Source organism: Canis lupus, chromosome 10, assembly GCF_048164855.1.
Source record: "Canis lupus baileyi chromosome 10, mCanLup2.hap1, whole genome shotgun sequence".
Lineage (NCBI taxonomy): Eukaryota > Metazoa > Chordata > Mammalia > Carnivora > Canidae > Canis > Canis lupus.
The window spans coordinates 35,234,388-35,306,476 of NC_132847.1; the positions used below are offsets into that span (position 1 = coordinate 35,234,388).

A 72,089-nucleotide genomic window follows, 5' to 3' on the forward strand; every position below is an offset into this window, starting at 1 on the left:
ACTGTTGATTTCAGCTCAGGTCGTGATCTCAGGGTCATGGGATCCAGCCCCACGTGAGGTCCCGCAATTGGTGTGGAGTCTGCTTGAGACTCTCCTGTCCCTCTCCCCCTCTCCCCACCCATTTTATCTCTCAAATAAAATAAATGAGTAAACAAACAGATAAATAAAATTGTTTTAAAAAGATGGGGTTGGTGGAGACGGGCAATGTGGGGCATTCACTGGCCTTGGAGGGATAAGCATTCCACATTGTATCACAATACAAGAGCCTGTGGGTAATGGATTTTTTAAGACTTCAGCCATTCTTTGCCCCCAGATACCCCATTACGATACAATTTGTTTAAATGAGCATTAGAATTCTTTCTTGAACCGTCTCTGTGCAAAACTGGCAAGGAACATTCAAATAGCTAACTTGCAAGCTGTGAGTATTTCCTTTGCTTTGGAGTTTGCATTGACAGGTGGGGAGAAGGTAGGTAGCTGAGATCCCTTGAATTTCTGGGGTACAGAATTAGGGATCTATTCCATTGTATAATTCCAAAGCATCCAGAGTGATGGAGGTGCTCCATTATATCTCTTAAAGTCATTACCTTCCCAGATTTTCTCTGAAGCATAATATGTGGTCTTCTTTGAATGTCCTGAGATGACATGGCTACATTTCATCATGGAAACTACCATATTTTATCAATTTTAAGTCATCCGAATTTTGTCAGTTTAACTTCTCTGAAACTAGAAAGTGTCATAAAATTGATGATGCATCATTGCTTGATTGCCAGTATTTTTTTGTACTTAGTGGTACAGAAAATCAATGCTCCATTTTGCAATCAAGTCGTCTGAAATTTAAGAGTTAGGATACACCTTTTCAAGTGTATCTTCAAAGAGGCCCTACCTGTCAAATCTGGAATTGCAGTAAGAATAGCAACCTTAGCCATCTCTGTATTCTGTTCTGCATAGCAAGAACATTTGCATGTGAAATTTAAAATAAAAGAAATTAATGAAAAGCCAAACTAGAATGTTAGAAAACTTTTAACATTTGAATGTATTGTCATTTACTATGAGCTATTGGACTGAGAGCTCTTTTCCTTTTACACCCACTTCAACTGTCCATAATAAATGAGTTCTCCATTTGCAAATGGTAAGCCATTGTAGTCAAATAACTGCTGATGTATCATTAATCTTCACTTCCAACAGAAAAACACATCCTGAATTGGATCGATGTGTTCGATCCGATCAATTACTGCAATACTGAAAGTGTCTGAAACTCTGAATTAACTGTGTCATGACTGATTAGTTATACTTGAGTCATGATATTATTAAACCTTAAAGTCATTGCTCCAAAGATAGCTTATATATTAGATTTTCTTCAAATATGCAAGATGTTAGTATAGTTCTCTAGTGACTTCCGAGGTTCTCTTAGTTATTTAATCTGTGTTAAGATTTGTGATTGGTGTTGAATAAAGTTAGAAGAGAAGGATATGAGACTTGAGACCTTTATTGAGCAAAACCACCCTGAATCCTTCATGGCTATTGACCAAGCAGTAATGGAAAACGGGAACCAAGAAATAAAAATCTCATCAGCACAGTGAAATCTGTTCTTCTCTCTGTATATATAAACCTCATGTGTTGGCTTTGGCAGCAGTTTGAACTTTGTCATTCCAATAAAGTTCCTGAAATTCACTAGATATCACTTCTCTTTACAGGAAAACATCTGCAAGTGTATTTATCTGGTTATAAACAAAAATACATTTTACTTTTTCAAGTGATGTAATAGAAATATTTACTTGTACTTGCAATATACATTAGCCCATCGAAGAAATCTGTGAACGCACACACATTATTAAAACATCATTCATAAGTTTAAAAATATACTAACTAGAGAAGCATACATAGTTCTCTACTTCAGAACATTTTCATTGTACTGTTGAAAGAATTTTACTTGGTTGAACGGAGAATGCTTTTAAACTTTCTTTAGGGAAATTTAGTTCAAACTTTCCACTCTTAAACTTGATGCAATCTGCAGTTTAACTCTTTGAACACACACACACACACACACACACACTGTATTTTATATAGCTAAGATTAAACTTTTTTCACATTCCTCCCGTTACTCAAATGTGATGCATCTTATAATTGATGGCAAGGCAGAGTTCAAATGCCAGTTTTTTTTCTTTCTTTACTGCAAAAAAGAATGTGTTACCTAAGATAAAAAGTAAGCCTCGAGAATTTGAGTAGAACTTGCCCATGCCACTGCGTGAAAAAGCTTGATGTTTTTAAGAGGGGCACAATGAACCAGCTTCAAATGTAGCACTTGTGTTCATTTTTGTCCCAAAGCCGACATTTGGAAAGTATTGTCATTCTGCATGCATTCTCACTACAATAATAAAATCATGGCATTATCAGGTGGTGAAACTCATCTACTTTTTTGTAATGTGTCAGCCTATTCAGGTAGGATAGCTTGTCTTCCTTCAATTTATATTTTCTATGGACCTTTTTGGGGGTCAGGCACACAGAGATGAGTAAATATTGGAGGCATGTCATGAGGAAGGGGAGTCAGCTGAAATGAAGCTGAAGAGCCAGCCCTGAAATGAAACTGGATCTGGGTTCTGTTGCAGAGACCTGGTGTACTGACTTGCTGAGTTGTGAAATACGAATCCTTCCCGATAAGCTGGTTTCTGCACCAAAATCTCTTCTACGTCTCATGATTGTGAGGATAAAATGAGATTCAAGCCCCACAATAGAAGGTTTGTGTGTGTGAGAAAGTGGGATTATTCTCTGAGAATCACAAATGAAACATTTCTTAGCCCTGAATTGTCATTTCCTTGGTATTAGTTAAATAGTATTGCTTCTATATATAGACACAAATTTCAGTTCTCTCTCTCTCTCTCTCTCTCTCTCTCTCAGTGGATAATACTCAGTTTTGGAGGTCTACAGAGTGAGTTTGAGCCTTGGCCTCACCACTTAACTGTGCCACCATGAGCCTGTTCTGTGACCACTCTGAATCTCAATTTCCATATTTAAAAATGGGAATAGCACCTTCCATTCAAGGATTTTTTTGAGACTGAATAACATAAAGCACCTACAATTGGGCCTAACACATAGTAAAGATTAAATAAACATTGGGTACTTATTATTGTCCAAATAGGTTGCAACCAACCATCAGTATTTTAATCTTACTATAAATTCCATATGAACACAGCAAATCTGACATAGAAAATGTTCTAGTCACCATTGATGATACAGAAATAACTAAATACTGTCTATGTTCTTGAAAAATCACATGTGGTTTAATTTCTGCCAAATCAATTATTTTGTCCATTTATTTAATCTAATTTGATGTATTACAGAAAGCAAGGAACTAGCATTTTTTTTTTTTTAAAGGCTGTCATTATGTAGTCTGTAAGAACCAACTTGCTCAAAATAATTGTTCTGGACTAACCCAAACATTATTATTCCTTTTTTCCAGTTGAGTCCCATCAGTAATTTGTCCTTAGAACACTGGTTGAAAGCTCAATTTCCTTTATTCTATATATGAAGTCAGCTCACTTTCTTTCTTTCTTTCTTTCTTTCTTTCTTTCTTTCTTTCTTTCTTTCTTTCTTTCTTCTTTCTTTCTTTCTTTCTTCTTTCTTTCTTCTTCTTTTTCTTTTAAAGAAAGAGGAGGGAGGAGGGGCAGAGGGAGAAGGAGAGAGAGAATCCTAAACAGGCTCTATGCCTAGCGCAGAACCCCATGCAGAACTTGATCTCATGATCCTGACTGAGATCATGACTTGAACCAAAAGTCAGACACTTAACTGGCTGAGCCACCCAGGGCATCTGAAGGCAGCTATTTCTGAGCCCTATGAAATCTTCTCCACTTTATGCATCTGTTATGTCCTTCCTTCCAGGTGGCTTTGTCACACTAAATTCCCTTATCTGCTGTATTATTGACCATCTTGGACATCTCTCTAAATTTTTCTTGAAAATTTATCCCAGACTTACCCGAAATTGTCTTCTAAATTTATTCTAAATTAACTTCTTTATATTTTTGCCCACATTCTGTACCTGTACCTGTACTGTCTTCATCATTGGGAGGCATTTAAAATAAAAAAAACTCTAGAGCCTGACCTGCTAAATTCAAATCCTAATTTGAATTCAGCTCTAGGATCTTAGTGAGCTAGTTCTTTTTGCTTCAGTTTTCTCATCTGTAAAACAGGATTCTTAATGACAGTACATAGTGTAGAGGGTCATTGGGATAATATGTCATTAATATGTGTAAAATCATGCTTAGAATCATGCTTATAAATGTATATAAATGTTTGCCATTATATTATTAATGCTTATTTATGAGAACTCACCCTGAGTTGTTGGTGCTGTCAGATGTGTTCATAATTTTACCACTCCAAGAAATTAGATGATGTGAAGGAAGAACCAAGCAGCAGGGGATACAAATAGAGAACATATATCCAGAGAAAAACAATAAAGCTACAATAAGATGGGAAAGTTATGGAAGGTTAGACAGAACAATATTCCTAGAGATGGAAATGAAAAGTCTCAGAAATCTGAGAACAGGTAGCAAGAAAGATGGACTGGAAAAGAGACCTGGGGAAGTACCAGTGATCATCATGGTGATGGCAATTTTCATAGTGTGATGCACTGGAAGGGAGACTTCGACATACCAAGGACTAGAGAAATGTAGGGTGAAAAGCAGGCTGTAGGAATTTGGAACAAAAAGAACAGGGAGTGACAGCTTTTTAAGGATATTAAAGATGAGTACAAATTTGGAAGAGAAAAGGAAAGAACCCATAGAGGCAATCTGATCAATGGTGAAGAAGTGAAAGACAATTTAAGCCACATTCCTTGGGGATTACTAATAAGGAAGACAGCTTTCCTGTTGCTTGTCAAAAACCAGGTGGGGGCAAGGAATGAGAGAAGAGAAACAGAGATAGGAGCATGAGGTCATGGAGAGGCTACTGGACAGGAAGTTGAGACATCTTCATTCCTAGATCCCCCCAGAACAAGGGGCACGAGCTTTGTCCAGTTTCTTAGTAATACTGGGCTAGATAAATGTAAAGTCCTAAACATCCTTTTCACCTCTAAATCCTAATGAGCTTCCAGGCTGAGAAGAGGGGTGGTTGGGAAAAGGTATATATATGTCACATCAGGTTTGATCTTAGAAAATAGAAGTCAAGGTCATATTCACGAACCAATATCACAGACAGGCACATGGATGACTCTCACATGGTGGAGTGAAAGAAGCTGATCACAAAAGCTTTATACTATATGATTAGGGTTATGCAAGATTCAAAAATAGACAAAAATAGATCTGTTTTTGAGGTCACAAGAATGGTTGGTTGCCTTTTGGAGATGGTATTGACTTGCAGGGAGGAGCAGCATTAGGGGATGCTGAAATGTCCTCTCTGTTAATCTAGGTGGGAATTACACGGGTGTGTCTATAGATAAAAGTAATGGAGCATTGTATAGTTAAGATTTGTGCACCTTACTGTTGCATGTTACACCACAACTACAAAAAATAAAAATAAATGAAGATTCTAATTAAACAAAAAACAAAAAACGAGAAAAAATGTCTGCTCAAAGTGAAAACCAAGGGCCTTGGATATATTAACTGCTTTACATAGTGAATAGTTACTATTAGTAAACTATCTGTCATTGGTACTAATTTTACAAATATATTTCATACACATTCATAACATACAGCATATATAGATTAGAATAATAATTTTCAAAGTGCTTTCCTAACTTCCAATGCCTCGTGGAGGATGCTCAGGGTCACTGTGTGGGGTGAAGGGAGGGTGACCCAGCAGCCTGAGCTCCTTGATCTTCTGTGTCCCTGTATTGGCCAGTGTGGTTCTAATTTAATCCGTTTTATGAATTGTGGCTTAACCACAAGAATTAATATATAAACAGTAGTGGCTGAAGATATTGTAGGAAGTTATACTTAAAATATACATAGGTTATGTGTGATCTAAAACTTCATTTAAAAAAAATGGGGTCATCGGGACTTTTTATTGATGCCCTACTAGTAACTCTCAGAATCAACAGAATTCGAAGTATGTTTACTTTCCTCCTCCAACTAACTATCCTGTGCTTGCAGTGGGGTGTTGGAAACATGGAATGTGAAGTCTCCAACGTTAAGGAGTTTAAAAGCCTTGACAATAAGCCCTTAGATCTAGCCATGATATTTCTGGTCTTCCAATATCAAAGATTTAGGATGAAAGAAGTAAGTGTGCTTTTTCTGTTTTGTCTGGCAGTCCTGACTTCTCACTTCCGATAAAGGAAAAGTCTCACTTTAACTCTCCTCTCTGCCAGGGAAACTGCTGGCTCTTTGTTAAGTTTCCAGAGCCTGGGTGCTTGTAAGGAGAGCTAGAGGGACAATGTGATTTTATAGTGTATTATGGAGTGTTTGACATACTCTAGTTCCTTATTTATACAATTGGGAGGTGGGCAGAGGAGGAAGGAGGTGTCTGTGATGATCACTGTTATTATTATAATTCTCACTACGCACCCACCAACTAGAGTTTCCTGTTTTCACCACCTTTGACAGCCACCTCTGCCTCCCCACCCTGAAGGTTCATTTTTCTCTCCATCTGCTCAATTGACAGTTATGACACTCATCAGGCTTTTGTTTTCATACTCTTCAGATTCATCTATTTTTCATTGTTTTTGTACTTACTCAGAACCCATGTCCATCAGCAGCACAGAAGCGGCATGTAACATGTTAGACTTTATCCTTAGTAAGGCTTCCTATTCCTGGGACCTAGAGGATTTTTGAAAGCTCTTAATCATAAATGTTGGCAAAATCTTTTGGGGTGTGTGTGTGTGTGTGTGAGTGAGAGAGAGAGAGAGAGAGAGAGAGAAGGTGGGAGAGATAGTCAAATTGCCTTCTAAAATACCTATTTTTAAAAAGATTTTATTTATTTGTTTATGAGAGACACACAGAGAGAAGCACAAACATAGGGAGTGGGAGAAACAGGCTCCTGCAGGGAGCGTGATGCAGGCCTCAATCCCAGGACCCTGAGATCACAACCTGAGCCAAAGGCTGATGCTCAACCACTGAGCCATCCAAGCGTCCCCTAAATTATCTACCTAACTTGATTAACAAAGTTATCTACCTTTTATTTATTTATTTGAGAAGGAGAGAGAGCACAAGTGGTGGGGCGGGGAGCAAAGGGACAAGCAGACTCCCTGCTGAGCACAGAGTCAGGATGTGGGGCTCCATCCCAGGGCCCTAGGATCATGACCTGAGCCGACGGCAGACGTTAGGCCTACTGAGCCACCCATGCGCCTTGAAGAATCCACCCTTTAGATTTCTTCCTTCTCTATGGACCCAAACTACCTCAATTAAAATAAATATGTTTAAAAGAGAGATCCTAAAATTCTCCAACAGTTTCAGTCACAGCATTTCATTTGCCATTAAAAAAATCCATTGTGAAAAAAAAAAAAATCCATTGTGGGCTCTGTATGCAGAGATAACCCCTCTTTGTCTGTCTTGTTATTTTAAGCATCTCTGTATTTTGTATTTAATCTTTTGCTCGTAGATTTGATGCTGGCTAACCCAAATCAGGGGGAAAAAAAAGTCTACTTCGTACTTTCATACCATGAATTATTTTTCAAAAGGTGAACATGTTTTTAATCTGTGATAGTATAATTTATGTTCCTACAAGCATGGAGTTTTAGAGGATCAGATTAGTGGAGCATTGAGCAGTTGGAACAGCACACCACATTCCTGAACTTCCCACACAAATGTTTCCATGCTATTCAGTCCGTTCCAAAACCTCAGATTTCCTATAACCTCACGAGGAGCCTCCTGCTGGTATTCTTTCCTGATAAGGTCCAGATATATTTATTTTACTGTCTCACCTTCTCCATAAAATGGAATTAGAAGGAAATAAGGGGCTCTTGGCTTTTACAATTTATTATCCTTCAGAGGATTAATGTTTGTACTTTTTAGCCACAGAAACCTTTGTTCAAATAAAACATTACACTAAAAGCCAAGTGTGGAAAACAGATAAATGTTCAGTTGCTCCAGGTGAATTAGGGTGGGGGCCCGAAGCCCTGGACACTGGGCTTATTCCTACGTGACAGCGGCCCAAGAAGAGCTCTTTAAAGCAGGGTTGGATCTGTTGATTTGAAGCAGTGGTTCTCATTCTGATTGTCCATTAGAATGACTGGAGGAACTTCTCAAAACTCCCCTTGCTTGGAACCCACCCTGGATATAATGATCTATAGCTGATAGAGGTTAGGGCCCAGACAGTTGTTTTATTCAGAGCTCCAGATGTTCTAGCAGGCAGCCATGGGTAAGAACTACTGCTTCAGTGTGGTGCTTCTCAATTTTGAGCGTGCATCAGAATCCCCTGTGAGCTTATTAACACACAGCTGGCTGGACCCCACCCGAGCTTCTGACTCTGTAGGTTTGGAGTGGGGCCTAAGCATTTGCATTTCTAATAAGACCCCAGATGATGCTGATGCTCTTGAGAGATCCAGGGAATATATGTTGGAATCACTGCTTGGGAGAAATGGTGAAATTGGCCAAGATTATATCACTTCTGCTAAGAGCTGAGAAAAAGAATGAGCTTCCACAGGTTTGTTTTTCTCTACCCTTTTTTGAGTTGAAAATATATAATTCCTATGCCCAGACATGTTAGAGTCTACAAAGAATGCATCTTATAAGTCCATGTATTGTGCTGGGAAATCAGGGTAGAGGAAAACCTGCATCTGCCTTCGGGTAGATTAACTAAAGCATCACTCAGCTTCCTGGTTGCCTTTATTTCTCTCCATGTACTTCTCCAGCTTTCCACACACAAGATCTAGGAAGGAGGGCAGCAAAATATTTACTTAATGACAATCATTTGGGGGCAAGAAGATATAGAAAAAGGAGTTAATAAAGATGAAAGGTTAGACAAAGTTTGGGGACTTAGGTAGACTTTTTGTCAGAATCGCTGCCATGGGATGGAGGGGGCACCTGGGTGGCTCAGTGGTTGAGCGTCTGCCTTTGGCTCAGGTCATGATCCTGAGGTCCTGGAATCAAGTCCTGCATCAGCCTCTCTGCAAGGGAACCTGCTTTTCCCTCTGCCTGTGTTTCTGCCTCTCTCTGTGTCTCTCACGAATAAATTAATAAAATCTTAAAAAAAAAAAAAAGGAATAGCTGCCGGGGGACATGACAGGCTCAGTCACTGACAATCACAAGGCTGGGGAGCTCAAGCTAGGTGCACATAAGGTGCCCCCTTGAATTGAGAGGACTGGGAGTCACAGAGCCTAGGTACTGAATTCTAGGTACTAAATAAATATAAGTGTGATAACATGGTGGTCATCCCATGCACTCCTGCAGAAGCAAGAGCTTGGACAGGGGCTGATTGGCAGGAGAATTGTTAATACTGACTGTTGCGGGTTGATCTGTCTTCCCCAAATTGAAATGTTGATGTCCTGACTCCCAGTATTTTATTTGGAATGCAACTTCATTAGGAAATAGGGTTGTTGCAGGTGTAATTAGTTAAGATGAGGTCACTAGGGTGGGCCCTAATCCAATATGACTAGTGTTCTTATAAAAGGGGAAATTTGAACACTGAAACACATCCACACAGGAAGAATGTTATATGGACAATGAAGACAAAGATCATCAGGGTGATGCAACCACAAACACAGGAATCAACCTTGCTGAGACTTTGATCTCAGACGTATAGCTTCTGGAAAAGTTCCTGCTGGTTAAGCCACCCAGCCTGCAATACTTTGTTATGGCAGCCCTGGAAGACCAATACACTGCCCAGAACACCATGTCAGATAACTGTGCTGTGAGAGAAGACTCATGTGACTCCACTCAGAGAACTCAAACCAGCATCTCAGAGGGAGCTGACGTTGCATGCAGTACAGGATGCCAGTCATGACCACTCAGAGAAGCAACAGCCAACAGGGACAGATCAATGGAAGCAGCTGGTAAAGAAATGAGACAGTAATAAACACCTGCCTCGTTCAGAATTGCTGTGTCCTGAAGGGCACGCAGGCAAGAGTCAGGGCCATACCACCTGCCCTCACTCTATGAAGTCAGATCCCCAGTTCAAGGCTGCTGGGGGAGAGGACAGTTGGGGAGGTAAGTAAGAGGATGAGAAAAGGTGGTCAGGAACTGAGATAGAAGTATTAAATAGCATTGCATTTTAAGAATCTGAAGGGCCAAGATAGGTATAGCCTTCACCCAAGAGATTGCTAAGAGACCAAGAAGAGAGGTGAAAAGTTGTGACCAGAGAAAAATGAAAGTCTTTCCTGATTATATTTTACTGAGACACTTATTGGAACTTGTTGAAAACTGGTGGTAATAATAATAACAATAAGAGTACACAACTAATATTTATTTTTCCTTTAAAATTATAGTCTGGAAAAAAAATAAAATAAATAAAATTATAGTCTGGGCCAAGTGACATGCATTCTATCATTTAATTTCCATAGAATCCCAGTAAAGTGGGAGGTAAAATACTATATATTAAGAAACTGAAGTCCAGGGGTGCCTGGGTGGCTCAGTCGGCTAGGGGTCTACCTTAGGCTCAGGTCATGATTCGAGGGTCCTGAAATTGAGCCCCATCTAGGGGCTCCCTGCTCAGTAGGGAGTCTGCTTTTCCCTCTCCCTCAGCCCCTTCTACTGCTCATGCTCTCTCTCTCTCTCAAATACATAAATAAAATCTTAAAAAAAAAAAAGAAGCAGCACAAGTTCCATAAAGGAAAACATGTGTACGGCCACCTAACCAGCAAGGTGTAAGAGCCTGGGTTTGAACCTGAGCTCCCCATGGCACAGTAGTACCCCAGCTGCTTTGTTTCTGAGCCTCATTGTGTCTGCCTCCCACTCAAAAATGAGCTCTTCTTGGGGCCTGCTATGTGGTACTTGCTCAAGTATATTGTGGCAAGTGCCTCTGACATGCAACTAAGAGATACGGCTACTACAAATGAAAACCATCTTCAAATATTAAGGGGGTTCTTAGTCTCCCTCCGAGTTTCTGAAAGCAAGCACTCAATGTTACTATTTAATCTGAAAATAAAGTCAGAATTCTAATTCTGTGAACTAAATCATTAATCCACCCTGATTCTGGTTAATATGACCTGAGTCATGACTCAACACTTCATAAAACAATGCTAGGTTGATGTGAAAGATATAATTGCCACCCACACGAAGAAAAATAAGCCAAAAATAATGGCATGCATCTACCATGGTTCCAATCAAGCCGAACAGAAAGAAACCAAAACGTTGACAATGATTATTTCTAGCTGGTCATATAATGTGCAATTCATAGTTTCTTTTTTATTCTTTTGAAGATTCCAGTTTCCTTACAACGAGCATGTATTTCTTTTTTAACCAGAAAAATATATTGCTGCAGGAGCAGCAGGCTCTGCCAAATGCTCCAGCATAACAAAACAGTTATCTCCCTGAGTTTCAGTGGCTAGATAGGAAAACATTTCCTGGTCTCATCAATATTATTGTAACACATTTTACCCTTAACAATTACATTTCTGCCCTTTACCATCATTTCCAAAACACCGTATCTCCTTTGCTCCTGTTTTTATTAATGTGGTCATACGGTCCACCCTGACTGGAAGTGCTAAAGGAGAGTTTGTGGCTTTCAGTTCATTTTTGGTGAACCAGCAAAAACAACATTGATGATTTTTCCTTACACATTAAAGTATCTTTCACGTATGATTGGTTATGAAATATTCTCAAGTTCCACTGCAAACTCTACCCTGTATGCCGAAATTTATGAGAGGAAATTATCTGAGAGCTTGGAGCAGAATAAAATTACTGAGCAAAAAGATTTGCTGACCATCTAGTCCAGACTTTATTATTTTACAGTTGGGAGGGTAAATGCCAGAATGCCTTGTCCACTCTTATTCACCCAGTAATGCCAATGCCCAAGGCCACAGGTGCACTCGCTTGTGTATAAATGGGTGAGTGGGCCCTCTGGACACTTTAGCAAATAATAGGTAATTGGGTGAAAACTTACTTGATTGGCTGGCACCAAGGGCATTCTTAAAAAAGAAATTGTTTGCCTTAAGAAAGTGCCTTGATGACCTGCCTGGGGCTTAGGCTGAAGCTTTGAGGTGACAGTGGGGAGGGGGCAGACGGAGAGCTCTTCCTGCCTGGTGTAGAAAATGAACGTGGTTTGAGCACGGGAGCTGGAGCCATATTGGCTGGAATGGCTAAAGGGACTTAAGGAACAGACATGTCTAAAATTCGAGTTTATGCTTTTCCAACCATGGAACAACTATAAGCTATAGAGTGGACAAAACAAGTTTACTGGGAGCAGGAAATCACAGAGCAGAATATCAAGCACTGGTTATTTTTGAAAATATTGGGAAGGACAATGGGTTATTAGCAGGACAGATAATGGAGTTTTGATACAGTTGTCCCTACATTTTGGGGTACAAGTTATCCTCTGTTGACACATGGGATGTACGATATAATAGCTCTCAGCTATTGGACAGCCTTTCATGTGCCAGGCACCACCAGTTCAACTTTTCATCTATTATTTGTAACTTTTAGAGCATTTCTACAAAGTAGTTATTATTACCCTTTATTTATAGATGAGGACCCACAGGCTTAGAGAAGTAAAGAATTAGATCCGCTTACTAGCATGGTGATCTTGAGCGAGTCATTTAAACTCTGAGTATCCTCTTTTTTCATCTGTGAATGGGGATAATAACCACATTCAGATTTAACATGTAGATGAACTGCTATGCAAATCACCTAGCGTAGTGTCTTAAATGTAGAGTATACTTAATAAGTGGATTAATTATTAGAAATTAGGATGAAAGAAGCATAAATTTGGAAATATTTCTTAAAAGTTGAATGAGACATATCGATGTGATAGTGAATTAAAATGCAATATGTTCTCTATTTGTACTGTTCAGTCTAGACACATGAGTGATGAAGAATGAAACTGAAAACATCACGACTTCACCCCATTGTCTTCTATTCCTAAAATTTAATTTGCAAAAGATTGGGATTACAAAAAGTTTGATTATATGTAATACTTTTTACTTTCCTCTGTTATTCCCTTTACTTTCATTCTGTTCACTCTTTTTCCTTTAAAAATTCTGATATTAAACTGTTTTTATATATTTATTTTTTAAAGACTTTATTTATTTGAGATAGAGAAAGCAAGTACGAACTGGGTAGGGGGGAATAGAGGGAGAGGGAGAAGCAATCTCCCCACAGAGCAGGGAACCCCATGCGGGACTTGATCCCAGGACTCCAGGATCATGACCTGGGCCAAAGGCAGATGCTTAACTGACTAAGCCACCTAGGCACCCTTAGACTCTGTTTTTAAATAAAATAAATATTGTATCAAAACTCAAAGCACTTGCGGAAGGATGTGAGGTTTAGATTCTTTACAGCTAGAATGTAAGCCCTCTGAAGGTAGGGATTTTTGTTTTGTTCACTAATGCCTCTCAAAGTCCTAGGACAGTACTGCATATATGTAGGAGACGTTCAAAGAGCATTCGTGGAATAAGGAAAAGTTTTCTGAAGAATTCAATTGATCAATTCTTCTTGCATTACTATGCCTTAGATTTGTATGTAATACAAGTGGCTGGTTATAATGGTGGCTCTAAAAGAATTTTTTGCTGGTGGGGCTCAAGCATGGTGTATAGTAGGGTGCCTATGGATGATGGGAGGTAGGAATCTCCTCTGTAGGACTGAGGATAGGGAGGAGACCCTGTCTGCTCAAGCTCTGGTCCCAAAGACAGGCAGTGGGCACTACAGTCTCTAAAGTCTTAGTGGCCAATTGTAGTTCTATTTCTTGAATGAGACAACTGAGATGAATCAAAGAGGTTCTGAAACTCAAGGTTGAAGCTTCTGTGCCATTACGGTTTTCTACCTATTTGATGGCTAGGCCTCCTTATTTAATTACTTCAAACAATTGCTTGAACTGCCAGGCATACTGCATGGATGCTTTGTGCATGGGAAAGAGCAAAGTCCTTTGTGTCCTTCCCTCCTTCCTTACCCTACTCTCCATCAAAGATTTTATTTTCACTGAACTAGTGCTTCTTCCCAGACAGTAATTTAACTTCATAGCTTTCCAAATTAGAAGGGTTTGCTAAGGAATGTCTCTAAAGTCTCTGCATAGGCTAGCTGTAGCACTTTGCCAACAGGAATTTGAATTTGGTGTAATTCACTGGGCATGTTTAAGAACTTGGCATTCCCAGCATCTCTGCTGTCTGCTGCCTTAGAATTTAAAGGGACCTCAGTGCTCTTTTGAGTCCCCCTATGCTAGACACATAGACCTTGACCTCTGACTTTTGCACTATCTCGGCTCACTCAGGAGGAAGGAATGCTGGTTCCAGAATGCCTTTCTCAGAGAAGGCAGTTTTCCTGATAACTAAAACCCCAACACACTAGATTACTCCCATGTGGATTTTAATGAAAGGCACCTGAGAGAGTCTGGGGATGCCTTGAAATCTCTATACAAGTAAGGAGAAGCCTATGGACAGAGGACATCCAATGCTATTGTTAAGAGGTATGACAGAAAGGTGTGTGTTTTTAGTGACCTGGTCAGGTAGCTACTGAGACTTACCCATAGCCCCAAGAAGAAGATCAGTAAATTATCCCTAGGGTCAACTGAAGCCTGCTTGTAGATGATCTAGGGGCAGTAGAAAGCTAAAATTACATCCCAAGAATATATTCTCTTTGTAGAGAATGGACAAGAATATCTACAATGTTTGCCATATAAACATCTGTGATATTAATAATAATTTTAGAAACTATAAACATACAGATGGGATTACAAGGATTTGTAGGTAAGAAATAAAGCATACCAACCTTCTAAGACAAATTTGCGCCAAATCTTTTCCTCGTTCCTCTCTTCTGTTTTTCATCAATTGGCTGAGGTCACACAGCTGTGATTCAGGCCCTGGTGACACAGATGAATCAGACATGGCACAAAGTCCAGAATTCTTGGCCAGCCTTACAACAGATTTTTCATCTATCAACCAGAAATGATGCAGTGCTCTGATTCAGTTATGGTGGCCCAAAAAGTTAGCTAGGCTATTTTGGAATTATTCCTAGTATTTAGGCAGTCTCTTACCTTCTTTTTGCTTCTTCACATAACAATTATGGGAAAAAAAAAACAACAAATAGATGAAGTGTTTTCATCCCAAATACCTGGGCACTGCCATGTTATTTTTCATTATTGACCCTTCCATATGGACCACTTCTCTTGGATCAGGTTGACAAAATAAGATCTAATGTATTCAGGTAAAAAAAAAAAAAAATGGCTGAAATAAATTATTAATGTTTTCCTAAGTCCCAATGTTAAGTATCTTTTTTTTTTTTTGTCGGGCCACGTGCTAGGTGTCTCAAAAGATATCTATTAAGCAGGCTTCCAATCAAGTTAATTTAATTCACCTTCACTTTCTAAAAATTTATTGGTTAAAAGCTTGGAACTGAGAATCCTACTTGTCTGGATTCTGTTAGTAGCTAGACAACTTATTTGGTACATGCCTAAGAGAAGTTTGACTTCAAAGACACACTTTCTTCACCTGGAAAAAGAGGAAAATTCTATTTGCCTTAACGGTTAGTAATGGGAAATAAAAGAGATAGTGTGTACCAAATGCTTGGTATAACCCCCAAGCTCAAGGGCAGCTGGTTTAACAGTACGACCTCAAGAGTCCAGCGCTTGATTTAGCAAATAAAGCTCACAGTTCAGAATAAAGAAAGCACCGAGAATGAAAAGTTCACGTTGGATGACAAGAGAAGCATCGTTTGTGGAGGCCTGCCATCTCTCACTGGGGCAGTTGGGAGAAGCCACCCCACCTCAGAATGGAGCAGGGGGAGGAGAGAGGAGAGAGGGGACAGAGAAGAGGCAATTCTGTTTTATGGAAGAACAATGCTGGTGAGCAAAAGGTATTCCCCATCTTACTTCCTTGCTCAAGAGAGCACTGGAGGGCTTCTCCACAGTGAAACCAAATGAGAGGAGCCTAGAGATTTGAGGAAACTGCGACATTAGACCCCACTGGTCACCTGGCTAGCCACCAAGTGCAGGCTTACCTGCACTTGCTTTCTAATGTAGGGGTAACAGCATTGGAGAGAAACACTGAGCCTTCCAAGGAGGGTGGAAGTGGGCTTCCATAGGGGAGCCTCATACCCTGAAAAGAGAGAGGAGCTCAAAAGTCAGATGAAAATAGAAGGTCAGTGTTGCTGGGAGCTCACAGGGAGAATTGGGGTGCTCTGGAGGAAGTGAGAGAGTTTGCCAAGGAACTGACAATGCATGCTTGGAAGAAGATGTCTTTGAACAGATATGAAAATGAAGCTCTAAAATGAATGACTGAATCATAAGAACAAAATAAGGCCATTTTAATAACCATCCATGAAATCAGACTATCTATTATTGGAACTTCCTACTCAGGGGGAAAAGGGGAGCTTGAGAATTTATTTTTATAACATCTAGGAGCCGGTAAACAGAATGTGAAGCATTTTAAAGTTTTTTGAGGCCCAAATGGGATCAGTCTAAAAATGTGCTATCTTTCCTCTGATTTTGTGACATTTATTTTCTTCCTTTTCCAGAATTTCTATTAGAAATTATGTTTCTCAACCTCTTTACTTATTCTCATTTTTGTTACCATAGAATCTGCCTTTTGAGTTTTTTTCCCCTAATTGTCCTTTCTTCATGAAATCTTAATACTCCCACTATACCCTATAACTCTTTATACACTCACGTATGTCTGTGTTTTTTATGTAGTAAGACTTTTTTCACCGTTCAAGAACAAATTTTGACCCCTCTGGGGGCAATATCGCCCTGTTGAAAGTCCATCGATGAAATTGACAGAAAGGCCTCCTAGCCAGATTGGGCCTGTATCTCCTCATTTCTAAAACTGAGAATTCAATTCAGTAAACATTTCTTATGCTCCAGGCATCTTTCCAGGCCTAAGGATATGAAGAGGAAAGAGGCATGGATACTATGCTTAAAGAGATGGTTGCTGTATGTTCTACACAGAGCATTTCCGGTGTGTAATATCTGTGCCTTCTATTGCACAGATCTACGATGGACTTACGAGTGTTCCTTGGATCATGGTGGCTTTATACATTTTTTTTCTTTTCTGTTTTGAAAATTTTTATTCTCAAAAATTTAAGGGCTATTTTTGATTGAAAAAATCCTCAAAATGTTAGAGCCAGAAGGACCCTTGAAATCATCCCCTCCAAACTTCTTGGGTCCTCTTACACATACAGCAGAGTCCCTGCTGCTGGCTGCACTTTGGGTTGTAATTATTCATCTGGAGCTGTGGTTTCTGTCCCTATTCTGTAGCCAACAAACTGAGTGACCTTGGTTGAATTATTGATCATTTCTATGTAATTTAGGGAATGAACTACGGAACTTCCTAAAGCTTCTTTGAATAAGGAAATATTAAGATTCTAAGATTATTTTTCTTATGTACAAAATAGAGTGGTGCCAGTGTCTAAAGATATTGTAAAAAAATTAAAGAAGTATATTATTTTGTAAGATAGTACACCTTCACTTTAGGAATGAAAACCACAAATAGCCAGACTCCAAGTTAGCCAACAATACCGACACTTTACTTCATTTTTCACATATTTTCCTAGATCAGCCAATATCATTATTTGAGGTTCTTTTGATCTTCTTGGAAGCTTTCTTTTTCTACCTTCAAAAAGCAAAGTTGAAGTTCTGCCTGAATTGATTTCTTTATCACATTTGAATTTTGGTTTGGGGTATTCTGCCTAACATTTTACTTCTTGGTCTAATGACCAGCAACTTGCACTACTAACATTAAATTGGGTTGCCATTATTGGAAGATTATTGGCAATAACCTGCTCTGCTCCCTTCTGGATCTCATTTACCTCCATGATATTCCTTTACATCTTCTTTTTGTCTGTAGGACTCAGGCCAAGTCCGGCTAATCTTTGTCATGATTTAGCACTGAATCATTTTGATTATTCTCTGATGTGTGTTCTCAGACTTAGAATGTCCTCCTATAGCTCTATGCACAACAGTGCATAGCAGCATTCCCTGGTGAAATTTCATCAGTACTTTATGTGATGCCAAAATAACATCAACACCGTAAAATATGCTTCATAATAATCTTACTTGCTTTTCTTTCTCAGCTGTCAAAGATCATACAGATGGTTTGGTGAAAAGTCCACATTGACTCCCACAGAGTACCCTTCACATTTCTAGTTGATAATAATTTTAAACTTTCATTCCTAATCATTTTTTATTATTAAAACAGCTTTGTTTTGAGAAGTGGGATAGTGGGATAGAAACAATTTTCTCCAGATGAAAAGATGGTAGCCCTTTCCTGGGGAAGTGGGAAGAAAAGATTTATCACAGCCCACATAGTCTCTGTGGACTCAATTCTGGGTTAGAATATCATGGGGAATGGAAGAGAAATGAAAGTCATCAAGAGGAAAGTGGCGTCTTAAGACAGTGCTGTCCAATAGAACTTTCTGCGATGATGGTAATGTTCTACTTGCACTATGAAACACAGTAGCTATTAAGTACTTGAAATGTGGCTATTTTGATTGAGGAAATGGGTTTTCAGTTTATTTAATTTATATTAATTCAAAGTGAAATTGCACCTACCATATTCATAGTACACAGCCCCAGAAAGTAATGTGACTAGTGCTGGGGCCCAGAGTCCAGTACAACGTTGAGCAAATTCTGCTCCACCATTTAATGAATGTGTTCCTGGGGAATATTTAGCCTTGCTGTAATAATATACGGGCAATCTTTGTACCTGCTTCTGAGGGCTCTTGCAATGAGTAAGAGCGATAATCCATGCAAAACACTTGACATGGTGCCTTTTCATTCTACTTGTTATACATGTTTGGTATTATTTTAATCATTCCCTTTAGGAGGTGTGATTTAGACACTTGCATCAGGAAGCTGACATAATGTATTCAGAACCTAAGGTTGGAGTCCTCCATTTTTTTCTCACAAGAACGCCATCTGTTCTAGAACTGGGGTGGTAGGAAAATCCTTCCTGAGTGAACCTGGGGAGGGAGCGATGTAAACTTCCTGAAGTTAATATTATTCCTGCTGAACACTCTTTGCTCCGTCTCAAACTTTTCCTTTCTTTGCATTTCATCTCTCAGGATTGTTAAAAATTTAAGAATGTGGAAATTCATCATAGAACATTTAGTCGGCAATGATCAACTTACTTCTGGTGTTTACTTCATGTTCCCTCTGAGACACTTGTAGAAATGAATACACTTCTGTGGAGAAACCTTCAGATGTCAGCTTGATGAACTACAGCTACCTTCCTGGGTCATTCTGAAGAGACCTTGTGTTTGTACCCCTAGATGTGTGCTGCCAATCCTCTCTATCTTTAGCTAAGGATCAGAGCACTCACTGAGTGTCCAGCCGTGTTAATAGGAATGGTCTTAAAATGGTATACCCAATGAGGCAAGAAAAAATTATTTTCTTTATTGACTAACACAAGTCAGCTATCTTCAATCTGATGCTTTCAAATATGCACTAAAAATTAAATTATGTAAACTTTGTCTTTGGAAGCAGCATAGAAATTTAAGGAGCATTTAAGTAATAGTGGATGGTTATTGAATGTCAATGGAAGCACTTCTGACATCTATGTTAATGGAAATTAAATTTGTAATCAGTGATATGACAATCAATACCTCATGTCAGCCCAATATATACATTATTTTTTTCCCTCTTGAGTCAGAATAATAAGAAACAGCTTTCAACTTATCTTATGCTTCCTTCTTGCTTTTCATTTCTGTATGCTGTCAGTGTAAATGGAAAAGGATGTTTGGGCTTTTCCCCACCTTTCCTCCAAAATTAAAGCTGACTTCTTTATTCTGCATCCTGCTCCAAATTGTACAGCTACTACAGCTGTACCCATCTCCTTTAGGGAGACATGGATGTGTATGTCCCAACTTCTCATTCTGAACTGCGTACACCTAGAGCCCAGCTATGCATCCATTAAATCTAAACTCATAAGCAAGGATGCTGGAGTGCTATGAGCAACAAAAAAATAAAACCTGTAGAGTCTGGCTGAACATGCTGTCCTTCTGCAGAAGATAATTTATAGTTTGTTTTTTTTCTCTTGCTGAACTGCTATGGTCTACCTTTTGACCTTTCTTTCTTTCTTTCTTTCTTTCTTTCTTTTTAATGGGAATGTGGGCAATTCCTATCATTCTTCTGTTTTCCTAATGATTCTCACCGATAATGATAAAATGTGATCCTAATATAAATTAATTAAAGATTTTCATTAAATTTTGATCCTGGAACATTTTAATAGACTGAGTCCTTCAATTGTTTTTCTTTTAATTTGTGAAACACAGGCTTCTTAAATCATGCTTCCTAATATTTTCCTAGGAATAAGACCACATGAAAATCTTAATTAGTCCCTTAAGCTTTACAGACATTACTTTATTTTTATGTCCGATGCCAGTTTAACACAAAGTACTTTTGCAGTAATTTTCCTTTGGAATTCTTTTTTTTTTTTTAATCTTTGAGGTTAGAGTTTGAGGTTTATGGAGAACGTGTACACGGGAGGGCAACTGTTATATCAATCACATTTAATCAGTCCCCTTTTTCAGTTACTTGCATCTTGAAAATGAAAGTTACATCTAAACTAAAATAACAATTATTATCTAAAATCTTTTTAAAAAACAATACAAACTTTTGACTGTGGAATGCATGACAAAGAATTTATTTCAAGAATGTTGTTCAATTTGTTACCATCAGATGTTCAGTTTTCCATCTGGAGTGAGTGATATGTTATCATTAACCAATATGGACTAAATTTTATCTTATTTTTATTTCAAAATTGTTAAAATACAAGGTGGGAAGGAGGCCTTTGTCTTGTATGTATAATTTTTTGTTCCTTTTAAAGCTAATTAAGACTAGTACTATCTTTCTGAGGCTTTCCCAATGGGATATTTATATAAATCAGTTTGACTCTATTAATATACTGTATTGATCTACAATTCATCTAATTGTTAGGAGGATATTAATGGATTCCATTAGTCCATTTTCTAATTTCCACATATTCTAAGGACCATAAATCTCTGGTTCACCTACTTGTAAGGAAGAGTCAATTCCAATAGAACCAGTTGAAAATAGGACAAAGGACTTTTCTAATAAAATTTATTAGCACAAGTAAAATCCATTTGAAGAATTCTAAAGTCTCTCCTCTTAAAATAAACTCCTTTTAAAAAATCTTGCTGATAGCTAATGTATTTACAAATATAGACTCATAAATACAAATTTGCAAAATATCTTTCCTGTAACTATAAGGGTTAACATCTAAAGAGCAGGATCCATCCTTAACCCCTAATCCCAACTGATTTATGATTGTTATACTGATTTCAAGCAGCATTGTGTAGGAGAGATAACTTTTCAGCTAAAACAAGGAGACCTACTTAGTAAGGTTACTGTAAGCAAAAGAGAAAATATTTGTTAAATGACTAGCACAGTGCCTGGAAACACACAATAAGTACTCTGTGTTCTGTTTCTGGGCTATGTCATCTCTACAAGGTGGGAAGGAGGCCTTTGTCTTACAGGTATGATTTTTTTGTCCTTTTCAAGATAATGGAGACTGGTACCGTCTTTCTGAGGCTTTCCCAATGGGACATTTATATAAATCAGTTTGATACTATTAATATACTGTATTGATCTCTAATTCATCTAACTGTTGAGAGGATCATCTCAAATAATTTAGATAACAGCGCACAAGTTGTATACAAGCGCTTTCCAACACACTTCTTTGAGAATATTTTCTCAGCTGATTATCTTTTTGTTTTTTTAAGATTTTATTTATTTATTCATGATAGACACAGAGAGAGGGCGGGCAGGGGCGGGGCGGGCAGAGACAAAGGCAGAGGCAGAAGCAGGCTCCATGCCCGGAGCCTGAGGCAGGACTCGATCCCGGGTCTCCAGGATCACACACTGGGCCAAAGGCAGGCGTTAAACCGCTGAGCCACCCAGGGATCCCGCTGATTATCTTCTATAGCAATGAATAATAGGAAACCAAATATAATCTTAATGAACTCCCCAGGAGATCTGATGAAATCTAATGCTTAATCCATCCATACTGAATAAAACTACCTAGAAACACTGGGAGACATGACCTAGTCGATCCGTTACAATCTGGAGGAGGACCCTGATTTCAGGGAAGAGAAAGAACTTGATGAAGGCTCCAAGCCATTGAGTTTATAGCTGATGTTCTCATGCCACCAGGCCCATAACTTTGCCAACATATCACGATGCTTCTACCTTAGTTAAGTACTAATTTCAGAACCATACTTCTTTGTATGGCTTTAGAGAATATTTATTGCATGCCTGCTATATGCAAAATATCATGCTTGGTGTTGTGGAGAATGTGAAGATAAATAAGAGCTTTCCCTTGCAATATAAATATATTTTAGGGTGTCTGGGTAGCACAGTGGTTGAGCGTCTGCCTTTGGCTCAGGTGGTGATCCCGGGATCCTGGAATCAGTCCAACATGGGGCTTCTAGCAGGGAGCTTCTTCTCCCTCTGCCTATGTCTCTGTCTCTCTCTTCATGTCTCTCCTGAATAAATAAATAAAATCTTTAGTAAAACAATATAAATATATTTTCCTTATATACAAATTTATATCACATAAAACACCTGAGGCTTCATATAGTCCCATCTGTATATGGTGTAATGTATAAAGAAATAGCAATGTCTATTGATTCTTGAAGAAAATTAGATTTTGAAGATTCTTTTAAGGGATTTTAGACAGCACACATCAATATTAGGAATTCTTCCCTTTTCAAATTTCTCTCACATATTAGGTACTAACCCTCTGCACATCTCTCATCCCTATTGCCTCTTTACTACTGTATTCTCCCCTTTATCACCATCTCCTCCATTACATATGCTTTTTCCCAAAGTGGGGGGAGAGGGAAATCTTCATATCAACCACTCTTAAAAGAGATAAAAACTAGCCTTCCTATCTTCCTGAACTCTTCTTAGAATCCTGGTGAAATTCTTTTCTACTTTGTAATGAAGAAGTAGTACTTCATTAAAAATATTTTTTAATGCGTGTGTATTATATGTGAGAGAGAGAATATTTGGCAACAAAAGATAAGATCTTTGGAAAGGCTGAATAATTGAGTATTCTATGCATTGTCCTCAAGGATGCTACTAAACAATATTCTGATTATTACCTTGATTCAAGTTGACTCTTGATGGATGCCTGACTTACAGCTGAATTTCACTCATTCCTCATATGCTACTCCCTTAAGCTCCTGGTTTGTTGAAATAGAGAACAGTATTCTTTTAAGAGTTTGCACAAGAATTTCTCTTACATGAAGGAAAACTCCCCCCCTCCCCTTTTTGGAAGTTATTGATGTGCCTGTTTGGGTTAGAAACAATAATTCAAAGGAACCAAATGTGGAAGATCATCTGTCCTGTATGAGATGAGAGGAAGACCTAGTGATTTTGGAGGGCAGAGAAGATAAAGAATGAGGGGGAAGTGCAGGGCCACTAAGAGACTATGATCAGAGTCTCCCTTCTGACCCACAAATTCTTGGGTCATTTTATGTCTCCCTCAAGGCCATGCAACATTTCTTCATCAGTGAAATAAATCATCCCATGCCTCATGGACCTAGGACTGTAAGCAAGAAATAAGTTTCTCATCCTAAAAGACCATTGACCCTAATACGTGAACTAAGCTAAAATAGGCCTCTGGTTAGCCCTCTGCTACAGTAAAGAGAACATGGGATTTTAGCTTATTTGTCTTTTAATCTATCAAACTAGCAAGGTGACCAAGACTCTCGTTCCATTCTATTTTTACTAGATATATTTGCTGAGTCTCTTGTCTCTAAGCTATCCTAAACACTATGTGGGTGTTAATATGCCTTTGTACATTTTTCTTCCTATATTTCTATGGGTGCTATTTCTGTGTTTTAGGCAGTATCTTCAAATTCATCTTTGTGGATGGTTGTCTTATCAGTGGTTTACTGATACCTGCCATCATTAATCTGTAACACAGTTTTGCCACAAGAAGTCCCACACTGCTTGCTAAGATTGTAAAATCGGGGTATAGGGTTCTTCTTCTGTGAGTGTTTTGTGGCATAACAACCTGCTCTCTGAGCACTTTGATGGGGGACACTTTATCATTTCCATCCTCTCTAGACCTACCCAGAATTTGATAGATACATATTGAGCTAAATTACTAAATACTTATGCAACTTGTAAAGAAATTAGGGGTAAAACATCAAGTAGATTCTAGTCCAAAGAACTATTATAAGGTAAGCTACCACTACTCTTCAGTTACTATGGACTTGTTTTAAGTAGCCAGTGATTTAATATACTTTGTGTGTCTCATGCTTTACATACATGAGCTCATATAATCTTATCAATAACTATAAAAATAAACATTATTTTATAGATGTGGAAACTGAGGTTCAAAGAACTAACATAATGAGTAGCAAATAAGAGTTCAGATGTCATGTTTTTCGAACTGAATAGCCTTTGCTGAGTGCCACCACACCCTGGCAAAACTCATAAGGTAAAAATAGATCAAAATAGTCAAAAGAAGTGAATCCTAAAGAAAAATATGGTTATAGTTCTTTCTCTAATTTTCAATTAAATTGAAACTTTCTAAATCATGCTAATTATTTCTATAATTTTAAAGATTATAAAAAAGGTATTCAGGTAATTTCAGGCAATTACACAATTTGTAGGTGTATAAATATTATTAAAGTTTTGAATATAAGTTAAACATCCAATAGCCTCAACTTCACAGTTAAATTGTGTGTGTGTGTGTGTTTAATATTTAATTTATTTATTCATGAGAGACACAGAGAGAGAGAAAGAGGCATAGACACAGGCAGAGGGAGAAGCAGGCTCCATGCAGGGAGCCTGACACGGGACTCGATCCTGGGTCTCCAGGATCATGCTCTGGGCCAAAGGCAGGCGCCAAACTGCTAAGCCACCCAGGGATCCTTAAATTGTGTTTTGATGTTGTCTAAAATAGTAGAGAAGTCCCCGGAACCTTCCATCATTTTCTCCTATCTTAACTCCTCCCTTCACAGAAAAAAAAATTGAGTTTACCCTATGGAGATATGTAGGTTACAGATAAATTCTTGTTGTATAGTTGTTGATTTGGTGGACTTCAAGCATGAATTCAAAAAGTATTCAACTCTATATATTCTAATTTAAAATCTGATTATGTCTTAGTTACTTGTTTACATTTGAATCAAATCCCTCCCGAAAAGGGCCTCTTCGTCCAGGGAGCTTGGTGTTGCATATTCATGAAATCACATTTTGGAATTTTGACATTTTGTAAATTAGAAGTGGGATTCCTAGTCATATACTGGTGCTTTAGGATAATACAGCAAGGAAATTCTAATGAGCATCACATTTTACTGTGAGAATAAAGCACATTTGTCCATTTATTAGTATTTATTAATGAAAATGTATAGAACATTTAAGCACATATCTTCTTAGCATTTAGGATAACATCAAGGATATAGATTCAGGAATTCTATATCTTAATAAGTTGTAAAATTTGCACTCTTCCTTTCTTTTTTTTTTTTTTTAAACTATTTCTCCTCCCTATTGCCATTGACTTATGAACTTAGCATTCCATCCAAAGAGATCCATGGTAGATGCAATTGAAACTATTTGAGTGGACTTATTCTGAAAGAGACATTCCCTTTCAGGTCTTGTTCTGATAAAAGAAAATATTTTAGTTGTATACATTTAGTTTTTTTGGGTCAGTGTTTCTCCCAAAAGCTGGGGTTCATTGGTGAGTCACCATTTCACTCTCCAGTCATTGGGGAGTAATAAGAATAAACTTTAATTATTGTTTAAACATTTCTAATTCTCTATTAGGGCATATATATTATGGCATATAAAATTTCACATAGATTTTACTTCCATAAAATGGTCAGTGTCTGTCCCATTCAAATATTTAAAAACTGGGTAGTGGTGGTAAACTCATCCTCAGAGTGACTGAAATGGATGTGAAAACACTATCAGCTTCTGCCATCCTAAATGAAAATATTTTTCTGTTTTTAGAATTCTTTTCACTTGAGTCTTTATCTTCATATTTTCAAAGTAAATTGTCCTTTACTAAAATTTCAAAAACCTAACATGCCATTGAGTATAAGACGTACATCATTTTATGAGAGTAAGAGAGACAAAAACCTTACCAAATTCATTTAGACACACACACTATAAATTATAAGACATATCCAAATTTTAGAAATATTAAAATGTGAAAATCTTTGCATCCTAGAATTGATAAATGCTGTATTTCTTCATATGAGTAATTCTATCCCCCAAATGGAGGCAAAATCCAAAGCACATCACTTTTACTTGACTTGGTGGATCAAGCTTAATTTGATGCATTTTAATAAATAAGAGACTGACTGAAGTAGGAGGTATCAAAACTTAACAACCAATTCATTTAATATGGATGAAGCTCTGCTGTGAATGGAAGGAAGAAGCAGAATGTAAGTTGCTGTCAGAAGTTTCAGTATATTTAGCATATTATTCTAACTTTGGATAAATGTGTTTTGTACTATGGAAAAATGCAGTGATGTGGATCTGGAAATCCTTATAGCACTGAAGCATTACTAATTACAATAAAATGCAAGGCAGTCTTGTACATGGAAAAAAAATGAAATCCAAAGAAATAAATTGTTTTGCGAGCTGTACATCTATTCCATGGATAGTATAGATAACACACTCATGAAACATTTCATTTCTGCATCAGCATGACAATGTTATCTTATTTATTCTAGTCAATAGCTGTTGCCTCCCTGGAAACATATTTATAAGCATACTCAACCTCCTAGTGCATAAATTATTTCATGGAAGAAAATTAGAAACTTTCGAAACAACATAAACTTTTTGAGGTCACCAAGGTACCATTAGGTAAATTATTGCTTCACAGCCCTAAATGGTACCTAGTAGCCAGGAAGAGTTTAATGCACCTTTCAAAGTGCCTAATTTACTCCCAGGGAGTAACGAACTAGTGGACAGGTCCTAGATGATAAATTACACATTGAGATGCATTTTCCCAAGTGAATAGGGCTCAGTGTTGTCTGACTAAAATTAATGCCTCACATTTATTTCAAACATGTGAAGGCAAAGGTCTACAAATAGTTTCAGAAGTCTAAAGACCATTCCATCTACCTAAACGCAGTAAAGGGCAAGGTAAATTCAGTTATATAAACCAGGATGGCTGAAAATAAATTGACCAAAGCAATTGAATAAAAAGTATTCTATGTGTAGTTAGGAAGGGTCACTGATCCAAAAACAAACAAACAAAAAAACCCACCACAGAATAAAATCACATCTGAAATAACGCTATACTTTTTATAATCCTTGTGTGTTCCAAAAAGGCCTTTCCTGTAAAATTTTAACCTGTCCAACCTTGTAGAATCTATGATACCTGCCAGGATCACAATCCAAGGTGGTATGTCTCCAGGCCATGAATACTGTTGTGTGTATTTACTGAATAATGTCTATTGCAAAGAAATTGTAAAGTATTTTTGCATTTGAAAGAGTTCCCTTTGTTAGTCTTTATGATCTCAGAGAGATTGCATAAATGTCTGGTATCCTACTTATTACTGCTTTTCCTTTGGGGAATGATGAAAGAATCTGGAGTTGTTTCTGAATCCAAGCGCCCTGAACTCATCCGATCCTCAATTCCAAATAGCCTGAGGCAACTAAACCTTTAAAGCATACTGACTTTGTATTATCACATTTGTACTTTCACTGATGTCTGAATATTCACTCCATTTAGTATCATATTTAAGACTAATATGACCAAATGAAATGATAGTAAACTATAAGACCACTTGAAGACAGACAACAATGCAAACTAGATTGCATTGCTGTTTGCTCAATATTCCTATTTATTCCCCCTGGTGTCTCACTCTATAAGAGATTATGTATGGATCTCCAGTCTGTTGAATTCAGGAACGGTCATGGGAGGAACTGACATGTACTTCAGCACAGAAGGGTTATGATTCAGCGCATGCTTCACCATTTCTTTCTATCATGAGACAGTCATTGTACAACACAGAGGATCCTCAATTGTCTGCGTCTCCTAAATGACATTGATGATGGAGGAGAGCCAACATTGACCATAGAGAGAGAGAGCCAGAGAATAAATGAGGGATGATATATATTGTTGTAAATCAGTGAGATTTGGGGTTTCTTTGTTACCACAATATAATCTATCTGACCTTTATTGGTATGGTGAACAATGCCTGGCATATTGCCACTGTTCAATAAATATTTGTTGAATGAATCAATTTCTCAAGTTTTATAGCAAATCACTGTTCACACCACCTGAAATCTGGAAATCATAATCTCCTGTCAATAAAATCAGGACCACAAAATATGATTTCTCTCTAGTCCTACCCCACAGCCCTATCCCCTTAAATAGTCCCTCTAAACGTCTTTAGAATTTTGGGGAATATTTCTTTGCACTTTATCTTACGTTTCCTTCTATCCAGTTTTGTTGGGATCATGTCTCCTTTGCTGTCACTGACAAAGAGGCATTTAGGTCATTAGCTGTCAACTCAAGGGGTCATGGTTAATTTTAAACAATGATAACATCAAAGATGAACTTATTGACTAATGTTGAGGACACTAGTGTCATCACCTGCCATGCAAGACCCTTTGTCCTTGTTCGTTTTTCTTCTCATGAGCTAAAACTTTTTAGGAAATGATTATTTTTGTTTTCATTTTTTTGTTTATTCCCATTCCTTGGAGTCTGTCATGAATTCCTAGGAGGTGAGCTGGGAGATAACAGAATGAAAGGCATCAGGCCTTAGAATCTTACCTTCCCCCAATCCTGGCTCATTGTCTTTGAATAATAACAGCTAAAATCTCTTGAGCGATTGATTATATATTAGCCACTGTTGAAAGAGCAGTTGAATCTTTACATCAACCATGTGATGCGGAAACTAAGAAACAGAGAAGTTAAATGACTTTGCCATGATCACAGAGAAAAATCACCCATGCTATCTCACTTAGAAACCAGGCTATTATACTTCTCAACAATATTCTAAGTCTTATTTATTTATTTTTTACCTAACAGGTTCTTTGTACACTTACATTAACAGAGCCCTGGTGACCTCATTTCACTAATTTTCCATGCATGCTGAGTGGAGGTTCATTTCCATAGAGGTACAAAGACGTGTTGGCTGTTCTGTTTTTGACAAAAATAAGACAATGATGAATATTTCAGATATCACTGTGTCATTATTTTATGTGCAATGTTTTAAAGAACATCATTATATTCATTGTATTATTCAAATTCCATATTTGGAAGCAATAAAAACTGCATTTATTTTAAAATGTAGCCTATTTAAAATATTCAGCTAATAGATATTCTCACTCCTTCTTTTTTTTTTCTCACTCCTTTTTTTAAAAAAAATGAACGGTGGACTGTAGACCTTTTTTTTTTTTAATACAAAATATTTTTCTCCAGTAGAACAGTAGGAAAAGGTTGTCAATCTCTGTAGACTTCCCTGTTGAAATGTGTATAATGGGGAGGAAAGGGGGAGAAAAAAAAATGAAATGTGTAGAACAAATCTAAGTAAATCTAATATAGCTTTGACAATACAAAAATCCTATTAGAAATAAATGACTAATCAGTAATGGTCCAAACATCAATGACATACTATGCTGCAATTAACATGGCCTCTTCTGTTCATAATGGAGATGGACAATAGGGGAAAATATTTGTAATATAATTCTGTATGAATGATTGGAATGTAAAATTATATGTGTATTATATTTACAACCATAAAAATACCTGTATATATGCATATACACGAAAGTTAGAATGAAATAAATCCCAATCATAACTGTTTTGTTAAGTTTGTGAGATTTGGGGGCAATTAGAAATGATGTCCTCAAAATATTTGTTGGTTTTTACATAAAAGTGAAAAAAATCTGAAAATAGAACTTAATATTTTGAAAATTGGTCTTGATAAATACATTTAATGTATCTTAATGATACATTTAATTTCTGAAATTACTTTCTTAGGTATATTTCTTAACAATCGAATTGTTGACTACTTCTCATTTCTTCCAACCATAGTGTTCCCTGTCCTCCTGCCATGAAATTCAGAAGAGTGAAGTAAGGTAAGTGGAATGGTTTAAAGAAATAAGATAAGCAGAGATCTTATCATGACTCCTTTGGGAATATATAAGGTAATAAAACTCCATCGAGTTGTTTTTACTGGCAAATATTCAAATACCAGCTTTTGAATTAGAGCTTCACTGGCCAAAAGTTGGCAAGACAAGCTTCTGTGCAATGTCTGTGAATAAAAGTCCCTAAGCTGAGTCGGGAAATTGCCAGGCTGTGTTCAAATTTTATTAGGAACACTTTAAAGATCTAGTAACAAAGGTCCTACTTAGGTTCCCTTAATTCAGCCCAAGATAGTTCATAAACACATAGGCCAAGTTCAGAGTTAGAGACTTTTGTATGCAGGAGGGCAGCGAAACAGCACATGTGCAGCCACTTTTTCTTCTTTACCCAAGGCAGGCATGAATAATCTATCCAGGACTTCATGATATTTCTACACTGAGTTTCAAATTCTTTTCAAGATGCACTCTAGGGGATCTATACTGTATGAAATGATAAGGCACTTCATTTCATCTGAACATGAAATAAAATTATTTGACATTCCATACGTAACCCACTGATTTTTCAGATAAAGGAACTGAGATCCTTCACGGGAGGGAGAAAACGAATTCTAAGCATTTTCTATTTTCAAAGCAGCCAAATAGGTGTATGATGCATGGTCTTAGGAAAAAAGTTATTAACATTTCCATTTGACAGATGAAGAAACTGAGTCACAGAGATACTAAGCAAACACAAAAGCGTACAGGCCTTCCTGGCTACAAATGCACAACTGCAATGCAATTCTCTTGACCCATGGACGAGTATATTAGTATATTTTGCACTACCGCCAAGCTCTAAAGTAATGTTATTCTTTCTCTGAAGAAATTAATGGGTGATGTTAAAAGAATCCTTCTCAGGTCAATGGCAGTCACTCATCTCCCTGTGAACCAGAAGAAACAGACTCATAAATAACAAACCACTATGCATAGCAGCCACCTGGCACCTAAATATTAATAGCGTGTATGTGAAATACTTTTACATAACCATACTAAAGGCATTAAATAAATGTCAGGATTTGAAAAATTACCTCTTTGGGTCACTGCTGGCCACTAAATTCTACGGTCTGGCTATTACAGCAGAGAGTTTTAGACATTCCACTGTCCTGGGCTTTTCTTTCCAGGAAAAATAGTATCTTCCTGGACAATAAAGAACAGTTTGGGCCTAAAATTCACAAACTTCATTACTATTTGTGAAGTTTGAGCCATAGTGGCTCTTAACAGTTTCCACTCCCTTCCCTCAGTTTGCAATTTCTCAGCAACCTAATCTAGAATATTCTCCACAGTGCAGAGCAGAGTCAGGTCCTCCGCTTGGATGGAAGACTAGGCTTTTATCATCAGTAATTCAAATATTTGTTCCTTTTTCCAGGTCCTTGGGGGAAAACTGACTTCTTAAGAGGGAAGTTTTTCTGATTAGGAAAGGTTTTCAGCTTCTCTCCGAGATAAATCATACTGTGAATTCCTTTAGTTGAATTCCTTTTCATTTGTTTTCTATTTAGTTCTTGTTTCATTCCCTCTAGGTCTCATACATCCCTGTTGTATAGTAAATTCTAATCTGTTTTCAAAATAAATACACGATTGATGAAAGAAATATTAGGAGGAAGGGTGGAATGAGAAAGAATCCAGCTAATCTTGATTGTGTATTTAGGCTTATTGGAAAACTAAATCTTTCTCCACATCTCTACCCCCACACCAGTATATTACCTGACTTCTGTAGAAACAAAAGTAACAGATACAATTCTCTTTCCTGGTCATTTTAAGCAAGATGCAGAAAGTGCTGTCTACACACCCCTGGACCCTGGCAGATTCCGAGAACTCTAGATCTGCTTCCAGAACTTTGTGCTGCTTTGTTGGTACAGTTTCTGCTACTCTGACTTTATAATCGCCAGCATCATTCTTTGCTCTTTCTTTTCCAAACAGAGCGATGAGGGTGGGAAGGAAATTCTCTGGAACGTGACAAAGCTAACATAATGGGAACCTTGTAAGGTTTATGCTGGCAGCAGAGCAGAATTCACACTGGCTAGGAGAGTTAACCAGACCATTTGTGGTTTCTGGTATATACTTAGGGTTCTCAGTAATTGGTGTCCATGGTGTAACCAAAAGCATATGATAATTGGCCATGTTCTAATAGGCGATGTACTGTTTTAAATATCATCATGTGTAATAGTTTGACATCCTAGGCAACCTTTTAAGTTCTTCCATATTTTAGAAATTATTTGGAAATTTAATGCCAGCTCCTGACAAATATGAAAAATAATGTTTACAATTGACAATAATATATTTTCCCTAATATTTGTTCTAATTATTTATTAGGATAATATATGTTTTCTGTGAAGAAGGAAGAAAATAAAAATCACCCCTAATCTGATTGCTAAGATATAACCGCTACAAACATTTTGGTTATTTTCTCCTAGTATTTCCCTGGATGTTCAGTTATACACCAATAACAACACAATTGGAAGAATACTGCACATTCTATTTGTTCCATCCTTTCTCACTTACACAATAATAGGAGCGTCCCCATATCCGATGTAAAGTCAAGAAAAGTGGATATTCTCTGAGGTGAAAGAAGATAGTGTTTAGATGAGAATAAAGTAGTTTCTAAGTAATGTAAATCATTTATTTCTTGACTTGGATGGTGGTAGCAGATGTAATTTTTCTAAATCTTCAAGGTGCACTCTTACAATTGGTGTCTTTCTGTTCTGTATGTTCTACTTCAACAGAAAGTTTATTTAATACAGAGTCACAAATTAATCAGAAAATTATTCATAATGATTGCAGATCTTTTCGTTAAAGGACTCTGCTGTGATTGAGAATGCTATTCTCCCATTGTTGGGTATTTAATCACTTCTTAATATTAAAAATACATGAAAATATTTATACTTAAATATTCATTTGCGTCACATTCACTAGAGGTGGAGTTCTGGAACTTTCCAGAGAAGAAATTACTGTGTAATGAGGAGAAGGATTATTGTAAGTACATTTTCTGCAATTGCATTTATTGCTGGCATAAACATGGTGGAACCCTCGAATTCTTACAGCTGTCAGCTGGAATGGAAGATGTGACTGTTAAATCCTGAGTTGGGTCCCACGTGGAACTTGGGCAGCAAGTGAGATATTCTGCATTCCAATCAAGGTGAACAACCATCCATTCAATTTATTTGGGCAAACCACTTCTTTTTTGAACACCAAATCTGTGGCAGGACTCTTCCAGACAGGAGAGTACAAAGATAACAAAAGGATAGCCCTGTTCTTGATTAGAATTAAGAGTGGACCCTATAGGAAAGACCCTCAAACTGGTGTGGATATGAATGCTCTCCCTCATTTCGTGGTTCCTCCCTCTGTATATTGGAATGGTGACGCTTACTTCAATGGCTTGTACTAAGGATTAAATGAAATAGCTGTAGGAATGCCAGCCAGGGGTGCCATTCAAAACACTTAGTAATCCATACGTATTGGCATCATCTAATCAGAATAAATGCTGGTTCCAGACAAACTAAAGGCTGGTGATAAAGATCCAAATGTGTTCTGCCTGAATATTTTGTCCCTCAGCCTATAGTAAGTACTGGCAATTATTAGTTTTTGGTGCTTTATTCCTTTGGATTTCATCAGACAAACTGAACTTTCCTTAAACTCCTATTCAGTGTTTGAATGAAATTATTTTACTTATAAATATTTGGAGAAAGCAACTCCAGAGATGTGATTTATGCTTATATATTCTTCCTTTAGCTTTTCTGAAGAGTAACTATTGGAACTCTTCATTTGCTCTAATCGTTATTTCCTTATTCGACTTCTATTTCTACTGGTGATAGCCATAGCAGCTTGTTGAGAGAAAAAAACACAGTGTACATTTAGTCCTAAAATTTGGCAAAGGATATAGGAACCATGTGGGAGGTGGAGATGGGATGTGGAGGCCAGTCATATAAATATAGTAAACGAAAAGTTAGAAGACCTAAAACATTATATTCTGGGAGCAAGTTTCCACTTTTCGAGTACCATGAAACTACTTCAAAACTGTGCCAAATTTGCTAAAGTCAAAGATATGAACTATTACAGAAGTTGAATCATAACCATAGCTATAAAAAAATGCTCAGCAATTACTGTAGATTTATTTTTTAGGTGATCGTGGTTAAGCAGTTACAGGTCAACAAGGGCATCTTGAAAATATGTTGACATTTGTTACAAAAATTGGGAAGAAAGATACATTATAGGAATAATATATTGGAATTGTTCAAATCTCATGTCATCTTTGAGTTCCAATAAGAATTTCTAGATGCTAGGAATTGTGGAGTCAGGAATGAGAATATTGGGTGGTATCATTATTACAATCAGAGATTTAAAGTTCTGTAGGTTCATTTCAAAGAATGACATTTAAATGCCCATGACCCAATATATGGCTTGTATGGTACCTGGCACATAGCTTTGCCTCTATTAAGTGCTTAATAATCTTTGTGGGAGCAAATCTTGGAAGACTGCATGTTTCTTGGACACCAGAGGTAATGTAAATATTTGGAAAGAATATGTATTTTGTTGTCAGAAGGATATGGGTTAAAGATCCGACTTCATCAATTACTATGTGACCTTGGGCTAGTCATTCAAATCTGAGAACCTCAGACTCCTTATCTGTAAAAATGAAGAAAATAACATATTTGCCGAATTGCTATAAAATTTAGAAGTAATGTGGGCAGTCCCGGTGGCTCAGCGGTTTAGCGCCGCCTTCAGCCCAGGGCGTGATCCTGGAGACCTGGAATCGAGTCCCACGTCAGGCTCCCTGCATGGAGCCTGCTTCTCCCTCTGCCTGTGTCTCTGCCTCTCTGTCTCTCTCTCTCTCTCTCTCTGTGTCTCTCATGAATAAATAAATAAAAATAAAATCTTTAAAAAAATTTTTTAGAAATAATGCATATATAGTGACTGGCACAGAGTAGAATCAGAAGAATAATAACTAATATCATATGTAATAATATATGTCACGCTACTTATTGCTATTATAAATAATTTTTAAAAAGGCTGGGAATCAAAAAAAAAGGCTGGGAATCATGAAAATGTGGGAAACACTCAAAAAAAAAAAAAAAAAACCCTCCCTTTGTGGTATCCTCAACATAAATGTCAATGAGGAAATTCACCAGTAGTGATTTAACAAAGGTAAAATTAGGAAAATATCCCCAGCTAAACACTTGTGTAATGAAGTCTTCATTTTCCTCCTGAAGCTTTTGTCAAGTAAAGCTGATTTCCACAATAACCCAATTTCAAAGTATAAATAGTGATGCTTTGATCTTGGTAGGAGGCATCCTCTGTGGGTTCTTGGACAATAGGCAGGTAAATACCTAAGCAACAGCTGCCCCAGGAATCCAAATAGTTCACATTTCATCTACCTTCTCATGAAACTTCACTGGATCAAACACTGTGGGCAAGCTCCTTTTTTTTTTTTTTCCCCCCTTGATCCAGCCAAATTATCTAGCGGCAAAAGAATGCTTTAGTTTGTCAATATAAAGTGTAAGGCTGGAAGTGAGGTGGAGTAGAAAGATAATCACATTCTCTTCAGGAGGGCTTTAGTTTTATCCTTTTTAATCTCTCTCGATTGGATTAAAAACTACTCAAGAATGCCCTCGAAATTTTCTGTTTTTGCCTTTCAGTTTCCAGGACTAGAACTTTCTCTGTGTTGGCTCTGCTCTGCTTTACATTCTCCTACCAGTCTCTGTACCCAGAGACACTGGTGGGGGCAGCTGCTTTTCTGCCTTCTCCTCTTCCAAGGGGAGGCAGAGCCCAACTGGGAACCTCTGTGAGAGGAGGGAAAGTGAAGCTCTCACTGGCCACGGAATAGGTAGGTGAGCAATGGGCAGGATCCGAGTAATGGGATATGACTTACATGACCATTGTCCGTCTACATGTATGGGGGCACACATGTGAGAGCATGTGTGTGCACACACACACTATCAAATGCAGCTCCAATTTCTGTAACATTATATAATAACTTGTTGTGATCAGGTCAAACTGTTTATATCATACTTTCCTTGGCCAGCATCAGTAAAATACTACCAAGAAGAGTCAACTTGCTCAACTGCCTGGATGAATGCTAAGCTCTTTACGTTCATTATTACAAGAGCTCCTCTCACTCACCCTCTAAGGGAGGTACTATTCTTATCAACATCTTACAGAAAAGAGAAGCTAAGGAGCTTAAGTAACCTATACAGTCACAGTGGTAGTAAGCAGTAGAGCCCAGATTTCGATCCAGATAGCCTGATCCCAGAGCCTGAGTTCCAAAGCATTCCATTGTCTGCCTCTTTAGCCATATCTAACCAGGCCCTATTAAAGGGAATGAGGTATGTGGGCTGATGAGATGCACATGTCCTGCTGATGGCAAGTCTGAGCTGTATTTGAGTGCTTGCCATAAGCAAACTTTCCTTTGCACAAACTTTGGGACACAGGAAGGCAATCAGACTTCACTAGCTGTACCTTCTGCTCTCTGTTCTCTGTGTGCCATTTTAGTTCATCCTAAACATGACCACTTAGTGAACATAGTATATCTTGTTGAAAAAACTGGCATAGAGTGGATCACCTGCGTAGCTCAGATGGTTAAGTGTCGACCTTTGGCTCAGGTCATGATCTCTAGAGTTCTGGAATTGAGACCCATGTCTTTGGGCTCCTGGCTCAGTGGGGAGTCTGCTTTTCCCTCTCCATCTGCCTCTCTCCCTGTTCATGCTCTCTCTCTGAATCTGTCTCAAATGAATAAATAAAATATTTAAACAAACAAAAAACTGGCAGATGGTGGCTACACTTATAGTGAGAATTGAGTAATGTATAGAATTGTTGAATCAAAATGATATATACCTGAAACTAGTCTAACTTTGTATGTTAATTATACTTCAATTAAAAAAATAAAATGAAAATCTTTTGGAAAAAATCCAGAATAAACCTCTCCATCATTAAATTCCTCTGTAAGATATTTTTGTGTATTATAGAAATTGAGTGAGATTTCAGTTTTTCATGTTTTCTCCCCCAGAAAACAAGGATATGACAGTAAGTTATGTACATTAAGTTTTTTGTATCCTGATGCCATTTATTTATATTTATTAAAAATTGAATCAATGAAAAGTATATCAGTAATATGAACTTTTGGTCCTGTTGGGTATTCCTTAGCATCTGGAATCTGTGATATTTACATAAAATTGTTCTTGAATCCTTATTCTATAAGTTTTCCTTCCATCAATAGAATAGAAATTTAAAATGTCAGCCATGATTGAAATTATGATTTCTAGTACTCATTGGTATGGCCTTTTAAAAGTATAGCTAACTGTTCTATTCTCCTCTTCCAAGATGATCTTTTTTTTTTTTTTTAAGTTGATTGTCTTGAGCATCTATAGGGTCTATATTATAAGCGAGTGCTTGTCAACTTAAAGTCAATGAGACTGATGGCATATCACCCCATGTACACCAAATGTAGAAAGAACATCCTGCCATGTTATGGTTGCCAATTTTGGAAAGCTAAGGAGGGCACTGAATATTTCATTTTTTATAAAAATCATGTTAAATTTCCTTGTTTATCCCAGATGACTAGCTGAGCCAATGGTATCACTCGGATTCAATTCCTTGAATATTGGTTTATGTAAATCTACAATTATATGCAATATTAACTGAATCAGGTAGCTATTGTGATTGTTTCAAATGTGCACATACATTATTTTCCCCAAGACAATATGATAGATATTGAATTTCTGTAGACTGGCATGAAAATACTATATATTTCTTTGCACCATGTTTAACTTTTGTGGTACAATTTATGTATGTCATATACATTTCCTGAAGTAACCATAGGTAACTTCTCTGTTTTTGATGCCCGATATAGTAGCATTTGATATAGGATCTTTTCTATATTTCTAATATATTAAAGACAACGTATATATTGCTCCAATTTGCATAGAACAAGGTAAATTAAATTGTCTTCGATTACTAGTTAAGCATACTTATTTAAAAAAAATTTTAAAGCATACTAAATCTCCCTTTCTTCTTCTACTCTGTCCCTCTCTCCCAAACCTGCACCAGTTTAGCATCAATGTTCCATAGGGCCATTTCTAGTTAGTTAGGTTTCCATCTATCCTTCTAGTTCCTTTTCTTATTACTCTTGTCGATAATTTCTTCTCTCCAACCAAATTAGATTCTTTATTTTTTCCAGAATGGTCACTGCATTCCTTCTCTTTATGCACCTGTTAATGACTTGTGCTTTTATCTCACCTAAATAATTCCTTCCCATTCTTCAGAATTCCATTCAAATCCTCTCCTGAAGCAATCAAGATTTTTTTGTAAAAAGTCAGACTTGTAGTAACAGATTGTAGAAGGGTGGTTACTAGAAGCAGGGATTGTGAGGGAGACTGATCAAAGGATACAAACTTTCAGTTATATAATGAATAAATTCTGGAGACCTTATCTACAGCTTGGTGACTACAGATAAAAATAGCGTACTGTACACTTGAAATTTGCTGAGAGCAGATCCCAAGTGTCCTCACTATTCACATACAATGGTAACTGAGGGAGGTGATGGATATGTTAATTAGTTTGATTGTGGTAATCATTTTACAATGTATCCATATATCAAAACAGTACATGCTATACTTTAAATATATACTATTTGTGTTTGTCAAAAATAAAAATGTAAAGAAAAAAAAACCCCTTCCCTTCTATTTAACATAGACAAGATCAAATAGCTGAGACAGATTGCTTATTTCATTCACCAGACAATTGAATATATACAACTGACCCTTGAGTAATGTTTGGGTTTGGGATGCCAACCCCCCTCACAGTAAAAACTCCATGTATAACTTTTGACTTCCCCATATTTAACAACTAGTAGCCTACTGTTGACCAAAGGCCTTACCAATAACATAAATAGCTGATTAACACATATTTTGTATGCTATATAGATGATACACTGTATCCTTATAATACAGTAAGCTAGTGAAAAGGAAAATGTAGATTAAGAAAATCGTATGGGGCACCTAGGTGGCACATTTCTTTAAGCATGTGACTTGGCTCAGGTCATGATCTCAGGATCATGAGCTTGAGCCCAGCATTGGGCTTCCCACTCAGCAGAGAGTCTGCTGGAGATTCTCCTCCTGTCCCTTTACCCCTCCCTCTTCTCATGCTCGCTCTACCTCTCTCAAAATAAATTTAAAAGTATTTTAAAAATCATAAGGAAGAGAAAATATATTTACAGTGCAGTTGATACCTGAACAACATGGATTTGAATTACATGGATCCACTTATACACAAATGTTTAAAATAAATATATTGGAAGAATTTTTGGAGTTTTGTGGCAATCTGAAAACTCACAGATGAACCACATAACCTAGGAATACCCCAAAATTTAAGAAAAAGTTAGATATGTCACATATACATAAAATATATGTCAATGCTAATCTATTTTACCCCTTACTACCCTAAAATATACACAAATCTATTATAAAAAGTTAAAATTTGTCAAAACTTATACACACAATTATAGACTTTACAGGGCACACCATTTGCAGCCAAGAGAAAGGTAGACAAACATAAGGATGCAAGATTAAATCATAACTGCATAAAATTAAGTGTAGTACATACTGTACTACATATAAAAATATCATAGCCATCTCCTTTGCTATTGCGGTGAGCTCAAGGGTTGCGGGTATTGCCTAAAATTCCACATGAGGCAAATCATCTCTGAGTAAGCCATTTGTCTCTCTAGTAAATTATGCATCCCAGTAAAAAGTGATCTCTTGTGGTTCTTGCAAATTTTTCATGTTTAGTGCAGTACTCTACACCTCAAGTGATACCATGAAATCCATACAAAGTGCCACTAGTGATGCTAGAAGTGCTCCCAAGGAACAGAGAAAAGTCATGACATTACAAGGTAAAGCCTAATTGCTTGATATATACCAGAGATGGAGGTCTGCAGCTGTGGTGACCCACCATTTGAAGATAAATGAATCCAGTGTAAGGACCATTGTAAAAAAAAAAAAAAAAAAAATAGAAAAGGAAATTCATGAAGCTGTTGCTGTAGCTAGGCCAGCAGGTGTAAATACTTTGTACTTTTTGTGAAATACCCTTTTATCTCATTGAAAATAGAGCTTTTATGTGGGTACAGGGTTGCTATGAGAAAGGCATAGACTCTACCAGGATTCGAGAAAAAGCCAAGTCATATGACAACTTAAAGCAAAAGGAAGGTGAAAGGTATAAAGCTGAAGAAGTTAATGCCAGCAAAGGATGGATTGATAATTTTAGAAAGAGGTTTGGCTTTAAAAATTGTGCAGATAACAGGAGAAGCAGCTTCTGGCAACCAAGAGGCAGTAGGTAAGATCACACAGACCACTAGGAAAATCATGTAGGAGAAAGGATATCTGCCTGAAAAGGTTTTCAATGCAGACAAAAGTGCCCTATTCTAGAAAAAAAAAATGTCACAAAGAACACAAAGAAGGGAAGCAAGCCCCAGGATTTAAGGCAGGAAGGGATATACTAACTCTATTGTGTTTGTGCAAATGCAGTTGGGTTTATGATCAGTATTGCCCTTGTTTGTAAAGCTGCTAACCTCTGAGCCTTGAAGGGAAAAGACAAATACCGGTGCCCCTATTTTGGTTGTAGAACAAGAAGGCCAGGACAATGAGAACCCTTTTTTTCTGGACTGGTTCTACTGATGCTTTGTTACTAAAGTCAGGAAATGCCTTTCCACTAAGGGCTGCCTGTTAGAGTTCTTTTGATATTGAACGATACCCCTGGCCACCCCACAAGTTCAACACCAAAGGTGTGGAGTGGTCTGCTTGCCCCCAAACACAAGACCTCTAATTCAGCCTCTAGATCAGGGGGTCATATTCCTTAAGACCCACTGCACATGATACTCAGTGTAAAGATTATCAATGATACCCAAGAGAATCCTAAGAGAGAGAAAATTGTGAGAGTCTGGAAGGACTACATCACTGAAGACGTCACCATTGTCACAGAAAAAGCCACAAAAGTCATCAAGCCTGAAACAACCAATCCCTACTGGAGAAAACTGTGTCCAGATGTTGTACATGACTTCGGAGTATTATGACAAAGCTAATCAAGGAAGCCATGAAAAAGATTACGGATAGGGCAAATGAGGTGGGGGTGAAGTGTTGCAAGATACAAGTCTTGGAGAAATTCAAGAGTTAATAGGCATCCCACTGGAGGAATTAATGGAAGAAGACCTGGTGAAGATGAGTGCTTCTGAACCAGTGCCAGACAAGGAAGAAGACGTAGAAGAAGCAGTGCCAGGAAACAAATTGACATTAGACAATCTAGCCAAAGAGTTCTGATTACTCAAGACTACTTTTGTCTTCTTGAATGACACAGACCCTTCGATGATGTGGGCACTGAAACTAAAGCCAGTGGTGGAAGAAGGATTGGTACCATATAGAAACATTTTTAAAGAAATGAAAAAGAAAAAAATCAGACAGAAATCACAATGTATTTCTGTAAAGTTCCATAAGTGTGCTTGCCTCTCCTGCTTCCCTCTCACCTCCTCTACCTCTTCTGCCTCTGCCACCCTTGAAACAAAAAGATCTACCTCACCTCTTCTTCCTCTTCCTTGGCCTACTCACCATGAAGACGATGAGGATGAAGATCTTTATGATGAACCACTTTCGCTTAATGAATAGTAAATCATCATCATGCCATACACTTAACAGACTTACCTTTTGTGCATGTGCATGTCTTTGTGGGAAAATCTAATAATTATAAGCAAGAATCATGTGAGACAAGTTTATGTCATCATCGCCTAAGTATTTATCATGTGAACATTGAGTGCAAGACTTGTATGGGAATGGACAGCCTGTTCTTTCTTCATAGGCATAAGGTGAGTGATATTTAAGATAAAATTAATAATGTGTTAGTTTTCTTACTGTCTTATAACTTTACTTTCAAAGAATGACATTACCTTACAGTATGCCTCTCTCTCTCATCTTTGGAAAGACTGCATTTCAGCCTCTTGTCTGTCACAGGTAAGTGGTTTTTAAAAAACATAAAAATGTTTCCAATACTGTATTTTAAGTATGACTCTAAAACTGTATGCCATAAAAATTTCATCATGATACATTCATTGGTGTATCGACTAGGTTACCGTTATGCCATCATATTGATTATACTAGGCTACATCAAAGCCATCATATTGCTGCTTTTTCATTATCAATGCATGAATCATTATACCTGTAAATAAATATGAATATCTTTTTCACATTATCTTTTCACTTTTGATGTCTAGTGTATGTATGACATCCTACTATGTTTTGTATCATACAAGGCAATATTGATGTAGGTATTAACAGATGATTCTTCTTGTAAATAGACAACACAAACTTATGATAGAGTAATGTAAATGTATTTTCTCCTCCTTTTGATTTTCTTAGTAACATTTTCTTTTTTCTAGCTTACTTCGTTGAAAAATACAGTATATAATACACATAATGTACAAAATATGTGTTAATTGATTTATTTATGCTATTGGGAAGGGCTCTGGTTAACTGCTGGTGATTAGTAGTTAAGATTTGGGGAATAAAAAGTTATGTGTGTATTTTTGACTACACAGGAGTCACTTACCCCTACTCCCCATGTTGTTCAAAGGTCAACTGTACTATACTGTGTTTATTGAAGATAATCCACACATAAGTGGACCTGTGTAGTTCAAACTCATGTTGCCCAAAGATCAAGTGTACAGTTTCATAGAAGACAGGAAGGAGTAAGCCAATAAGTAAAAAAATAAAAAAAAAATAACAACATGCCATTTTGCCCTTCTCTAACAATTAAAACCATCAATAAAAATCTCTCTCATACTTTTTGCTGAGCCAAGATACCACACAGCCTTCTCAAAACGGGTCCACTAACAGAGTCGAGGCAGGATGCGAATGGTAAGATCAGAATCTGGAACCTGGTTCTACTTCTGCTTGCATCCCTAAGTAGCCATCTCAACAGAAGATTCTATTTGAAATGCGATAATGCAGATAATGAAAATATAGACCTTAGATATTATAAACATGCATATAATACTCTCTCAAGCTGTTATTTTAATCTTCTACTGAGATATATGCAGTGATGTGCTGGTTTAACAACCAGTCCTCCAGAAAGAAAAAATGTGATTCAGAGCATTTGTAGATTTCCTTGGTACAAATATTCCCACCTGGCAAATTTCAAACTACTTATGGGCCATCACAAGGCATATGCTTGAGAAGAGAAGAGATGCACAGTAACACATCGTTAACCAGTATTATCACCATACAGATGCAGTAGGCATAAAAGAACCTCAAAGAGCATAGATAGAGAACAGTATAAGGTAGCAAATGGATTGTAAGTATTTATGACTTTTTGTTTTAAACATAAATGTAATTTGATATTTATTATTTAATAATGATTGTCTCTAACAAATTACTGAGACTTAATTGGCTTTCATGAGCAGGTACTACTTGTCTGTGGCACACCACTGGGATCATCCACATTTTCTTCTCCAAATACATAAGTGCAAGTGCTGTGTTTGAGTAGTGTACTTCAGTGTTGGCACATAATAAAACTTAATTACTGTTTTACTTATGAACTGTGATGTACTTAAGAAGGCTATTGCCTTCTCAGAAGGCAATATCAGAAGACTGATTGCTTGAGATATTTAAAAAATATAGTTATTCAAAAAGCATTTATTGACTGCACACAATTTGCCAGATACTCTGTGAAGCTAAGATAGAAGGAAAAACATCATATGGGTTAATATTAATCATCAAATCCTCAAAGGCAAACGATCAGAAAAATCTTGTCAATTCTTTGGTTGTTCCTTTTAGATCTTCTGCCCACACTTGTAACTCATCAGAGGAATGGCAAGATCCCGTGGCAAAAGTTGCTTTGATCCTCAGGTTATAAGTGAGAAAACTGAGGTTTTGAGACATTGGCTGTCTTGTTCAGGGTCATTTCATGAATAAGGATTAGAGCCGGCAAAACTTTTACTTAGTTTTTTTTTTTTTTTTTTTTTCTTTTTTGGCAACAAAGCACTTTCTGCCCTCCTTTTTCACATAACACGTGAACATTTCAGTATAATATTTTTAACTATGGCAGGCTAGAAAATCTTTTTTTAAAAGATGGAGAAAAGCTGGTAGTATATTATATGTAAATCTGTTTTTCAAATAAAAGTTGCCTTGACAGTTTTTATTGGACTGCTTCCTCATTTACACATAATAGAAGGATGAATAGTGATGTGAAATTTGAGGGCAAATAACCACAGGATATGAAATTCTTTTAAAGGGGTGGGTTATAACTGGCAGTTGGGCATGTTAACTTTGAACCAAATGGAAAGTCAACTCTAACAAGATCTCCTTCTTCTTCTTCTTCTTCTTCTTTACTTTTTTTTTTTTTACTTTTTATTTTATATAAGCATTTATATTACTGAAGTAAACCATAATTACTTTTGCTTCTTGATGCAAGAATCATACTACCACACATATAGCACAAAGTATAAAAAAATATTTCCTCTGGGATTTCAGGCTCAAGTTTAGAAATAAAATTACCAGCCCATTATCATAGAGGCAGGGCAGATACTGTTCTGAGTTTTGAGTCCAAAAAGCCAGATTCATTTTTCAAGAGGCTGCCAAAGAAGAACCATGAGATGTTTAAGAACAGAAGAGAGGGGAAAGAAGGTAGGATCTTTTTAACAGTCCATCATTTGGAAATACATGCTTAGTGGAATCATGATGTAAAACTCTATTGAAATAAAACTGGGAGAAGTTCAGTAAAAAATCCAATAAATCCCATATCATACAATGCTGGCCCAGATTTGCATTGTGATAACATTAAGAGAATTTTCAACTTTGGAGAGATGTATTCCCAAGAAATTAGTGAGAGAACAAAAATAAAGGGACAAGAAAATTTTCGGAAAAAATAAAAGCATAGAAACTACAACCAGCATGCCAGTCGTGGTATGATTCTCTGACCAAAGTCTTTTATTAGAAGGATCCTAGAAACACACCCTAATGAGAAGATTCACCCTTCACTGAATTTTTATACAACATGACTATTTACATGGTAGGTCAATGTCCAGGTGTTAAGAGAAATGCAGTGACCAAGACAGTGACTATGGGGTGAAGAACAGGGTCTCAACCTACCCATGTCAAGTTGAAAGTAAAGTCTTCTTTCTGGGCAAGGCACTCTGCTCCAAGCCACAAAAGAACTTGTATAAGCCACAGCCAGAGAGGGCATCGGCTTGCATTCAAGGAGGGGAACTCTGGCTATTTTTGTCCACTCTGTATTCTAAGGAGCATGAAGCTTTGCATCATGGACCCAAGGAAAGAAAAGTAGGGATGACTGAAAACTCAGAAGGGGCTTTAAGGTTCAAATAGAAATCAATGAGCAAAAAAGAAAAATCAAGCATCTTCAGATATGTCTAATTAAAAATAAAGTCAACTCCTATTTTTTTAAATTATTTATTCATGAGAGACACAGAGAGAGAGAGAGGCAGGGACACAGGCAGAGGGAGAAGCAGGCTCTCTTCAGGGAGCCCAATGCTGGACTTGATCCCAAGACCCCAGGGTCACGCCCTGAGCAGAAGGCAGATGCTCAACCCTTGAGCAACCCAGATGCCAACTCCTATTTTTGATACATTCTTCCCTTCCATGAGGCAACAGTGGTCTTAATTTTTCCTCCAGAACAAATGGAGCCTCTGTGAATTTTGTAGGCATTTCTATGCATTGAAAGGATAGGCCTAATAGTCTTCTAGGCTCTTTCTTTTTGAACACGTGCATGGTTGTTTAGACCTGTCTAGTTAATAATAATAATAAACTGCAGTGGCATGAAGTAGCCTGGCACTTCATTCTCAGCCCCAGCCTGTAATGCAGCAGAGAAAATCTTGTTGTAATCTACAATGAGGAAACTGAGACAGCAATTTCCTTGCTCAAAATATAGTCCGTTTGTACCAAGTCATGACTGATGAGCATCCCAGACCTGTCTTCAGGCCCAGGCCCCGCAGCTCTGCCACACCATGGTGCTGTTCTCTGATCGGTGATCAGGCTTGTTGACATGACAGGGAAGGTTCGTTTTTGGCTTCTAGGCAGTGTGGCAGTACATTCTGGTACAGTGGGGCAGAATTAGACTCTACTGGGTTACCTCTTTTTTCAAACACTCTTCAAAAATGGGGCAGCATCATGGGACGGGCTAAAGGATGATTACAAAAGCCTTTTTCTGACAAGGTCTGAATCACAAATGGCACATCCAGAAGCTTATATAATTACCTCCTTACCACAATGAACGAATTGCATCTTGATTATAATATGGATGATCCTAATTCGTGGTAAATTTAACCTGGAGGAAAATCGTATGCTGAGGACTGGGAATCATTTGACAGTTCAACAAGTGCAGAGAGGTTCCATGAAGGAAGAGGAATGGATCAAAGACACTACTGAAAGCATATATCTAAAGAATTTTTATTCCATTAAAAGACCAAAAACATACTGTAAAAAACCATATATATAGTATGATCCCATTTTTGATTTAGGAAATACTACCTAGCTCTGTTTGTGTATGTGTGTGTGCGTGTGTGTATAAAAATATAATTGGAAAGAAATATGAAAAAAAAAGGAAAGAAATATGATTGAGTTCACAACATATTGGTAGTGTGGATTTTTCCTCTGTGATGTGACGTGGTTGCTTTATGAATAATTTTGTTATGTCCTCTAGCATTGTGGTTGTGTTCTGGAGGGAACAATTGGATTTGATTTCCAAGTTGCTCACTTAATGTGTGGCCCTAGGTACCCCTTGCCTTTGTTGTTTCAAATGTAAAATGGGAATAATATTAGTATCTACCTCCTGTGTTGCTGCTGAAATTAAAAGGGATCATATAAATAAGTAACAAACTACAGGGTCACTGCACATAGTAATCCCTTAAATATGGCAGTTGCTAATTGCATTTTCTTCTTTTATACATTTCTGAGTTATTCAAAATTTCTGAAAGGCTTTGTTTACTTTCCTCATCAGAAAATAAAAACAACAACAAAAAAGAAAAACACAAATGCAGAAACTTTACAAAAACTGTTGGAATCAATTTAACTCAATTGATAACCAGTACTTGTCGCTAATTGACCAGGTTGGTTTTTTTTTTTTTTTTAAGATTTTATTTATTTATTTATTTATTTATTTATTTATTTATTTGAGAAAGAAAGAGAGAGAGCATGAGCTGGGGGAAGAGCAGTAGAAGAAGGAGAAAGAGAGAATCTCAAGCAGATTCCATACTAAGCATGGAGCCCAAAGCTGGGCTAGATCTCATGACCTGAGCTGAAACCAAAAGTCAGATGCCTGACTGACTGAGCCCCACTAGTTGCCCCACTAGTTGACTAGGTTTTAATCTAATTTGATCTAACAATAACTTGGTAAGACAAGGTATTCTTTCCTTCTTGCCTAGATCCTGAGCCAGCTTCTCACTAATAGTAAGAGTCAAGAAATGGAATTGCAGTTGAATCTAGCTGTTCCCAAACTGACATGTGTTCTCAAACTAGTTTCCTTACCAATTCCTTTTCAAAGGGGTATTCCCTAGCCTCATTGTGCCTACCTTCCAAGGTAGTTGAGAGAGAAAAATAAATGTCAGAAGCAATTGGGGAAAGAGTAAAGTGTGCACCGAGGCATAATGGGAATTCAGGAAAAAAGGTCAGAGTGTCTTGGGGTAGTCTGAGGGAGGAGGTGGAAATTGCATGAAGCCCCGAGGGATCAATATTAATAATACAGGTTAAAGGGATATGCCTGTAAAGGCATTTGACTAAAAAGGCCATAAAGTGGCAGCATTTCCTGCCCGTCAAGTCTCCAAGGGTTATTTTTTTTTTTTTAATGAGTGGAAAAAAATTTTAAATGTTTCTCCAGTTTTACCACTACCCTTTCTTTCTTGTGTTGCCACCCTCCCAGTGACTTTTATTATGGCATTAAAATATTTCCCAGGCATTATCGCCATCTCTACCCAGTGACAGCATTTTAAAGGGGTGGGTAGTGGTGGCAGTATACAAATAAAAGACGGAGGAACCTCTGAAAATGCAGTTTCAGGACCTCCCAGCCCCACACATCCACATTCCACCTCGCGGCATCGGAAGGCCCATGCAGACGTCCCAACAGGATTCTCCTCCCGAAGTAAATGCTTTCCAATTCCATAACTGCACAAAATGCCCTGCCGGAGTGCAAGGCTCGGCTGTACGGTCGTCACCCTCGTGGCTCTTTGCAGCGGAGAGACTGTTTTCATTATAAGAGGGAGGCCAATTCAGGCCAAGCGAGGGAAATGTGGATGCCATTGGATAATAAGTGAAGGTTTTAATAGGCCTCTGTTGATTTTGACATCTTGATTCCTTGCCCACTGATCTTAAGGTAGTGTAAAATGGTTGGATACATATTTGAAGGAAAGTGCTTTGGACAAACCTCCAGATGACCTCGAAGTTCCCATTGATATGGAGGTTTTGTAGGAATAACTACCATTTCTCAAGTACCTATTATGCATTAGGTTTTCATTTATTTGTTCAATAAATATTAAGTACCTATTCTTTGACAACCGTGGAAGTTATAATAGTGAACAAAATAGTTACTCCTTGCCATTGCGTGGCTCTTGGTCTAGTAGAGAGACAGTCAATCAAATTAAATATATGGTAAGAGCCGTGATGGAGGAGAACTGTAAGGTAGTTGGAGAATAATATCAAAGGAATTGGGCCTACCAGAATGATCAAGGAGCAGGCATTAAATAGATCACATAGTGTGAGGGAGCCTGGCCAGAATGAAGGATCCAGACTTCCAGGAAGGCTGGTTTGGCTTCAGCAGAAGGGTCACACATGAGGGCTGAAGCAGAAGGGCATGCAGAGGAGGGAAGAAGCCAGATCATGCCAAATCTTTATGATAATCCACAATCACAAATCCTCCTCCAGCTCTGGGAGTTCGACCCTATCCTCATTTTGCAGAACAGAAAAATGAAAGTGAAGAATGGGCCTCAGGTCACATGGCAAGTTGGGGCCAGAGGTGGGGTTGGAACTGCATTCTCCACTTTTAGAGCCCGGATTTGCAACCCTTGTTCCCAATGATTGACAACTCTATTTTGACACATTGTCCAGTGGGTGATCTCTCCAAATGACCCAATAAAAACCACTTTATTCTCTGGTTCCAGGGAAGCCACTGCTGGCTGCCCCATGGCAAATGGTGTCTCTCCTGCCATAGGAAAGAACACTGCTGTGCTCTCTCACCTAAGAAAGAGGGCTGCTTCACCCATCAAACTGGAATCCTTGTTTTGGACAGTATTTGCTTTAAAGTTTCCAATCAAAGCCATCCATATTCAGGGCTTCCTTGGATGACTGTGATGATATTTTTTTTTCAGAAAATAAAGTTATATTATTTCATTCACATGGGACTTGTCTTCTTGTTTGTAAAGCAGCAGTAGCAACACTGCTTGTGTGTCATGTAACAAGTGTTCTGCTGAAGCAGGTTACACACATTATTTCATGGTGGCCTCAACGAATCCACCCAACTGGGCAAAGACATACGATTGTTCACTCTTGACAAAGGAGGACCTTGAGGCTCACTTAGTTTAAGTGACCGGCCTCGGGTCACACAGTTTCTAAGTGACACAGGTGAGGTTTGAGTCGAAGAGACCTGATTCCAAAGCCACGTTTTTAACATAATGTTGCCAAAGTTCAACTTCTAAAAGAGAATTAGTGAAATAAAAAATCTCCTAAAAATGCTGCCTGCTAGTATGTACTATAATTCAATAGTAATAATATTGTTAAACAGGGAAGAACTTGTCATATAAAGATTCTCAGTGGCTTCAACACCAATTATGGATGCTTTAGGAAGTAAGTGTGATTTCCCAAATTAAGATATCAAGTTCAAGATGCAGGGTTAAAAAATAAAACAAAAACAGAAATGATGGGCAGCCCAGGTGGCTCAGTGGTTTAGCACCTGCCTTCAGCCCAGGGCCTGATCCTGGAGACCTGGGATCGAGTGCCATGTCGGACTCCCTGTATGAAACCTGTCTCTCTGCCTCTCTCTCTGTATGTCTATCATGAATAAATAAAATCTAAAAAAAAAAGAAAGAAAGAAAAAGAAAAAAAAAACACATTAAAAAGAAAACAGAAATGACTTGCTTCCTAAAGATGAAGATGAAGGATACATATATTTTGGGGCTGTGTGTGTATGTGTGTGTGTGTGTGTGTGTGCTGGGGGTTGGAAAAAAAAACAAATGAGTAAAAGAATTATTCTATTTTGGTAATCTTTCAAAAATTACGTGATTGTTTTTGAAGTTCATACGGTAAGTTGGTGGGGATAGGGAGACCACCTTAAGACACAACCACAGAGGCGCCTGGGTGGTTCAGTCAGTTAAGCATCTGCCTTCAGCTCCCTCATGATCCTGGGGTCCTGGGATGGAGCCCACATCACTCCCTGCTCAGCAGGGAATCAGCTTCTCCCTCTACCCCTGCCCCCAACTTGTGCTCTCTCACTCTCTCTCACTTTCTTTCAAATAAATAAATAAAATCTTTTTTAAAAAAGGACATATCCACACACAGAGAGCTGTTAGTGTCTTTCCAGTGCTGTTTTGTCCTTACTAAAGAAGAAAGGTTTCCCTTCACAGTGCATTTACGTCAAAGTTCTAAACCTTCATCATATCAACCTTGTCAAGTCTCACTTGTTGAAATGAGTGGGATTTGAAAACTCCTGAGTGTGCTACTACATTTTCTATTTATGTTCAGGGAATAGGGCTGTGTGAAAATGAGGTCAAGAGTTGTATGTGTGTATGTGTATAGGGGGGTGACTAGAAATTGAGGGAGAAAGAGCTCTAAATGAGTGAAACTAAACAGATGAATTGTTTCAGGTGGTGGAGGACAGTGGTCTCCATAAAGAGTGGGACAAGGAGTTTGGGAAGAAATTTGTTTTATTTCTTACATTTTAAAATGTTTACTGCCCTATTTAAATTACTCATTACATCAAATGCTAGAGTTTAACTGAAAGAAGCCAATGTCTTTGCTTTCAAACTATATACAAGTAAAATACGACCTTATCTTCATTGAGATAACAATAAGATGGTTCTTGGGGTTTTTTTCTTCTTTTTTCTTTTTTAGAACTCAGCCAGAGACAAAGAAGTTATGAAAAAAGTGAATACTTTCATGAAGATTTCTTAACTTTCAGAAAATGAATTCACCATTTTTTGTCAAATTTGAGAAAATACAATTCTAAAACTAACCCTGATTATGTAAGCTCAAACTATATAATAGAATGACCAGATGCATTTTAGAGGAGGTAGGGATTGTTTATCGAGGGGAGACACTGCACATTTCTATTTCCATAATTCTTAGTTCTTAGTTCTTTTCTCTCTATAACTGAGTACAAGTGAACATCTTTCAGGCTTCCCAAGGAACTTAGATTTTTTTCAAAAAATTTAATTTGGGGAAGATGTCTCTTAAACAGCAAATTTCTTTTTCAAGGAGAGACCAAATGTTTTCTTCTAGTAGTCAGTAGAGGGAGCTGTTGGCATTTGATTTGGCCTCATAACTCGACCTGGAAGTTCCCTTCTAATTAATTCAATGTTTGAAATCAAACCACCGTTTAAATGTAATGATATTAATATGCAAGGATAGACATGTAAACGTGGAGATTTTCCATTCCCATTAAACTTTCTACACAACCACATATTTCTGGTTCTTCTGTGGGCCTCTTTTAGAGAGCTTATGTTATAGAAATGTTGGCTGCTATAAATTAAAGCTGCTCAGAACTGAGTTCATGCACCTAGGCAATGATTCAACATTTCGAAGACTGATTGCAAGTCAAGAAAGAAAGTAGCTTCTTTCTCCTGCTCTATGAAGAAAGAAAGAAAGAAGGAAAGGAAAGGAAAGGAAATGAAGAAAGAAAGAAAGAAAGAAAGAAAGAAAGAAAGAAAGAAAGAAAGAAAGAAAGAAAGAAAGAAAGAAAGAAAATGAAAGAAAGAAAGAAAGAAAGAAAGAAAGAAAGAAAGAAAGAAAAAGAGAAAGAAAGAAAGAAAGGCAAAACAAATATTTGACCTGGAAATAATACTTGAAATTTTCAAAGAAAAATTAGCATGTACTAGGTTTATAATAAATTTGAGGATCTTTAATCCAGGGGGAAGAATTTTCCATAGTTAAATTCTGGGTATATTTGATGGTATCCTTGTGATAAAACACAGTATATTGATTTTTCTTATATTTCCCTCCACCCCAGATTCATGTCCATCGCTGTGGGTTTTTAAAGACTTGTTTCACAGCCTAGTATTGAAAAGATACTTTTCCTTTGTTCCTATTTTTTAGTTAAAATAGATCACTATGTAACAATTTCCAAACACCTCACCGAGTTGGACAGAGAGCCGGGAAGTGATTGTTCTGGTAGCACTGCTTCTCAAACAGCCCAGCCTGGGAGAGTAGATAAGTCCCCCTGGAACGTTGAGGAACATTGGAGAGAGAGTTAGAAATAATCATTCTGATACAACGGAGTTTTTCTGTCCTGAAATGAACAGAAAAATAAACTAGTAGATATTTAAACCAAAGATATTGAAGACCTGAGATTGTACCAAACTTGAAATGGAAAATTACTTGAAAAGATAAATAAGAGAGTGATGTTTGCCTTGATGGGCATTAACAAATGATCACTAAACACACCACCCAATCCTTGCTGATAGACGTAGGATTTCTTCATGTATGTACGCCGCAAACCTAGCAGAGATACAGGGCTCGTTGTGTTCTCAAGAACAGAAAGAAGTGCCATTTTCTGGGGACAGCACAGAACATTGCAATTTGCAGACTGAAGGCTAAACCAAAGTCATTTGCCTTGTTCACAAAAACACCAAGCAGAGCTTCTTGGAAAGAAAAAAAAAAAAAAGGTGTTTTTGTATCTGAATGTGGACGGTGTTTTATGCTATTTCCAGGTAGTGTGTGTTCCCTCAAATGGCTCATGCTCCTCCATGTGTCTGGCTTGGTCTATGTTTTGTGTTGATTTCTGGGCCTTGCAATCAACATTAATTTTGCTGCTCTTTCTGAGAGATGTTGTTAGGGGGGAAAATGAGCCACTCGTGCAGGTAGAGTTGAAAGACAAGGAACAAAAGTGCTGGATTGTACTCTTGAGTGCCTCAGATAGCTGAAACAAAAACACCCGAACGCTATTAGACATATAATTTTAGGTGAAATTGGGTTCCATGTGAAGCATTAATTTTAATAGAGACTTTATATATAAGCTCTCGTTTGAATAATAATGTAAAATTAAATTTAAATTGTAAATAACGTCCAGATACTAGTCGTTTCCTGGCTCAAATTCTTTAGCACATATGGTGCTAGCATAAGCTTGTGCCTGTCTGCCTACTCTGGGTAATTTTGCATGCAAATAGTTTTAGTGCCTATGTTGAGGTGCTAAAACGTGTTTAGTACACTTGAAAATATTTGCATTGCAAAAGGAGACTGAATCTCCTGAGGAAAATCAAATTGATATTTTGTATTAAGAGACCACTCTGGGCACTGCATGGCATTCTTCTATGGAGACTTCTGTTTATAGTGCAAGTCACATTTTTAATTGACCTTTAGAAGAGAAGGTCTGGCTCCAGCTTTGCCAGGTTTATAAACCGTCGGATCATCTTCTGGCAGCATTCACCATATTAATCAGTAGAGCAGAGAAAGCTGAGGATAGAATCTACTTGCCTTGGCCGGACTGTAGCCTTTCAGGCCTCAGGTTGGTGGATTGGTAGGATAAATATGTTAATTATAATTAAAAGTTTCAGTTGAAATGTGCCTAACTAATTAGCTAACTAACTAACCAACTAACTCAGGAAAGGCTTTAGCACAGTGAAGCAGCAGTGGATGCTGGGTGTGAGGCCGCACACCCGCTCCCATTTGCTACACTCCCATCTGCTGCATTTACGGGAACCAGTTCGTTAAGAGTCTGAATTGAATCCAAATAAAATGCATTTCTGATGCAAGCCCGATGACTGGTGCCATTCTACGCTGCATTATGTCAAATTAGAGTTCGTTTGGAAAAGAGGTTACAGAGATTTTACCGAAATGTCACATGCGTAGAGCATCGAGGTAGAGTTCTGCACAAAGTCAACATCCGATTTCTAGAAACAAATCAACCTCCTTCCTGATACAGCCCTTATTCACCAAGACCAATGAAAATCTTGGACCCTCTAATCAAGTAATAAGGAAATTTCACGAGGCTTGTTAGGAAGAGGTTTATAGAACTTTCCTCAGAACCATCTTTTCAATGATTGTAGAGAATTTTACTTTATTACATTGACTAATTCAGGTGTAGTAACATCCTTAGAAAATGAAAGTTAAGTTTAGTATCCATGAAGTAAACAGATGATCCAAGGTCTCCAGGAAGAATTCAAATTGTGGGACTTCTCTGTCTGCACCACCTTCCTCGGCGGAGAAATGAAGCCAGATGGAATCCTAATACCTCCCATTGTTGTAGAGTGGCTCTATGGCTTCCAGCCCAAGCACCATGCAAGAGATTGCCTATCATAGGTGCTTATATTGGCTGAAACTCTGGAGTTTGATCCAGATTTTCTCCCCATATTTTACCCTTCCACACGTAATATTTTATTCCTTCATCCCTGCCACTTCCCTCAGTATGCAAGGTGCAATATTTTGTGTCAACGTATAGCCATAGACAGGTAGCAGGCAAAAGCCAAAAGGAACTCATTATGAATACAAACCAGGAAGGAGGGGTTGACTCACTATGTTAGTGAAACTCCTGTTTGCAATCTATTTCCTTTAAAGCAAGCTTTAAAAAAAATAGCCCTGTTGTCTGTGGGATCAGCCTGGCACATCAATCAATCCATTAAGTAAGTAAATAAGGCAATAACTAAACAATAAATCATTTTGAATTTCACGCATGCACAAACCTTTTGATACATAAATTACCAGAAAGGTTTAGATTTGGATGCTGCAGCCTCTTTTCTAATGATTTTGCCTAGAAGAGAAAGAACTATTCTAAGCTATGGTGCATTGCTCCTTCTGGTCCTCAGATCGCGGGTTTCTCTGCACCCCTTCGGTGGTTGTGTGTATGATGCATGGCATGGGAGTTGTTTGTGCGCGCGCGTGTGTGTATGTGTGTGTGTGTGTGTGTGTGGCGTGTGGGGGGGGCATGCTGTTAGGGGGAAGCCTCTCACACATTTCTACCATCACAGACGGTGGGCAAACAGCTGTCTCCACAGCTGAGGCCACTGGAACTGCTCGCGCTGCTCCAGTAACTCGAGAGCGCACGGCTGGTCCCTGGATGGCATGGAGCACTGTGCCTGCAGCAAAGCGCCAGAGCTTTCCCGGGGCTGAGCAGGCGGAGACTTTGCCACCAGACACAATAAGCATCTGAAACGGGGTCTCATGAATAATTCATCCTTGGTGTCCTACGAAACAAAGAAATGATATGTTTGCTGGTAGATAACTGTGTTGTGGCATTTGTAAATCTTTTTGAATTTGGAGTTGATCATGTTTCGTGTTGGTAGAGAAATATGTTTTTTTTTTCCTACCCTAAAACAAAAAGTTGGGAGTTCAATGCGATAATCTTACAGTGAGGGTCTTCCACGAATAGGATGGATTATACTAATTTGGCTCCTGTTTTAGGAATTTTTAAAAATCTCATTCAGTGAAGAGGGATGTTAAAATGGTTTTACTGCCATAAAATCCAGCAGGATACCCAGCTCTCAAGGAGATTATTATTTTTTCCTTAGTAGGCAACCAGCCCACTTTTGCTAATGCAAGTTTCATTACTGTAGACTAAAAAACAGTGGTGCCTTTAGCATCCCAGGAGAGCATCAGGAGGAAGAATTCTTCACTTTCACTAAAATATTAGTAAAAATGATACTTCAGTGAATTGAGCCCTAAATTGTTTTAGTGACAGTTAAATACCCACTAATTTAACACTAGTTAAATCGGCAATAAAATGACCCCCAACCGAGTTGAGCCAACCATCCTATTTTCGGCACAATAGTTCCGGACCTAATGCCAGTGATCTAGAAGGACCACTGGGTAGACTTTATGCATTTGCATAACAAACACTTCCAGTGTTGTATAAAGTAGCCAGCTACTCAAACTTATCATAATCAGGATTTATAATTAGTATTTGTGTATTCATTTCATTTATTCTTTAATATCTGTGTACTCATTTCCCTGAGAAAAAAAAAAGATATCGATTTAATAGTTCTTCATTGTCTTTGAAATGACAACCTGGCAAAACAAATCCTGGTGATGTTCTCTGTCATCTCTCCAATAATTATCTCAAATCTGTCATCTATTATTCACTCACGCTTTCTCCGTGACACTCTTCCCCCCACTATCTCCTGTAGTCTCCCTGGCTTTCAGGTTGCCCGGGAATTATTGTGCATCCGTAAACCTCACACAATCTGATATGTCTGGCAGGGAAAGTCAGAAAGAAGGCACATTGATTTCACTGAAAGGAAAAAAAAACAAGCAAAAACAAAATATGGATCTGCCAATTATATGCTGGAGTGAAAATACAATTCCTTCTTGCTTTCAGGTGAGGGAATTGGCAGTTGGAGTCTGAACTGGTAGGTGGTGAGCCCTCCAAGATAAAGAAGAGTAGTGAATGCTGTGTGAGTGCGTTTGTGTGTGTGTGTGGGGGGGGGGGGGTGTTGTGGATGCTGGTGTTTGTCATTTGTTTCCTGAAGCTCCGATAATGAACCAGATAGGAGATGCACAATATACAAGCAGGTGATGACTACTTCTCTTTACTTTGGCTGTGTAGGATTAAGGCTGTAAATAAAATTATGGTGGTACGTGTATTGCTTTGTACTTTTGAAAAGGTAATTAGATTTCCAGTGGAGCTAATAACAAGGTAAGTGGTAAGAATGGCCTGGGCCAATGGAATAGCATTAGAAACCGAGGTGACAGCCTGTTTGACCAAAGGCAAACAAAGCCTACGAGGTCAGAGGCAGAGTCTAATAGAAATGTCCCTCACTTCCCATGGACTGCCTTGCTGCTCCACCACCTCCTGCGCACTTCGGGTTAGCGGGGGGCAGCAGAAGTTGCTCACGCCTCCTCTTTCCGAGCTTCTCGAAGCTTCTTCAGGCTCAGTCAGCTACTGAAGGACACCAAGTCACTATGACTTTCCAGAACATCACCACCCGGGCTTCCAACTTTTGTTTCCAGGATGTAAAAGAATCCTTTACGGGACTATCAAGCAAATCCATACCCCTAATGTAGTATATTATTCCGTTTCAATATATGAGAATGAAAAGGAAATTTAAATAAAAGACATTTAAGGATGTGTGCTGTGATCACACAAATAGTAACCATAGGAAAGAAATGTCAGGAAGTCAATCAACAGCTTAGAACATTGATGATATATTTACAGTTAAAAAAAATGCACACACGCAACAGGGTCTCTGAATAAAAGAGACTTGTATTTCTGTCTCCACCACACTGGGGTTATGATAGACATTTGAACCTCCCTGAATATATTTCCTCGTCTGCAAAATGGGGACAAAAATACATACCTCACAGAGTACTTTTATAAAACCGGAACTAGTGATCTAATATATGTCAAGTGTGGATGGTAGTTTGTAACAGTTGAAGCATGTCTGAGTCACCTGAGAGCTTTGAAAAGCTACCAATGCCCCCTTCCACCTCTGTCCAAATAAATCTGAACCTCTAGGGAACAGGCCTTGGCATAAGAGTTTTTAAATGCCCCCCACCCCCCCCACCCCCCGGTGATTCCAGTGTGCAGCCAAGGATTTGAACAACTGATGGAAAAGCTTGAAACTGAATGAACTCTCAGTAAATATTACCTAATTCTTCTTGTTCGTGTGATATGAATATTACCTTAGTCAGGACACGGATTTTTATTCCTGAAAGGAATCCTGAGGCCAGTTAATCCATGTTCATGCTTCGAAGGTAAAGAAGCTGAATCCAGGAGGATTAGTGACATGTCCATGGTCATATGGCTAGTGGTAGAAATGAGACAACAGTTCCAGTATTCATCCTACAATACTGCACGAAGTTGCCCTCCCTAGCATAGCTCTTAAGATATCTCAGATAAGGCTGAGCTCCATCTTTCCTTTTTCCTTTTCTCAACAGTATTTTTCCGGCAGTGAAGATATCACTAATGGAAAGGATTACACCCTCAACTCTTGCCTTCATTAGCTTGGCCCTAGTAGCATCTATTCATAGAAACTTTTGAGCAGAAAAACTGAATCCCAGCAATGCTCTGTGTGGAGGGCACATGCATATGTAGTTTGGCTTCTGAGAGTGGATGTCATAATGCTCCTCCATCTCACTGAGCATTTCCTGTGTGATTGATATGGAAAATCTGAGCAATTTACCACAACACAGTTATGAGCCATCATACAGGTGCATTTAATTTTTAATTACTCTTAAAAATGTTTTTAATAATTAGTAGCAATAACCACTAATTGGCACGTAAGCTATTCTTGCACCAGCAGGCAAACTGTAGGTTTACTTCTGTACACCCACACCCAATCAACTGAAAATTGCTTCCATGCTTATTTTATAATTACTGTGCTTAATGCTGTTTGCATTGTTTGGAAGCTTTTATAATTAATTGATTTTTTTTTTTTTTTACCTCTGAACCTGTACATGGAACAGTAAAGATCAGTCCTTTGCTCAGTAACATCTTATTTACATTGAATTGTGTAGACATACATAAGGTGGAAAGTGATGGGTTTTGTTTTTACCTGCCAAATAGATTTCCTTTGGTTTGACGATAGTGGGACAGATCCCACGTAGAATATGAAACTTCTCTGGCTACCTCCTTGTCTTTCTCCTCAATGTGGTTGCATTGTGGCACAATTACATTTTTAGGCAGATTTTTTCAGCCTCCATGTACCTTTATGTCATCTGCATTATTGATTTCGAAAATATTTCTGGGTAAAGAGCAAACATTTGTGGAACGTCTGTATTCAAGTAAAGGTCATCATAGTTAAAGTTGCATTGTTAGTACGTTGGGCATCATTCATGGATTTATACTTGTGCCTGTAATTGTGCCTTTGATCTGAAAGTGGCAGGAACAGTTAATCACTAAAGAAATCATGAAACAAATTGAAATTATTGGTATGGTAAGCCATTTTAGAAAAAGTGATAGATCTGCCAATGTTTTCATAGTAGTAAATGGCAAATAAAATTTTATGATGAGAGGGGCAAAAGATAAAAATTGCTTTGTAATTGTAGGTCATTATGTACTGGTTATAAACAGAAACTGGATGAAGGCATGGGTATGAATATTGCTCCTTTTATTTATTCTCTCATTCAGCAAACAGTATAAGGAATACGATGTGCCAAGCAATGTGCTAGAAAATGGAAATACAAAGGGAACAAGACATTGTAGGAAAGTGTGGTCTTGGGAGTCAGAAAAAAACGGAGTACGAAAATCTTGATTCCACAACTAAGTAACTGAGACACTTTAGGAATATCATTTTGTCTTTTAGAACCTGATTTCTGTCATTGGAAAAGTGAGGACAAGGATACCTACTGTGAATATTCATTGTGAAGATTAAATGATGAACAATGATACATAAAGCACTTTGCACTTTGCCGTTGTGCAGCTTTTTACTGAATGCATGCATGCCATAATTTTAATTAGATCGAAGAACTCATAGTCCAGTGAGTGAATCACATCTATCTCTTCCAGAGTTCTTTGATTGCAGGCACAGAAACAAATTCTGGCTGCCTAAGCAGGTGAGATGTTTATCGGAAAGCTATTGGGATATGCATGGGATCAACTAGAAGGTTGGAGAATCAGGCTTGAAAACAGAAGAACTAGGGTACCTAAGAGTTCAAGTCTCAGGATCACGCCAACAGTCTTACAGGGCATCACCAGTGAACAAATGTATTCCAAATTTTTCCCCGTGTGCTTTCATCTTTGTTCTCAAGATTCAAAGTCTTGGAAGAAAGAAAGAGAGAGGAAGAAGAATAAGAGCAAGAGGGAGAGAGAGGAACTAATGGAGCATGAGCTTGGTCATGTCCCTATCTCTTAGAAGGAAAGGGTAGGATACCTTGATTTCTAGATGCATTGAGACAATATATAGCAAAGGAGAAGGATCTCTAATACACACACACACACACACACACACACACAGGTGATGGGTGATTAGTAAACTGAAATCAACACAAAATATATAATGCAGAATCTGATTACAGTGGCTTTATGGACATGTGACTTGCACAAAGCGTTCCATGCTAAGCAGCTCTTACATTTGATTTGATGCTCTGTGCCACCACTTTAAAATTTTTAATAATTTATAAACCAGGGACCCCACATCCTCATTTTGTTCTGGGTAGTGCAAATCTTGTAGGCAGGCCCTGATCATATGCCCTATGGTAATGATCTATACAAAGCTCTGCAGAAGTACAGAAGAGGGAGAATGGCCAGGAAAGGATTCACGGAGATGCCAGGGAAGGGGTTCAAGAGATAAGAATTAAAGTATCAGTCAGCGTTTGCCAAGTGGAGGAAGGGGCTAGAGGATTCAGATAATGAAAACCTAGAAGCAAAAACCACCAACATTTCTTATGATCAGGATATTAAACATGATTTTGGCATAATTTGAAGTAAAAGTCATCCCCTTCAGAGTGGTAAAGTAAATAACTTACTATTATAGATTGGAGAAAACAAGTCCCTTTCACTCTCTGTATGTCAGTGCCAAGCAGTGGAGGGGACCTGTACAAAGCTTGAGAAGAATCCCACCAGAGCTCAATGAACCAGTGTGCTTCCAGGCCACTAGAAATGTGTGGTTTAACTGTCCTAGCTTCCTCCTGAAGTCACTGGAAGCAAGAACTGTTGCCAGTGCAGACTCCTATCTTCTTGGCACAAAACTCATATGTTAATGGCTGGGCTTTTGAGTGGGACGGTAGAGAGAATAAGCAGAGCAGTTTAGCTTTGCTTTCCATGTGTTATTTTAGAATTGATGCAACTCTGCTTTTCAGTGTTTCCTGATACCAAGACTTTTTCCATTCTTTTATCAAACATTTTTATAGAACTGTGGGCTTCTAGCCTAACACTTTTCCAAAGCATGAATTTCCTGAACATGTCCAACAAGTGCTCCTTCAGCCTTGGCTGGAATACCTCCAGCCCATTTGAGTTTTGGATAGATCTAATTGTCAGAAAGTTCTTCCTTCTATTGAGTTGAACTTGGACTCTGAGTAAAATTCATCAAAAGATGTTTTGGAGTCCCTCAGATTAAGCCTGATTTTTCTTCATCGTGCAAAATCAAAAATATATTTTCTAACCCCAACAGTGGAAATTTTCTTTGCTATTGGGGCCCATATCAGTGGGAAAATACATATAAGGTTTCCTTTAAAGAAGCTCCTTTTAGCACCTTGAGAACAGTATACTATAGGGTAGAGCCTGAGAGGATCCTCCTATGAGCTGAAGAGGATTATGTTATTCTTCCGAGATGGCAAAGGCCTGAAAGTCTCTCCTCCAGATTCATTTTGCCTTCTGAACTTCATACTCTTGGTGGGAAACAACTTTTTCCATTCCCTTTATCATTTGTAATGTACCAGGCTCATATCCAGCTGACTCCATTGCATGAGAGACAGAGCAGGTCACAAACACACTTGTGCCAGGAAGGACAGCCCAGACATTTGCCATCTGTGTCTCAGCTTTCTCTAGTTCTGTTCTTGGGTTGCTTGTCTAGGGACACACCCATACACGCTCTTTCCCATTCCCCTGGCAGTGGAAAGAATTGGCACGTTGCACATTAGGTTTTCGAGGGAGGCCTTATTTTACAAGATTTTTGTAAATTTTAGTGAAATTTTTTTTCTAATGTGCTAATAAATTATTTTCTGGAGTGGTGAACATTCAGATGCGTGTGCTAAAATTAATCTACTTGATTATAACAACAAGAGCATCTTCATGATGACATTTTGTTTTGCTTTGTGGGGAAATCAAGGCATCAAGTTAATATAGGTATCAAGTCAATGCCTAGAGGCTCTTTCCAGAAGTATAAACGTTCATTGATTAAAAGGTAATTAGAATTGTACATACGGGGATATTTGCCAAAGAGTCTTATTGAACAAGGGCCTCTTCCATGACCAAGAACTTAATTTCAAATATCATGTCTCCTTCTCTTTAGTTGTCTTGCAAAGTGCTGCCTCGTAATGCTGAAAATCAAACTATAACATTATGCTCCCTTACCCCTTAAGTATCAGTTTCAGGAATACAATACAATTTTCTTTCCTTAATCTTCTCTTTCTCACTCCCTATACCCTAATTTTCTTTGTACAATCTTCCCCACTTGATTATTTGATCTCTGGCCAAGGTAGAACTTTACAATGCAATCATGATGAGCTTAACTGGAACTTACATGAAATTAGCAACAGATATAGAATATCAGGAAAATATAAGGTAGAACAATTACAAAAAGAGCGGCTAGACTGTTTACAGAGCGCCTACTATGAGTCATGCCTTTTGATGGGAATGATACATATGTTTTCCTTCATCCTTGCAATGCTATAAGACAGGAATTATTGTTCATATTTTAAAGATAAGGAAACTGAGGCTCAAAACTTTTAAGTAACTGTCCCCAGTTCGGGCTGCTCTTAAATGATGGAGCTGGGGTTCACCAAACTTTGAAAGTTGACAGTGCAAGTGAAGAAGTGGTAAATAGAAAATCCTAGACTTGAAAGGCCTGGCTGAAGGCAATCTAAATTTGCCTGCATGACTCCCCAGTATACTACTTTATGGTGCGAGGGGATGTAGTGTACGTGTATAGCTCACATCTTTTCTGGTGTAATCTAGAAGTCCTTAAATATTGAACCCCTAGGATATTGTCATAGCAATCAAGATTTTGGTAACAAGTATCTTATATTAAGCCATTGCAGATTGGATGACAAGGCCCTTGAAGCATAAAGCTAAAATTGGGGTGCTGGGAAGCTCAGTTGGTTGAGCATCCAAGTCTTGATTTCAGCTCAGGTCATGGTCTAGGGATCTTGAGATAGAGCCTTGTGCCAGGCCCTGCTTTAAGCCCCTTGTCTGCTCTGTGCTCAGTGGGGAGTTAGCTTGAGATTCTTTCCCTCTGCCCCTCCCCCCATGCTTACATACAAGCACTATCTCTCTCTCTCTCTAATAAATAATCTTTTTTTTTAATTTTTATTTATTTATGATAGTCACACAGAGAGAGAGAGAGAGAGAGGCAGAGACACAGGCAGAGGGAGAAGCAGGCTCCATGCACCGGGAGCCCGACGTGGGATTCGATCCTGGGTCTCCAGGATCGTGCCCTGGGCCAAAGGCAGGTGCTAAACCGCTGTGCCACCCAGGGATCCCAATAAATAATCTTTAAAAAAGAAACATGGAGCTATAGATGATAGCAACAAAAAACCCTCAATTTTTGAACATAAAGCTGTACATAATCAGTCATTCTAGCTGTAAGTCCATTTACTATTCCAAAATTCCCCCATAGTGCCTCATCACAATGGGCTTTCCTTTCCCTTGAATGGAGATATGTATTCATCTGCCTTACTTAATAAAGTAAAAAGTTGATGCCTGGGTGGCTCAGCGGTTGAACATCTGCCTTTGGCTCAGGGCGTGATCCTGGGGTCCTGGAATTTAATCCCGCATCAGGTTCCCCACAGGAAACCTGTTTCTCCCTCTGCCTATGTCTCTGCCTCTCTCTGTGTGTCTCTCATGAATAAATAAAATACAACCTAAAAAAAGAAATAGTAAAATGTCAGCCCCAAGGTTGGCAGTGTGGAGGAAATCAAGGCCGAGGCAGGAAGCTAGACTAGGTAACTGTGATGGTCCCCTCCTTGAAGGGATAACTCACTCCTTGGCCAGAAACATTGAAAAGGGTAGACTTGGTTTCATGAGTTGAACCAGCAGGTCCTAACCTATGTGGAGACAGTGGTAGAATCCTAGAGACACCCCTAATGGAGTTGGAACAGTGCCTCTAAGACCCATACCAGCCAGAGAGTCTCCCACTATTACCAAATTAAATATATCTATGCTTGGTATCCTGAGAGGAGCTAGTGGGTTTTCTTTCTTTTTTTTTTTTTTAATTTTTATTTATTCATGAGAGACACAGAGAGAAAGAGAGAGAGAGAGAGGGAGAGGGAGAGACACAGGCAGAGGGAGAAGCAGGCTCCATGCAGGGAGCCCGACGTGGGACTCAATCCCAGGTCTCCAGGATCACACCCTGGGCTGAAGGCAGGTGCTCAACCACTGAGCCGCCCAGGGATCCCCCTCTAGTGGGTTTTCTTACACAGCCTGCTAGTGTAAGTAGTGGAGAGTGTATTTCCTTAGAAACTATCTGAAGTAGAAATAATGGGCAAGAGACAGAAGTGCTAACTTACACTTTTCAATAATCCAGGTTTTCCTCACTTCTCAAAGTCACTGGGAAATTCAAATCAGAACAAGATGTGAAATCACAAGTCAAATAGCAAAGCATTATTATTTTGAAAACTAGTGAGTGGCAAATAGATGTGTCTTATAGTCTGATTTTATAGTCCTAAATCCTATTACCTGGTTAGGAAAGCTTTTTTTGACTTTGCTTTTAAGATTCATTATTTTGTCTTTAAAAAATTTTTTTAAGATTATATTTCTTTCAGAGATAGATTGTGTGCAGGCGAGTGAGACTTGTTAGGTGTTACTATTATTAGGCAGATAGAATATAAAATATTTTCAACACCTTCTCATCAATAAAGACCATTGGTGCTGGTGTCTCATGAAACTTTGTAATGCTTGGGTATTTTATTTTCTGTACCGACCACCGCTGAGAAGTATTTTGTTCAGAATGGTGATGTTGACAGTGGTCGGGACAGGAGTGACCCCACTGAAACAGAAAATGCATCTTCAGCTCCCAGGAGGAAACTCCATACACCTCTGCTTGTTGTTGTTTTTAAATATTAATTTAATTTTATGGAAGGGACTAAAGTACTCTAGAGAGCCAAGAAGCCTGATTTCCAGGGAAAGGAAGCCATATATCCTCGAAGGCAAGTCTGTGGTCTATCTCATAGCAGGTTTGGAACTGCAGAATTTTAAGTCAGATCATCCTCCAGAGAGAGCAAGGAGCTGAGACTCAGACTCTAAACACAGCCTCACACAGTAGTGATCTCAGCTGTCCATGGTGGCCCCAATATATGCTGTGGCACCTTGTCTGGACATAGAACCTGGTGGCATTACACGTAGGAGGTAAAATTCTCTTGGGCACCATGTATTGGGACAGCCCCTGGATGCTTCCCAATCCCCCTGCCCTGCACTTGAGGTCCTCCATGTCACTTTATTTTTCTGTGTGAGATCATTGGACTTCCTTAGAGAATTTTTGAATTCTTTAAAAAGGATTATGTTCCAACATATAACTAGACTCTTGAGTCCTCTCCCAACTCACCTTAATTTTACAGCTAAATAGACAGAAGACAGGGATGGGCTAAGCAAAGAGCACAAAGCCACCCAATGCTGGAGCCTGAACCAAGACCCTGGACTTCTCATTCCCAGTTCAACCGATAAGCAGAGAGATTTACTAGTAGCATACTGGATTCGTTAAGTAGTAGTACTAATGATGATGATGATAACAAATATTTTTCCAGTACTTATTAAGTGCCAGGTACTGTTTTAAGAATTTTACATGTATTAACTCCTGTTGTCCTCATAACAAAACTATGAGGAAGATATTACCATCATCCCCATTTTACAGGCAGGTAAACTGAACCATGGTGCAGTTGATCAACTTGCCCAAAGGCAGAACTAGTATGTGACTGAACAGGGATGTGATTCCGTGTAATCCAGCTACTGAGTCCATGCTTTTAAGCTACACTACATCTTATTTAATTAACTGCTTCTACCACATGTAGTTTAACTCATTCTTCTTGATATGCTTTACTTTAAAAAAGGCCTGAATCTTTAGGCTATTTATTAGACACAGAATTTATCAAAAGCCACACATGCCCATTTTGTACCTTTCACATACGTTCATCCATGTACACAGAAAACCCCTTTGTAAAACCAGCATATAAATATATATGTATATATTTATATATAAAGATCTACCACATGCAGGGCATTTATCCAGGATAGCAATGAGTGATACTCCGATCGTTAACACATCCTGGCCAATTAAGTTAACAAAACTGTAACGTATACAGTATTCATTTGTAACAAAAATAAAATAAAATTAAAATACATTTGACACCAAAACTGTACTCATCATAATACAATTTCATTTAAATTCCGATTTGGAGGGCATGGCAAGTTTTATAGTGCCTCCAGTCTTCCCTATCAACATTTTACATTCCAAAGATAGAGAGGGAGAGAGGAGGCAATTAAGTTGTCTTTAAATGCTATTTCAGGAGCTTTTCTAAAAGTTACTTCGTATGACTATATCCCTGTTGTCCACGATTTTTGTTTGTTATTTCCTAATGTCAAAATGCAGAGTGAAAACAAATTTGAGTTACTTAAGCTCAGTGGTATGATGGAGCCCCAGAAATAAGGATTTGCTTCCATCCTTAATCTATGCATATACCAAAAAGCTTTATAAAAAGAGGGAGGGGGTTAGAGTTATTGGATAAGTAAAAAAAGAAACCAGCCCAGTAAATAATGATAGGATTTTTACATGAGAAATGGTCCTTCTGAATAATAATGACTGATCTCTAATACACAAATTAGAAAAGACAGTATTTGTGCTCCATACCTGTGCACACACTATTTTATATGTAGAAATGTTGTTTACCTTTCCTAGATAATATTCGAGAGGTTATTCTTGTCTTTACTGTTATTATCACTACTACTCACATGTTCACATCCTAAACGCTCTCACTCAGCTCACCCTAAAATAAAAAAGTTGTGTGCAAAGAACCCATCTAAAGGATTACATCTCAAAATAAGGTACATACTCTAATTTTGCTGTAGAGTTGTTTTTTTTTTTAATGAAATAATGAACATGGCCAAAAATAATTATTTTCTTTGCAGGGCTAGCGATGCTAAAACCTGGCTGCCTTATTGCAGATAACAAACTTTGGCTCTTTGTTCTTTATTTGGAATTTACCCTATAGCAAAATAAAAAAGAATAATAGGGAACACACACACACAGACATACACACATATTCAAAGAGAAAACCTCTGTTCAGGACCCAGTCATCCATCCCCTGAAGAGATGTAATCTCTGCATAACAATGCTTAAATCAGCACATTTACAACACATATTAAGTGGTTTGTTATTTATTTCAAGACTTTAATTGGCACAATATATTAACATCATTGTTGTACCAGTTCCGCTTAAGATTTTTTCCCCTTAAAAAGAGGAAGAGAGGGAGAGAGAAAAGGAAGAGAGAGAAAGAGAGAGAGAGAGAAACAATCAACCAGAATTACGCTATAACCACTGTTTTGTTATTTCTTTAGCCTGAATGAACTGTTAAAGATGAAGGGGGAAAAAAGGAAACTAGCTTCAAGAACCATATTTTAGACTCAATTCAGTTTTATTAAACCCAGACCAGTGTTTTTTTTTTTTTTCTTTCTGTCATTCTAATATAACCTATTATGAGAATTTTTTTTTTCCCAGGGACAAAAACAACACCAACTTTCCCTCCCTAAGAGCTTCTTATTGTTCATTTTCGTTGCTATTTGGAGAAAAAGCTCATTAAAATATTATGAAGCACATAGCGCAATTACGTGCCAGCCTTCGCCAATGAGGAACATCTGCAGCACAGTGTATGTATATTTATGTTACTGCAAACTTGTGTGCAGACTCTCTCTTTCACCCCTTCCCTACTTTGCCTCTGTTCCACACAATTCTTTGTCCTGACTACAGAGCCCCGCAAACGTGTGAAGCGCACAGGCTACAGTGTGCGCATTGTCAGCCTCTCCCGGGCTGCGAGCTCCAAATGTTATTATTCCATCATTAGCCTGTAGCTCACGCCAGGGTAAACTGTGCTCTGCTAAATGCCTCCAAACCTTTTTCCCTCTTTTTATTCCCCCAGTTATTTTTAAAATGTATCTTTTTCCTCACTCGCTCTCTGGCACAGAAGGATCTGCAAAGTGCATCCAACACACACCCAGTTCCCAAATCCGTGCTTCTCTCCCTTCTTTACATTATTCCACTTGCTTTAAAACCAAAGAACCTTGGGCATAATAAAAACATTGAGAGCTTGCCTATACCACAAATATTTGTGGAAAGCACATGGTGCCATTTTGCCAGACTACTCTTATTTGTTAAACTGAGTTAAGTGTAACACGATTCCAAAAACTGCCTTTAGAATGAAAGAAAAGGCTTGTAAAGCCAGGGAGATAATTACCGCAATCTGGGTTAGAGAAAATGCAAAACAAAGGAGCACAATCCCATTTTGTGTGTGTGTGTGCGCGCGTGTATGTGTGTGTGTCTGTGGTGTGAGTCTTTTTGTTTTGTTTTGTTTTGTTTTTTCCTCTTTGTTGATGTACCCAAACATGTAAATATTCCATGGCATGTGTTGTGTGGGGAGAAAAACCAACCCGAATCCTGCACAGACGGCACAAAGCGCAGACTCTGTAGTGGACAGTGGCATGTTCCTGGTGGGAACATCTCTCCAGAAGGGAGGCTTTCGTTCTTTTTCTTCCTCCATCCGGCAAACACTCACCCAAGGGTTACAGTTATCACTGGTTGCCAAGACTCTGACACCCACTTACCTACCCTTCATTCGAAGCTGTCAATGTATTTTTGCTCACATGAATAAAAGTTGGTTTGGCAAGAATTTAAGTTCTGAAACTTTGCTTATGAATCCATCCATAAAAATACTAAAGAATCCTCCACTCTCTCCACTCCACCTCCATGGTATTGTCTTCATGGGGATTATCATGCTATCTGTCTTCCCACTGTCGGGAATACCGTCCTTCGGGATGGTTTTGTAAACTGGACCGTTCCCAGTTTTCCTTTCTTTGTCTGCCAATTGTTTCTGGATTTAACCGCTTTCCGAGACGATTAGTTCCATACGTGTACGTGTATGTAAATATTAATAATCACTGCGTGTGTGTATTTATGTGTGGGTAAATAAACACCATCCCCACACGTATTTCCCGTTTTTAAAGAACTAGTTCTTACTCCATAAAAAGATCTGTGTTCCCAAAAGCAGGTTGTTAATGTGCTTTATGAAAGAGAAAGAGCGGACCTTCCCCATTTCCCTATTTTATGTTTAGAAGTGAACCTTGCAGGTCTGAGCTAAGCTTTTTGGTATGTTTTAGCCGAGACCAGATTACAGGCTGACGGTTTCAAAGCTCAGATCACCCAGTTTTCTCAAAAACTGTCCCCACAGCTCCCTCTTTAAATTTCATCTGGACTGTCTCTAAAAGCCCCAGCTGACCCCCTCATTTCCTTCTCTTATTACTAACATGTTTCTCCCTGTGTGTACAACGCGATGATATTTTCCAGAGGAAAAGGGCAAAAAAAAAAAAAAAAAATACAGTAGGGGTTTCTTTGCCTCCAGATGTAGACATTTTGTCACCCGAATAGCAGTGAGAGGACACAGAAAATGAACCTGAGCTCGGAAGAGACAAAATACAGGACGTCACCGAGGTGCATGTAAGGATAAACCCGTGAAGCTCTCGAAGCAGGATTTGGCAACAGAACTGTCCCGTGGAGCCAAAAAGCCAGGCAGGGCACGGAGCTGGGGATTGGGGTTTGCTGGGCGAGGGGGGCCCGGGGCTGCCCAGCGTGAAGCCTGCTCAGGGTAGTGGAGGACTAGGGAAGGAGAGGCTCTTGAGGGACTCCGAGTCCAATCCAGCTGCGGCTGCACCCTAACCTTGGTAAGAATTCAGAAACGAGGCAAAAATAACATTTTTTAAAAAAAATTCCCCCAGTAAGATCATGGGTCCCGTCTTGAATCTTCTGACATTCACGATGGGCGGTTTCCACCGTGGGCAACTTGCAACTACCTGTTAGAAAGTGGGCGAGAAGCAATGCCTTTGAATGAAAGCACCAGCAAATGCGGAGGAAGGCAGGAGCAGGAGACGGTGCTGGAGGGAGCTCGGGGGAGCCCTTCGCAGCCCTGCCTAAGAAAGCCAAAAATACCAATTCTTCCCATCCGAATTATGTGACACATTATTGGCTCTTTTCCTCTCTTTCATTTTTGTTTCCAAACATGCTCGAATTGGTTCTTTTTTCCCCCCTTCTCTTAATACTAGATTGAATCGTGCGAAATGTAGATGATTTGACAATTTTGACTTTTACAAAAATGTAATTTTGCATACTTCAGCCTAATAATCCCTTGCCTGAAGATAATGCTTCTATTTTCTTCTGATTGACTCATTTTAGGATGACCTACGAGTCAATAATAGGTGATATTATTTTTGTGTTGTTTGGTTTCTTTTCCTCTGCTTTCCAATTTAGTCGCTTTTTGTATTTTAATGCCTGCTGAAATTTTGGAGAAGTGACTATTTGGTTAGATGAGGAGAAACTATTTAAAACCTGTATTTAATGTGAGGTTGAAATGGGCTTGTTTTTCCTTCAATTTCATTTGGAGGCGCTCTGTATGAAGTTCGGTTTTCCAGATTTTTTGTCCACTGTGAATACTAGGGGGAGGATGTCATGTTTGTTGCCTCTAAGGCCTTTACTTCACTTTTTAGTCTTAAAAAGAGAAATCTGAGTTTTAAAATAATCTATGTTAAAGAGATAAGGTCAGACAGAGAGAAATGCATTCATAAGTTCTGGTGGTGATCTTTTTAGATACTCAGACGTCCCAAGGGTGGGAAGGGGTGTTTCCATAGAGTGTTGTCCATATGCTTCCTAACGTTTGGGAAAGGGACAGAGTGGTTCTTTCCAGAGTGGTTCCTAGCAAGGATCATGCATTCTGGAAAAGGAGGCAGACTAGTACACCCTAAAGTAAAGTGGAAAAGAAGCATTGCTGGGATTATCAGTAAGGCCCCCTCATTGTTATGGACGCCGAACTGAGTAATAAGGATCATCTGAGTGAGAGTCTGGAGGAGCCGATGCTCTGAGAATTTATTCTTTTCAGAGATTTCAGCATCTCCTCCAGCTTTTAGGGAAAGACATGCTGGATAAAACTAAGAGCCAGACATATTTAACTCCCTGTTCTCACTAGCCAATAAAGAAAATGCAGCCCAACACACTTTGTAAATCTAGAAATAATACTCAAAGCGTGACCTAAAAAATTTAATTAATAACACTCAGCACAAGCAATTCATAAATAAAAATCTCGATTCTGTTTTATTTTCCTCATGTAGAAAAGTTTTAATTTGCATTAGTTGGGAATATGAACTTTGTTTAAAAAATTTCCACAGCATCATTCATTGGGAAGTAAAAAAAATTAATCTTCATAGACTCAAAATAATTATAATGTCTCTTTATACTATTCTTCATAATTAATAAAGTAGGAAAAAAATCTGTATTTATTTTGAAACCAATAGGTGGTGCTATAAATTTCTATATTTTGTAATATGTTGTTATAGTTTCCCACCCCTCAGTGGCATTAGAAATTTCTTTAATAATCATAGTAGGATTTCTTGTGTGTCCCTGCCACCACCACTCCCCCCACCACCACCCGCCAAAAAAAAAAGAAAGGAAGGAAGAAAAAAGACTGAATTGACTTTCCCATTCAATTAGCCACTGTGATATGTCTCTTTCCCATTGGAAAATCAGTTATAACTCAGAGTATAAATTAAAGTGAAGGAAATCTATACAATTTCTGGCAGGAAATTATATTTATGGAAACAGACTTATATATAGTTCTCCATAGTTTTTTCCCCTAACCCTTCCACTAACGGAAATGCCATGGAGGAACATAATTTCAATATTTAATTTAATATTTCACTCTATGAACCATCTTAAGGTGTTAGATTTGGGTAAAAAACAACAACCGCAGTATCATAAGACCATGATTGTGTTATCCTGGGCTCCCCTAACCACAGAGCAAAAGAGACTCTCAGATATCAGGTAGCTGCCAATGAGGCAACTGGCAGATACAAGTTGAAAGTGCTAGAAACAGGCACTTGATGGTCGTCACCATGGGAACCAACACGTTCCTGGTTTAAAGCCAAAAAGTTTACGAAGGTTCAAA

General features: G+C 38.2%; 1 long non-coding RNA gene across 1 annotated transcript; it reads right to left on the bottom strand.

Moving 5' to 3' along the window:
• Nucleotides 1-6,662: 6,662 nt before the first annotated feature.
• Nucleotides 6,663-52,908, bottom strand: LOC140641458 (uncharacterized). Its single transcript, XR_012037969.1, has 4 exons — nt 52,447-52,908; nt 29,050-29,143; nt 14,784-14,874; nt 6,663-6,746 (listed from the first exon to the last, which is right to left on the bottom strand). It is a non-coding gene; the product is annotated as an uncharacterized lncRNA (long non-coding RNA).
• Between the last annotated feature and the right edge of the window lie 19,181 nt (nt 52,909-72,089).